General features: G+C 45.3%; 4 protein-coding genes across 4 annotated transcripts in view; 3 read left to right on the top strand and 1 right to left on the bottom strand.

The window, feature by feature from the left end:
• Positions 1–9031: 9031 nt before the first annotated feature.
• On the top strand, positions 9032–10012 carry LOC125510545 (gibberellin-regulated protein 12). Its single transcript, XM_048675762.2, has 4 exons — positions 9032–9204; positions 9302–9355; positions 9460–9487; positions 9598–10012. Exons 1-4 carry the CDS (start codon positions 9130–9132, stop codon positions 9777–9779), a joined length of 339 nt encoding a protein of 112 aa, XP_048531719.1. The 5' UTR covers positions 9032–9129; the 3' UTR covers positions 9780–10012.
• A 16197-nt stretch (positions 10013–26209) lies between these two features.
• Positions 26210–26959, bottom strand: LOC147971762 (uncharacterized). Its single transcript, XM_087524107.1, has one exon. The coding sequence runs from the start codon at positions 26957–26959 to the stop codon at positions 26210–26212; it is 750 nt and encodes a 249-aa protein (XP_087380233.1).
• Positions 26960–29525: 2566 nt separating this feature from the next.
• LOC125509456 (S-adenosyl-L-methionine-dependent methyltransferases superfamily protein) lies at positions 29526–33161 on the top strand. The gene is made up of 7 exons (XM_048674436.2): positions 29526–29826; positions 30193–30845; positions 30938–31148; positions 31294–31588; positions 31956–32345; positions 32427–32504; positions 32603–33161. The coding sequence occupies exons 2-7, from the start codon at positions 30204–30206 to the stop codon at positions 32829–32831; spliced, it is 1845 nt and encodes a 614-aa protein (XP_048530393.1). The 5' UTR covers positions 29526–29826; positions 30193–30203; the 3' UTR covers positions 32832–33161.
• A 25754-nt stretch (positions 33162–58915) lies between these two features.
• Positions 58916–60948, top strand: part of LOC125556128 (sugar transport protein 7) — a 2711-nt gene continuing 678 nt past the window's right edge. The window contains exons 1-3 of the mRNA XM_048718914.2: positions 58916–59153; positions 59825–60141; positions 60229–60948. The exon at positions 60229–60948 is cut by the window's right edge and continues 678 nt beyond it. Of these exons, the coding sequence (XP_048574871.1) occupies positions 59012–59153; positions 59825–60141; positions 60229–60948 (1179 nt within the window). The 5' untranslated portion in view covers positions 58916–59011. The remainder of the gene's footprint in view (positions 59154–59824; positions 60142–60228) is intronic.

The following is a 60948-nucleotide window of genomic DNA, read 5'->3' as shown; positions in this document are numbered from 1 at the left end:
GGAGATATACATATCCGTATTGCCTAGCTTGCCTTCCACGCCAAGTAGAGTCCCATCCGGACACGAGACGAAGTCTTCAATCTTGTATCTTCATAGTCCAACAGTCCGGCCAAAGGATATAGTCTGGCTGTCCGGAGACCCCCTAATCCAGGACTCCCTCAGTGTCCCCTTATTACGGGATCCTTATCAATACGGGCATGGATAACCCAACCATTCCGTTGGCATGATCCCTTGGGAATAGGCAGGATTTAAGGCCCACGAGGAGGCGTTTAATATTCATCGCCTTTATAAAGGGGCACGGGCCCGTCTTTCTCCTCTACGCCTACCTCTTCTTCAACCTTTCCAACCTCGAGTCCCAGCACCCAGGTCTCAACTTAATTGCTCCTAGCCTCCCAGTCATGTCCGGACCCAGCCTTCAAGGCCGGTGGGTGGCCTCCTCTGTCATAGAGGAGGATATCGCGAAGCTCCGGGCGACAAGATACCTGACCGCAGAAATCCCCCATAGGTTACCTGCTAAAGGATAGGTTATTCCTACTCCCAGACCTGGCGAGAGGGTCGTTTTCATCTCTCACATCCTCCGGGGGCTAGGGTTCGCTCTCCATCCCTTCGTTCGCGGACTCATATTCTATTACGGGCTAGATTTTCACGATCTAGCTCTGGACTCCTTTCTTCACATCTCGGCATTTATTGTCATGTGCGAGGCCTTTCTCTGTATTACCCCTCACTTCGGGTTATGGCTCAAGACCTTTAATGTGAAGCCGAAGGTAAAAATCAAGGGGAAGCAAATAGAGTGTGGTGGTGCTACGGTGTACAAGCTCACCAATGCTTTTTGGCCCAAAGGCTCTTTCACGGAAGCTTACAACCTATGGCAGCGGGAGTGCTTTTACATCACCGAACCCCGTGGTACCAAGTGGGCAGCCACACCCGTGTTCCGATCTGGCCCTCCATTACAGCTCGCATCATGGATTAATAAGGGGCTGCACTGGGGATCAATTGATGAAGTGTAGACGCTACAAAGCCGCATCCGGAGCCTCCTCGAAAAGGACACCGGCCTCATCAATGTAATCCAGGTAATGCTAGTCTGCCGGGTCCTGCCGTGCCAGCGACGGCCTCTCCGCATGTGGGAGTTCAATCCGGAAGGACCACGGACCCTTCACCACTTCTTCGGCACTACGCACAAAGTAATGTGGAAGTTATTCTTCGGGACACGAAAGTAGTGGCCGGATACCACCGAAGACATCGGCCTCGACTGAAACCATCCGGATACCTCGGTAAGCACTCGACTCCTAAACACAGCTTAGTTAAATATCCCGTAGCACTGAGAAAACCATCTTCAAACAGGGCTGGGTAAAGAAGGTGGAATGAATTAGGTGTTCGGCCCCTCTTCTCGGAGACTCGGCCGATCCTGTGTTAACAAGGATGCTGGCTCCGGCGCCATGTCAAGTGTCGGCGAAGGAGGACAAGGAGGAGAGCAAGAAGGCCAAAGGTGGCCTCCATTCTAAAGGTACAATAGACGCTATGTCCGGGGAGATTGGGAATCCCTCATCCGAAGATAAAAGAGAAGGAGAGGCTGACATCCCTTCCCCGCATGGGAAGAAGAGGACCGCCTCCGAAGATTTGGAGGTAGAGGCTCTTAAGCGAGGGAAGATGTCCTTGCCAGGCAGTTCGGGTTCGGAAGACGATGTTGACGCACAATTCCTCCATAAGGACAAGCCTTTAGCCGAATCGTAAGTGAACAAAGGTGTCTTAAACATATCTCGTTCCTTTCTGCTTACAAGGGTAACATCTGAAATATATGTTTGCAGTCCGGCACGCAATCTTCCTCAACAGTCCTCCTCCTCGGGAGATCTTCTTCCGGAGAAGCTGGAAAGCGAGACGCCTCCACAGACCCTCTCGCCCAATAGGGTGGACGACTTTGAGGTGTCATCTCGGAGGATTTCTCCTCATCAACAAGTGATGCGAGGGACAATGAAGACCACACCCGAAGGTGATCCTTCGGCAGTCCAGGGTCCGAGGCATGCAGCCCCTTCGGGGACCAACAATAAAGGCCCCGAACTATCCGGTTTACAGTCGGAGACGACTCTAGGGTCGAGTAAACACATCTCTTCGAAGGGATTCCGTAATTCCACCGCCGCTTCTAGGAATCAGGAGGCGCCGGATACAACGTCTTGCGACATGCGCCCATCTCAGAGGAACATCGTACCTTGATGGGTACGATAGTTGAGAGGATTCTGTCCGTGAGAAGCGGATTGGATGAAGCCTTCACGGACCTGCTAAGAGGCTTCGAGGTATGCAATGTATTATCTTGAATTGCACTCTACATGTAAAAATGCACCCGATAGTAGCCCCTGAGACTCTGGTTGTCGTCCAAAAGGAGGCGATCATAGGATCAAAAAGATATGCCTAGGAAATAATCTAACTAATTGGAACAAAAGTTGTTTCATCCATGGCGACCGCCCGTGCTACAGATGTTGCGGATCTGAAGCAGAAACTTGATGTGGCGGATGACGACATTACACTTATTGACAGGCGGCTCGACGAGGCACAAGGTATGTTTTGGGGCAGTCAGTATATGTATGTATAATAATATGAGCATGAAGCTGAGAATTATATACTGAGATATGCATAACTACAGATGGTGTTGCCGTGGTTGAGACCCTGCGGGCTGAGCTCGTTCGAGCCAAGGAGCAAGCCAGGATGAGTGATGCGGTTGCCAAGAAGGCAGCCGCTGGGTTAAAAGCCAAACAGGCTACTCGGCGCCAATGCGAGGAGAGAATATCTACCATGGCGCGCGAGCTAAAGGATGCCACTGACCGATGTGAATTCCTTGAAAAGGATAGCAAAGTCAAGACGATCGGTCTCGACAAGGCCTTACAAGAGGCGAGAGAAGCACGGTCCGAGTCTATAGCGGCTCGGGAGGAGATCCGGCAAGCTGGGGAGATAGCGGCCGGTAAGCCCTTCTTATTACAGACTAAATTCGGTGATCCGAAGTGTGCCCTGCTTTATCAAATGTGAAGTTCTCCAGACGCATTCTTGGACTTGCCGAAGAGTGTCTCCGATGTGGTGCAGTTTTACCAAGCGCAAGAAGGACATGCAATGGAGAAGCTTTTCTGGTTGCAATTCAGCATGCCAAAGCGTCCGCTGTTGCTGAACGAACAGATGGCCCAATGGGCCGAGCTCCACAGAATATCCAGATCTACCATGAAGGACATCGTGATCCGGCTATGGCCGACAGAGCCAATTCTGAATAGTTATTTCGGTTTGGTGCGGCGACTTGTTGATGCGGTGCCGCGTATCGACGCCGTTAAGAGGTCAATATGCATTGAAGGTGCACGGATGGCCCTTGCCCACGTCAATACGTACTGGGCGAAGATGAAGGCCACCGATATTGCAGCAAGGAGTCCACCCGGGGGCAAGGACCATCACACGCCGGAGCATTATTTTGAGGATGTCCTTGAGGGCGCCCGCTTAATAGAGGGCCAGTGCTCGAAGGATATGATATTTGGGTGATTGTACCGAAATTGTAAAAACAATATTATGATATATTATAGGCTATGCTTTTTGCCTGAATGTTTTGGTTCCTCCTGTGCGGCCGTTTTTTGTATAATCTGAAAGCTTTCCAGTCGTCGGCTTCAGCCCCCTCACATATAATACGGGGGTGTTCGTAAAAGCACTTGATCACTCTTGACACAACGTCTTGGTCCATGCAGGAGGTGCCAATGCAGCGAACTAGGCAATCGGACTATAGGGCTTTAACACTTTCACTTAGCCATAGGAGTTTGACGGTGGGTCTACGATATAGCCCATGGTATGTACGCGGTTATTCGAATATGGTGCGTTACATAGGTGACCAGAAGAATGGTCCTTCGTGTAATACAGAAGGAATCGCGAAAGATTCTGATAAGTCATCGAGTGGTTGACAGCTCTCGCCACATCATGACAGTCAGTTTTCGGCTTTCTCTACTGAGGTGCTTCACCAGATGAACCGGAAACACAATCGCAGTAGTTCTCCCTTTACTACCTTAGCCGATAGGGCGGAACGTAAGGTAGTAAGCACAGGAGCCGGGCAACCCAACTATTGACCAAGGACATAATTCAGAGCTGATGCATATAAGGCCAAACTCGTGACGCCGAAGTATGCTATAAAGTTGTTCGGACTTGTCGGAAACTCATATGTTGCCATATCAATCCCCTGGCAATTTGTGCCGAGGTGCGTGTGTGAAACAACCGAAGAAGCAAAATTCAGTTCTTTGAAAAAGCAAATACTGAATACGGACTATGTTAACTGGAATCTGATTGACACATATCTTTCATATTACAACGCCACTACCCGGACTATTTAACATGTCGGGGGTCGAAGGCTGAGGAAAAAGGCACTTTACAGGTTTGAAGTAAAGAGTGCGGTCTACAAAAAATTATTTGGACCTCCTGTCGTACGTCTGCGTTGCCTTGCCTCGGCGAAAGAACTCCTTGACAGGAAGAGCCTTTGGTTATCTGTACGAAGCCGAACTCGGAAAGAGTATGTAGGATGACCAGGCTTTGAATCACCTATGATAAAAGATAGGTGATAGTTAGAAAAAGGGGGAAAGGCTATGGGAGTGCGGGCCGTATTATAGGCATGTCCGTATTGTGCCTCCGCCAATGACCAGGGTATTTTAAGTGCATAATTATGTATGCGCGGTACAAACTTCGCAGCTATATGAGGCGAACGACGGAGGTCGAGCTGCTAATCCAGCTCTGAGATTGATCGGTCCTGTTTATAGAGACCGGTGGCTTGATTGCCGATGAGATACGCGGCTTGATGGGGCCGCTTTGTACTTCGACTGCAGTAGTCGTAGTATGCTCCTTTGTATGGGGGGAGGGGGGCTCGTGATGACGCCGCATGGACCGAGTATCTTAAGCTTTAGATAAGCATAGTGTGGGACCGCGTAAAACGAGCAAAAGCGGTATGCCCAAGCAGTGCATGGTAGCTACTGTGGAACGGGACAATATCGAAGGTCAAGCCTTTGCTTTGAAAGTTGTTCGGCGAGCCAAAAAAGACTTTCAAATTGAGCCCGTGCAGTGAGCTTCTATGTCGGGTACTGCTCCCTTAAAGGAAGTTGTGGTGGGATTGATTCTTGAATGATCAATGCCCATTTTGCGGACAGTGTCCTGGTAGAGTAGATTAAGGTTACAGCCGCCGTCCATAAGGACTTTCATGAGATGGAACCAGTCGATAATTGGGTCGAGGACCAGAGCTACCGAACCTTCGTGACGGATACTGGCTGGGTGGTCTTTGCAATCAAAAGTGATCGGGCAGGCCGCCCATTGGCTAGATTTTGAGGCGACCGGCTCTATGGCGTAGGCGTCCCGTAGTGCGCATTTGCGCTTCCACGTAGGAATGTGCGTCACGTGTAACATGTTTACTATTTTTACTTTGGGGGGAAATTGCTTCTGACCCCTGGTGTTCGGTTGGCAAGTCTCTTCATCGTCGCTGTCACTGGGCGGCCCCTTCCCTTGTGTTCGGTATTAAGCTTGCTGGCTTGTTTGAAGACCCAACATCTTCTGTTGGTATAATTGGCTGGTTTATCGGGGTGCCATGAATTTGGCAGGGTCGATCCAGTATCTTGTCTAGATTGGATGGTCCGTCTTTGTTTGCCTTGAATTGCTTTTCCCGTTGACCGGGTTTGGAGCCGCTGAATCCAGCGCTGACCGCCGTGTCTTGCGTTCCTTCATTATTATTTCGACGCTTGTGTTTATTGCGTCGTGGCTTGCCGTTGCTGTCTTGAACTTTGGAAGTGCCCGGATCACTGGTGTTGTTGCTTCTACGAGCGAGCCAGCTGTCTTCTCCCGCGCAAAAGCGGGTCATCAGAGCGGTAAGGGCTGCCATGGATTTTGATTTTTCTTGTCCGAGGTGGCGGGCGAGCCATTCGTCTCGGACACATCATCCGGAGAGTTTTTGTCTCTCGTGCCGGTATTGTTGTCTTTGCCGCGGCGTGATTTAGAGCGGCGCCATCGGCGCTTTGGTTGTATCTCGGAAGGTTTATCCTCTACTGGATTTTTCTCATTATCGTTGTCATCCTTCATGGGTGTATCCACCATGTACACGTCATACAAAAAGGTGGTCGTCCAACATCGGGTATACGGCGGTTTTTCGGCTTGCTCCTCTCCGGCATCATCGTCCATACCGTCTATGTCTTCGGAGCCATAATCGAGCATCTCAGTTAAGTCCTCAACTGTGGCGATGAAGTGGGTGGTGGGTGGGACGTAAAATTCCCCGCTCTTATCCCCTAGTCCGGGTTGGGCGTAGTTCGGACGTTGCTCCTTTGTAATCACGAGGGATCGCATCAAGTCCAGAGCCTCGCTTAAAGGCTAGGTTTGTTGAGGGAGAAAAGAATCCGTGTAGTATGGCAGGAAGAGAATTCCTCGGCCGAGATCACACGATGCTGACTCCGAGAGTTCAGAGCCAGTATCCGGGGAAGGGTCCGGCTTTGTGATGTTTGCGGGCGACACTGCTTCCTCCGGCTCTCCAGTACTGGGCCTAATGGCCACAGATAGTCTGGCGGGTTTAGAAATCCCGTCTTCAGTCCTGACGAGGCGCTCCGGCTCTAAGGCCAGAGCGGAGGTTGGGGTCGTGAATCCTTAGAAGATCAAGTCTCCTCGGATATCAGCGACATGATCCAGGTTTCCAAAACTAATCTGGTGACCTGGGGCGTAGCTGTCGATCTGCTCTAGATGGCCAAGCGAGTTGGCCCGCAGTGCGAAGCCGCCGAATACGAAGATCTGGCAGGGGAGAAAAACCTTCCCTAGGGCAGTATCGTTGCAGATGATGGACGGAGCCATCGAACCTTCTGACGGCGACACAGTGGAACTCTCAATTAAAGCACCAATGTCGGTGTCAAAACCGGCGGATCTCGGGTAGGGGGTCCCAAAATGTGTGTCTAAGGTTGATGGTAACAGGAGACAGGGGACACGAAGTTTTACCCAGGTTCGGGCCCTTTTAATGGACGTAATACCCTACGTCCTACTTGATTGATATTGATGAGTATGGGGGTTACAAGAGTTGATCTACCACGAGATCGTAATGGCTAAAACCTTAGAAGTCTAGCCTGTATGATTATGACTGCCTCTACAGACTAAACCCTTCGATTTATATAGACACCAGAGGGGACTAGGGTTGTACAAAGTCGGTTACAGAGAAAGGAATCTTCATATCCGAACGCCAAGCTTGCCATCCATGCCGAGAAGAGTCCCATCCGGACACGGGAAAGAGTCTTATGTCTTGTATCTTCACGACCCATCAGTCCGGCCCATGTCCAACAAGTCGGATGCCCGAGGACCCCTTAATCCAGGACTCCCTCAGCACCCACGAGACTATTCTCCTATAAATATCACTGCAACGACGTGCGAAACATATTCCAGCCAGTATCAAGATAGTGAGTCCTCTGAAGCAGTTGCACGAAACTTTCCTCCTTCCCAAGAAATGACTCCCGGGCATCTAGCGCCCCTCCACCTTATCGGCACCACCGTCGCCAGTCCGCCCTGTCTCAGATGGCCTTTGGGCAATGAAGGTGCAGAGGACCCTGGCCCCTCACCGGCAGGAGGGACTCCACTCTCACTCTTGCTTGGTTCAATGTCTTGATTGACACTATGTGGCGACGGTGATGTCCCCTTGTAGGAATAATGCTTCCCACATCTGATCCCATCTTGATGGTGCGCCCAACATCATCGGAGGGCTTACGGTTGTGTGTCTCCGCCGAATCTTACGGGATTCAGTCGGTGCTGACCTTCGGTGGATCTATTTGGATCCAATCTCCATTCATCTTCGGTTGTCTGTTCACGGGTTTGATCACTCAGATCTACGCTTCTCATCATCGACGCCGGCTGTTGTTCTGGTGGCCCTGTGGGGGATTATCACGACAACCTTTTGACTTTCTACCACAACAAGGTTTGCATGGCTTCGGCGAGGGTGGGTCGAAGGGGCGGTGATAACGACGCGCCTTTGCCTTGCTATAGTGCTTGTCGCCGTTGCTAGGTCATCCACGGACCTGATTGTAATTTTTATTACCTGCGTTCTCTGTACTACACCATGATAAACGATGAATAGATTAAAAGTTCCTTCGCAAAAAAAAAAGCACCACACCGGTTAAAATAATAAGGACAGTAATATTAGCTAGCATCAAGTCATAAATAAGAGAGCAAGCTGGTGAGACGGGCCGGAATGATGTGTACGCACGCGCGAGCGAACTGATCTCGACCGAACTACCTCCGATGCAACACACACTAGTAGTATTATTACACAACCGCTTGAAATGAGTGGTTAGCCATCTCAAAAACAATCAACAGTGTAGTATTATTACCCACAAACGCCCTTCGGTGAGAGTAATCATCACCCTCTGAGTGGCAAGCATGCCTGCGTCTTGCAAATTCTACCACCAGAGCTCGGTTCACTCGCGACTTTTGCTAGCGTTTCCGGGCAGGCTCCCCACGTCAAGACGCACATGCGCGCGCGCCAAGCTGTGTAGTGTAACGTGCGCGCACTCATGCGCGCAGCTAGGCGACGCCCCAAAGCACCGGCATTTCAGCGCCGCCCTCAGTAATCCGTATGGGGCTCTAGGCCTAATTAGCTAGAATATGATTCTGCGCCGATCTGAGGCGCGAAAATCATACAGTAGAAAATTTTGGGGTCAGAGAACGCCCGGATCTGTGTGTTGCACAGCTAGTGGTAACACCTAGTCTAGTCTTATACTGTGATCAGATTAGTAATCCACCATGCAAGTGGGGAAGAGAGAGAGAGAGAGAGAGAGAGAGAGAGAGAGAGAGAGAGAGAGAAGATTAAGCAAGATCGAATCTGTCCGGCCTCATGTGCAGCAAAAAAGGTTTAATGGATGGGATGAACATGGCATGAGTATCTAGCTAGCATATGCCGATGCATTGCTTTTGACGCATGTTCTGCAATACTTGGCTTTTCCATCCAGCTTTAGCTCGACCATTTTCACGGTATAAAATGGTGAAGACTTCTCGGAATCCACAGCTATGGTCTATAAATACGTCCTCAGATCCATCTCACCCTGCCCACTGCCCAGCCCAGCAGCCGCTGCTTCACTAGCCAGTGTCTTCTCTTTTGGCAACTCAACTCGCTTGAGCGAAATGGCCCTGGCTGGTAAGCTGCTCGTCCTCCTCGCCGTCGCTCTTCTCGCCGTGTCCATCATCGCCGAGCACAAGGTGAGATCTCTGCTGATCCGCGGTACCCAGGACGACGGAGAAGCCAAACTGTTGGTCTTGCTTGGGATGCTTATTACATCGCATATTTTGTGATCAGGTGTTTGCCTCAGGAACCGAAGAGCATGAGGATAATGTGTACCGAGTGAGCAAGGTATATGTTTCCACGGCATTCTGTTGCACATTTTTAAAGATATTTTGGGGATAGATCTGTTACTGATCGTGTGTGTTCTCCTCCTTTCCGAATTCTTTCTTCAGGGAGGACAGGGCAGTCTCAAGATATACCGTGAGTTACCCTTCCCTGCTCATATCTGAATCTGAATCTGCTGGTTTCGCCTGAAATGAAATGTAATGTGAGTTGGACTGGTTGTTGATCCTGCGGTGCATGGATTGCAGAGTGCAAGCCGGCGTGCGAGTACCGGTGCAGCGACACCAAGTACAGGAAGCCGTGCCTCTTCTTCTGCAACAAGTGCTGCAACACGTGCCTGTGCGTGCCGTCGGGCCTCTACGGCCACAAGTACGAGTGCGGCTGCTACAACGACTGGAAGACCAAGGAGGGACGCCCCAAGTGCCCCTAGTTACAAGATTTGGTCTTCTGACGGCCCGCCGTTGATGCCGTTGCTCGATCAGCCTAGCCGGTAGTTACATGTAACAGGTGTAAGAAGAACTCGATCGAGATCTGGGTTGTCTGTAGTATGTCGCGTGCGTCCGCCTCTTCTCTGCGACTCCAGAGGGCGGCGCACGCGGTTGTATCGTGGGATTCGCCGCTCGGTTCACGACCTGGAACACGCGTAAATCACAGTTTGTTGCATGTTGGAGGAGGCACGCCGTCGCAGTTGTTGTAGCACCACACCAGAGTGGGGCGCCGGTCGTGTTGGTTGTTCTGCGCTCTGCACTCGAGATGACGCCGGTCCACCGAGCCCCGGCATGAGAGGAAACCAGGGCAACTTGCCGGAACCCCCGCCTCGAAACGAGATGCGCCGGGGGGCACTGCCCTCGAAGAGCGACCTTTCTACGAAAAAAAAATGGTTAAGACCATCGGCCTATGCGTCCAATGATGCGTACACCCATCTTTATCGATAAAGTCTGACAAACAAATACATAGATCAATCTAAATTTATCTTTCTGATAGATGTCTGGCGCTACACCTGCAGGTCTGTTGGTGTGACCTGACCTCGTACCAACACACCATCTAATCTCATGACCGCACCAAGCCGTCTTACGGTGAGTCGAGAGCACCAACTGGTCTAACACATCCTTAGCGCGCACCGCATGCTCACGCTCTAGAATCCGCTGCTGACATCTTCCGTCGTCCTATCTTCATGAAGGATCAACGCATTGACCTTACCAGACCCAACTGCAGTCGACGTCGCCACGACGCCAAACAACGCCATCATCCTGCGTGCGTCTATCAACACGCATCCATCGCTGATACTCCACTACATCATTCCACCGAGACCCGTCATCGTTGATGTGGTAGACGCAACATCGCTCCACCTCTTGACCCCTCCAGCCAACATCTACTTCAAAACGATGCACCAGGAGGGAGGACGGCACTGAAGGCACTGCAATCCTCTGATCTGGGACACCCAGATCTAGGGTTTCCCCCTGGAGTAGTCGAAGCTAGGTGACGATGATGCCTTTGACAAGGAAATGACGACTACGACATTGCCAACGTCCGCCATGACCGAAATTGGCACGGGCAGACGCGCCACTCTAAACCAACACCTGACTGGACCTATATGGAGCTACAACGTGGAGGCGCATGTGGCCGCCGAAACGCGGGCAAGGAACTCCATCATCCCTCGTCGGCCCCTCTACGATCATCAACGCAGTTACAAGAATTATTAGCCCATAAAATTTAAACTACACTTGCGTTGTTTACCAACTTGTCAACTAGAAAAACAAAAGGATCACCAACCCAGTTACAAGAATTATTATTAGAAACAAAATTAACTAGCTCATGAATCGCACAACTAGTTTCTCGACCACAATGTTTAAACAAGACCCTCCCGTTCATAGTAGCTATATTGATGCATTACGTGAAAAACAGCCGCTGCAGAGTCATCACTGAGTTAGCACCGTGCAAAATCTGATAACTTCCAAGGAATCAAACTCTGCCTCCATGACATGAAATCCAAGTTCTCAAAAAAAAAGACATGAAATCCCAGAAGTTTCAGCACACATGAAGTTTCGGCTTCCCTAAAAAACATTTCAGCACAGGAAACGTCTGTATATTGCTCGTAGCAAGGAATAAACGGCTGGAATTTAGTCTATTTTGGACAGCCCAATAACTATTTCAGAAATTCCTAATGAATCCTAGAGGTCCACTTAGCTCATTTATGTAAGGCAAGGAATACTACTAAAGCTTAGTCCCATATTGCTAGTTTAGTGAGAGTTGGACCTCCTTATAAGGGAGATTCTTTCCCCACTTGTACGAGCATGAGAACAAGAGGGATATCCACGCGCGCTCCTCCTCCACCGCCCGTCCCGCCCCGCCCCGCCGCGCCGCGGGTTACGGAAATGAGCCGATATCAAAATTTTTGCCACGCACTATGGGTATACGAAAGGTCACATGGAAGCTGAAAAGATTTTCGCCTCCCGTCGTTGCCCTCTCGCCTCCTTCTCTTGCGCCTATAAAATGGAGGTCGCTCCTTCCAGAGAGATGCACCAGAACTTCTCCTTTCTCTCGCCACTAGTTCCAATCTCTGAGCTGCTGCTGTCTTCCTCATCCCGGCTTGCGGCGTGCACCGCAGGTCGGGACAGTAGGCCTCCGAAACCGCACCTCTTTGAGTCCTGTACGGGAGAAGGGTGATAAGGTTTTTGGGAAGCGCTCTGCGCGACTATTGGCTTCTTCATCACAGACTCCGACGACTACTTCCCCGACGACTACTTCTTCCCCGACGTCGACTACCTCAACAACGACATGGCTGGAGAGGATGTCGACCCCAAGTCCAGTGCTTCTGCTGCTGTTGTCCCGTATGTGTTCTTCTTCTTTCTGTCAGATGTCCTGCCACAGTTTCTCGTACTAGTTCTTGCCCTACATGTGTTAGGTTCTACTCCATATATGCAACATGATCTAGTGTCTGTCCTAGATGTGTTCAGTTCAAGTTCATATATGCAGATGCTATTTACTTTCTCTCCGTCAGATTGCATGACTTGCTTTATCGCAGCTATATTAGTCATGCTTTATCTAATATTTCTGTTAATAAAATTATTTGGTAAATTGCTCATATTTTCAACAATCCAAAAACCTTATTATAGGCAATTTACCCCAAGTGGTTTTGCTGCTTCCATGAGACCTCCTATGTTTGAGGGTATCCACTATAAGAGGTGGCGCGTGAGAGCAGTCTTATGGTTTCAAACCATGAGTTGCTATGACGCCACTCTTGGCAAACCTGAAGGGGAGCTTGATGCTCAACAGGCATAAGCCTTTCAGAAAATGGATACTCTGTTTAAGGCTGCTCTCTTGAGTGTTCTTGGTGAGAACATACTTGATGCTTATGCGTCAATTGATAATGGAAAAGATATGTGGGATGCACTCGAGGCCAAGTTTGGGGTCTCGGATGCTGGCACTGAGCTATACATCATGGAGCAATTCTATGATTACAGGATGACTGAAGAGCGCTCCGTGGTTGAGCAAGCTCATGAGATACAGTCATTTGCTAGAGAACTTGAGCACTTCAGTTGTATGCTACCGGACAAGTTTTTTGCCGGAGGTATCATCACTAAGCTTCCTCCTTCATGGAGGAACTTTGCTACCTTGCTGAAGCATAAGAGGCAGGAGTTTTCCGTCCCGAATCTCATTGGCACTCTTGATGTGGAAGAAAAGGCGAGAGCAAAGGACACACGTGCTCGAGGTATTGAGGAAGGATCTAGTGCCAATGTGGTACAGAAGCAGAACTTCCAGCCCCACAAGTTCAAGAATAAGGGCAAGTTTGATGGAAAAGCAAAGTTTGATGGAAAGAACAAGGCTGTGCAACACACAAACTTCAAGAAGAAGAATGGCAAGAAGAAAGGTGCTTGTCATGTGTGTGGGGATCCTGATCATTGGGCTCCTAGTTGCCCTAATCGCTATGGCAAGCGTCATCTTGGGAAAGGCGGCAAGACCGCTAATGTTGTCATTGGAGACACTGACATGAAGGATGCTGGGTATGGTATATTTCTCACTATTCTTTCAGTATGTCATTCTCCTGACTGGTTGATTGACACGGGTGCTAATGTGCATGTATGTGGTGATATTTCCATGTTTTCGTCTTATCAGACCGCAGGGACTTCAACGGTGCTGATGGGCAACGGTTCAAGTGCTTCTGTTCGTGGTGTTGGCACGGTCGATCTGAAGTTTACTTCGGGGAAGATCGTGCGGCTGAAGAACGTGCATTATGTCCCCTCCGTCAATAAAAATCTTGTTAGCGGATCTCTTCTGTGTAGAGATGGCTACAAGCTTGTCTTTGAGTCGAATAAATTTGTAATATCCAAGTATGGAACCTTTGTTGGTAAAGGCTATGAGTCAGGAGGCTTGTTTCGTTTATCCTTATCAGACGTTTGCAATAAAGTTGTTAATCATATTTGCAACAATAGTGAATCCAATGTGTGGCATTCACGTCTTTGTCATGTTAACTTTGGTTGCATGTCGCGACTAGCGAAGTTGAACTTAATCCCTAGTTTCACCACCGTCAAGGGATCTAAGTGTCAAGTGTGTGTGCAAGCTAAGCAACCTCGTAAGTCTCACACGACCGCGGAAATAAGAAATCTTGCACCACTAGAGCTCATACATTCAGATCTATGTGAAATGAATGATGTGTTGACAAAAGGTGGAAAGAAATATTTCATGACGTTAATTGATGACTCCACTAGATACTGTCGTGTGTATCTTCTGAAATCTAAGGATGAGGCTTTGAACTTTTTCAAGATCTATAAAGCTGAAGTGGAAAACCAACTTGATAGAAAAATCAAGAGGCTTAGGTCCGTCCGTGGTGGAGAGTATTTTTTAATGAATTTTATGCTTTTTGTGCGGAACATGGTATAATCCATGAGAGGACGCCTCCCTATTCACCTCAGTCAAATGGGGTAGCCGAAAGAAAGAACCATACTCTAACTGATTTGGTTAACGCCATGTTAGACACATCGGGTCTCTCCAAGGCATGGTGGGGGGAGGCGATATTGACGGCATGTCATGTCCTAAACCGAGTTCCCACAAAGAACAAAGAGATAACTCCATTCGAGGAATGGGAGAAGAAAAGGTTAAAACTCTCTTATCTACGAACATGGGGTTGTATGGCGAAAGTCAATGTTCCAATTTCAAAGAAGTGGAAGCTTGGACCAAAGACTGTGGATTGTGTTTTCCTGGGATATGCTTTTCATAGCATTGGCTATAGATTCTTGGTTATAAAATCGGAGGTACCCGACATGCATGTCGGTACGATCATGGAGTCCAATGATGCAATTTTCTTTGAAGATGTCTTTCCCATAAAGGATATGGCTACCTCATCTAATCAGGAGATGCCTAGTTCATCGAATCAGGAACCAGTTACAATTACCGAACCTACAATTTTGATGGAACACTTTGAAAGTCCTGTGGAGGAGAACAATGAAGTTCCTATTAGGAGTAAGAGACGGAGGACTGCAAAGTACTTTGGTGATGATTTTCTTGTGTATCTCATAGATGACACTCCCAGTTCTATTTCAGAGGCCTATGCATCTGAAGATGCTGACTACTGGAAGGAAGTGATTCGTAGCGAGATGGATTCCATCTTGGTGAATGAAAGTTTGGAGATAACTGATCGTCCTTATGGGTGCAAACCTATAGGATGCAAATGGGTATTCAAGAAGAAGCTTAGGCCTGATGGTACTATAGAAAAGTACAAGGCTCGGCTCGTGGCTAAAGGTTATACCCAAAAGGAAGGTGAAGACTTCTTTGATACTTACTCACATGTGGCTCGACTGACCACTATTCGAGTTCTACTTTCACTAGCTGCCTCACATGGTCTTCTCGTTCATCAAATGGATGTTAAGACTGCTTTCCTAAATGGAGAGTTGGACGAGGAAATTTATATGGAACAACCAGATGGGTTTGTAATAGATGGTCAGGAAGGAAAAGTATGCGAGTTTCTGAAGTCTTTGTACGGACTTAAGCAAGCACCCAAACAGTGGCATGAGAAGTTTGAAAGAACTTTAACAGCTGCAGACTTTGTTGTAAACGAAGCTGACAAATGTGTGTACTATCGTCATGGTGGGGGCGAGGGAGTTATCCTTTGCTTGTATGTTGATGACATACTGATTTTCGGAACAAATCTGAATGTTATTAAGGAGGTCAAAAATTTCCTATCTCATTGTTTTGAGATGAAGGATTTAGGAGTGGCTGATGTCATTCTGAACATCAAGTTGTTGAGAGACGATGATGGTGGGATTACATTGCTTCAATCTCACTATGTGGAAAAGATCTTGAGTCGCTTTGGCTACAGTGACTGCAAGCCCTCTCCAATACCTTATGATGCAAGTGTGTTACTTCGAAAGAATCGAAGACTTGCTAGAGACCAATTGAAGTATTCTCAGATTATTGGCTCACTTATGTACTTAGCCAGTGCTACAAGACCTGACATCTCTTTTGCTATTAGCAAACTAAGTCGGTTTGTCTCAAAACCAGGAGATGTGCATTGGAAAGCTCTAGAGAGAGTTTTGCGTTATTTGAAAGGCACTGCAAATTATGGAATTCACTACACCGGGCATCCAAAGGTGCTTGAAGGGTATAGTGACTCAAACTGAATCTCAAATGCTGATGAGATAAAGGCCACGAGCGGTTATGTATTCACTCATGGATATGGCGCTGTTTCTTGGAAGTCTTGCAAGCAGACCATCTTAACGAGGTCAACAATGGAAGCAGAACTCACAGCACTAGATACAGCTACGGTTGAAGCAGATTGGCTTCGCCGACTCTTGAATGACTTGCCAGTTGTTGAGAAACCTGTACCAGGTGTCCTTATGAACTGCGACAATCAAACTATGATCACGAAAGTGAGCAGCTCAAAGGATAACATGAAGTCATCAAGACATGTTCAGAGAAGGTTAAAATCTGTCAGAAAAATGAAAAACTCCGGAGTTATTGCGTTGGATTATATCCAAACGTCTAAAAATCTGGCAGATCCTTTTACCAAGGGTCTATCACATAATGTGATAGATAATGCATCGAGGGAGATGGGTATGAGACCCACAATATGAGTTGTTCAGAGTGGTAACCTATTCTTTGTGATCGGAGATCCCGTGAATTAGATGTGGAAGACAAGCTGTTAGTCAACTGAGAGGAGAGTATCCTTACTATTCACAATACGACTCCATGAAGATGCAATACTCTCCTAATCTGCATGGCAGGTTGATGTATATCTTAATGTGTTCTAAGTGGCTTATTTAAGCAGAGATGTTATTCTACAGAACATCTTTTGAAGAACACACATATATGAGTCTGATTGTCAAACGTCACAATCTATGAGAGTAGGGTTCTCTCTAATAAACTCATGAAAGGTCACGGAGTATGACGCATAAACTCCACCCGCGGGGAAGACCCACGGTAGCCACGTATCGGTCAAGGCTTTATGTGAAGCTAGATTCGCAGAAAACTTGCAGTTCAAGGCCCAGTCCACTGTTCAAGTTGCTTACTAGTGTAGGATAGAGTTCTAGGTGGAAGTTCAACTTAACAGTCTCTACTGCAGTACCGGTATATAAAACAGTGTTTTGGAATCAAAGACAAATTTATGTGTGCCTCTGGGATCTGGTGGGGGATTGCTGGAATTTAGTCTATTTTGGGCAGCCCAATAACTATTTCAGAAATTCCTAATAAATCCTAGAGGCCCACTTAGCCCATTTGTGCAAGGCAAGGGATACTACTAAAGTTTAGTCCCACATTGCTAGTTTAGTGGGAGTTGGACCTCCTTATAAGGGAGGTTCTTTCCCCACTTGTACGAGCATGAGAACGAGAGGGATATCCACGCGCGCTCCTCCTCCGCCGCCCGCCTCGCCACGCCACGCCTCGCCTCGTCACGACGCGCCGCGCCGCGCCGCGCCACGGGTTGCGGGAATGAGCCGAGCCGATATCTTGCGCCTATAAAAGGGAGGTCGCTCCTCCCAGAGAGATGCACCAGAACTTCTCCTTCCTCTCGCCACCGGTTCCAATCTCTGAGCTGCTGTTGTCTTTCTCATCTCGGCTTGCGGCGTGCACCGCAGGTCGGGACAGTAGGCCTCCGAAACCGCACATCTTTGAGTCCTGTACGGGAGAAGGGTGATAAGGTTTTTGGGAAGCGCTCTGCGCAACTACTGGCTTCTTCATCACGGACTCCGACGATTACTTCCCCGATGTCGACTACCTCAGCAACGACATGGCTGGAGAGGATGTCGACCCCAAGTCCAGTGCTTCTGCTGCTGCTGTCCCGTATGTGTTCTTCTTCTTTCTGTCAGATGTCCTGCCACAGTTTCTCGTACTAGTTCTTGCCCTACATGTGTTAGGTTCTACTCCATATATGCAACATGATCTAGTGTCTGTCCTAGATGTGTTCAGTTCAAGTTCATATATGCAGATGCTATTTACTTTCTCTCCGTCAGATTGCATGACTTGCTTTATCGCAGCTATATTAGTCATGCTTTATCTAATATTTCTGTTAATAAAATTATTTGGTAAATTGCTCATATTTCCAACATAAACTCGGCTCGTCTATAGGATACATACTAAAAAATATGCCCATGCGTTGCAACAGAAGGAAAACAATCAGATTATGTAGATATGGCAGAGATAATAAAAGTTTGAAACATATGCCAGGATGAGGTAAGGACTTTTGAAAGACTGAAGTTGTGTCAATTTTTTGGGGCTCAACGTTGTACAGAAAAGCGGAAACCATTTTTGCGACCCGCGATGTACTATATAAAATCATAAAACAACGTCCATAGATCCAAAAAAAACTCTATGTCAGCAGGTTCATTTTGTTTGTTATTTACGGATCTGTTTGAATTTTTGTGAACATCTTCTATTTAAAAAAATCCCAATTATGTTTTCAATACACAATAAAAACATGAATATTTTTTATCTGTGAACATTTTTTCCGAAATCATGAATTCTTTTATAATATGCAAAGAGTTTTTTTAAAATACCAGACATTTTATGATTTTCAACTATTTTTTGGATTCATGAACATTTTATGATTTCTCAAAATATTCCCTAATTCGCAATTTTTGGGAATTTAAAATTTTGAATTCTTTTATAATATGCGAAGAGTTTTTTTGAAAATACCAGACATTTTATGATTTTTCAACTATTTTTTGAATTCATGAACATTTTATGATTTCTCAAAAAAAATCCCAATGTCGCAATTTTTGGAAATTTAAAATTTTGAATTCTTTTATAATATGCGAAGAGCTTTTTTAAATACCAGACATTTTATGATTTTCCAAATATTTTTGAATTCATGAACATTTTATGATTTCTCAAAAAATTCCCATTGTCGCAATTTTAATTTTTTTAGAAATCTAGAATTAATTTAAAGAAGAAAAAACAGAAACATAAATAAGAAAAGAATAAAAAAGGGGTGTCACACCCCGGACATGGGCCAGCCCATCAACACGTCCGGGGGTGGAGGAAGCTCGCTCAAGCCATTGTGGTACTTGTGGGCTTTAATAAATACATTGGTGTCACTGTATAAGAACCGTATCCGACGAAGACGACTTTGAGAAAAAACAAATCTTTTTTTGCCACTTACAGGTGGCATTGATGGGTAATCGTTACCAACTTCGAGGGTAATTTAGATGACGGTGAACGGGCAGAACACTCCGTGCTTTATTATTAGGGAAAGATATTAGGCCGACTCGCAAAGCATGACCATCGTCCAGAATCGTTCCCGTATTTGACAAAATCAAAGTCATGTCAATGTTTTGCACGATTTTTAAGCGTTCCTCAAATTGCAAAAAAATGAAAAAAGGAGAAAATATAGAAAAACATACTGGGAAGAAAAGTGAAGAAACCCAAAAAAACCCAATAAAACTATCCGAAAGGAAAATAGTTATTTTTAGGGTCCTAAAGGAAAATAGCTTAATATACCCTGTCCGAATATTTTTGAGGGAAAACCGTTCCCTATGAGGCTGGCCCAACTAGGGGTTCTCGTAGACAAGCACGGCTTTGTCACTCACAGTGGGCTGGGCTATTCATGGTCTTCCCAGGGGGCGGTGATGTTTGTGGACACATTTGAATGTGTCCGCACACAGTCAGATGGATGGAGGCCATCCAACCGAGTCATAAAAAATTCGGAACCATATGTTTTTCTCTTCCAGTTTAAATATTGAAAATAATCAAAAATAAATACCATAGTGCATTGTTAACTCAGAGATAGATATTCTCATGCAATAATAAATAAAATAAAATAAAATAATTACAATGCAAATATTAAGTTTTGAATTCAACTTATTCAGACACATGTTCTAGTTGTCTATACGAAACGTCAAAAAATGTTCAATCATATTATTCTGAAACTATGTATGAGTTTGTTGACTGCAAATCTGATAATGTAATTCGAGAAATTCCTCGAACGTTGTCGGATCTAGATAAGATCACACATCTATTAAAACTCCAAACTATGGTGAACACCCTCACCCTCATCCTTCACAATCATGTTATGCATGCTCATACAAGTTGTCATGACATCTCATAGTGTCTCTGGATCCCATTATTTAGCATGTCCACGTACAACTAAAAATGGGCTTGGAGCACTCTAATGCTCTCTTCACATCTTTTCTAACTACTTGTCTTGCAACAAAATGTCACTTTTTTGTTACCTATTGTCTCAGAGGTGGTCTTGATAAAGGTCGTCCATGAAGGATAGATACCATCACAAAGATAGTACTCCATATTGTACTCATCCTCATTGATGGTATAGTTACACGCAAGAGCTTAACCCGCACACAACATTAAGAACGATGAGGTCGCTGCAAAATATTGATGTCATTGTGAGACCATCACATCTGAAAGGAAGAGTTCTAAATGCGTATGTCTTGTGATGCAACTGATTCAAGAATGATGATGACCTTTTTATGATGCCCCTGGTATTTGCCTTGTTGAGCATATAGTCAATCCCTCCACTTCATGTGCATGCAATCCAGAGATCCACGCATACCCTAAAACCTTCTTGATTCTCCAATTGCCACGAGCCTTGTCGTGTCTTTTGGTTCTCAATACAATAGCAAATCTAACCATGGCCTCCAAGCATGCGTTTTCAGACATCCGGAGGTACTCGTCCCACGGATATGAGGTTGTGTCGTATACAAGCATCCTCATAGCAGTTGTGCACTTCTAGAGACTTGAGTACCCAATGCGACCAATGACATCCTTCTTCAGCTTGAAGTAGTCATTTTCAACCCTGTCATCTAAGTAGAGGCACATGAACAATGGTCACTGCATCCAAAATCGATGTCAGAAATAGCTTTCGAATAGTGCAGCGAGTAATTTTAACATGCTCCCTCTTACCCCTTCTTTTCACATTAGAGCTAAGAAGGTACTCCCTCCGTAAAGAAATATAAGAGTGTTTAGGTCACTACTTTAGTGATCTAAACCCTCTTATATTTCTTTACAGAGGGAGTAAGAGTTAATCAGACCACTAGTTAATCAAATCAATGGTTCAGATGTATTATGTACTCTGGCCTCTCATGTGAAAAAGGAAGGTAAGAGGGACCATGCTAAAATTTGCCATAGTGCAGCAAGGGAAACAACACCTGATGTCACTTTGTTGAAGCCTTGAAGCTAAGAACATGCTCTCCGCATGCTCCGTTTCTTCAAGAATCGCCCTCATCATTGCCATTTCATACTCATATTGGTCATCATATGATGAAAACGAATCCATGAACTTAGCATAGAAGTACTCATCATCTGAATCCATCGTGTTTGCCTCAAAGTAAATAATGAGAATGTAACAAAATGCACCACGTCATGTGTTTGAACACTTGCTAGGTGCGGTGTCGTCCATGGGTGGTGTCCGTGGGGCGGAGGATACCTGAGCGGTGGCCGAATCCGAGAGAGTACGACATCCATGTACGGAATGCCTGGGGCTTCGTCGGCAAGGTTCCTACAAGACCTGGACGGCGTTCAGGGAAGGGGGGAGGGTACAAGGACAACTTTGAGAGTGAGAGATAGATAGCGCAGGATGAGAAAAAGGGTTGTGAAAGGCCTCCATATTGGATTTTGAGTGGGACACAGATGTTGGAGTCTGACGTGGTGGCCATTTGAACTCCCTAAGGCTCCCTTGATTTGGAGCCGTTGTAGGCTTTCGGATGTTCGAACTAGTCCCGACCAATTTGATGATCTGCATTGAACGACTAAACGTGTTAGGATAAACTAAACATTTACGAGTGTTTCAATGATCCACATTGGAGATGCCATAAGGAAACTATGGGACCTCCTATTTGCCGAATTTTGCGGCAAATAGAGTAGCAACATAGAGAGGGAAGCCTGACTGGGCTGGACCATCAACAAGCGCAACGCGCGACACTGTAGCGAGTTTTTTTTTTTGCATCACGGGCGGTTATTATTTTTAGCATTACAGTGTTGTCTTTACTATAGCAGTCCGGCAACAGTAACGTCTGGTTCACTACAACGGTCCAGCTATTGAACCAATCACAGTAGCAAATCAATTTTTTTCTATTTCAGACATTTTTTTACAAACATGAACATTTTTTAAATTCCCAAAAAATTCAAAATCACGAATTTCTTAAATTTGTGAACAAAACTTGGAAAGAAGAACAAATTTTGAAATTCTGAACAATGTTTGAAAACCTGGATAATTTTTGAAATTCTCGAATATATTTTTTAAATGCACATTTTTATATTTCTGAACAAAATATGAGAACATGATTTTTTTTTGAAAAATTCAAACATTTTTTGAATTTCCCAAACAGTTCTCAGAAACAAGAAGATTTTTATCTATGAAACAAAATTGAGAAGATGAATATTTTTTGAAATTCTGAACATTTGTATGAATAAGCCATTTCCCCAAAATATATAAAAAGTCAAGAACACTAATATTTTTTAGAAAATTCACAAATATTTTAAAGTCTTGAATAAATAAATAGAAATAAAATAAAATTGAGAAGGGGGGGAATAAAAATAAACATAAATAGAAAAAAGAAATGGAGAAAAAAACCCAGAAAACCGGTTCAAGAACCTCGTCGAAGGTTTGCCAAACTGGTGAAACCCCAGACTGTAACCTTTGTTTTTTGAGATAACAGACTGTAACCTTACAGAAGGTTCCAAAAACAGGATGGCAGACCGCTTGGGAGATCTAAACTTGGCCGGCCCATGTACTCGCCGGATGCCCTTGTCCCTGTGCGAAGCGTGGACAATTCCACGCATTGTGCGTCACATAGGATTCGCCGTTCGCGGCAAACGGCAACGTGCTGGCGGAACAGATTCAGGCCCCTGCTTGGACATTCTTTTTTTTGATAAATTAAAACTTTATTTCTCATATGATAGCCAAGTCATTTACAATAAGGTGAGAAACAAAGTCAGGTATAGAACTTTCCCAAAAATTGGAAAATCTATTTTTGAAAAAGAATTTTGCTAAGCTATCTGCTACTTCATTGGCCTCTCGGAAGCAGTGGATACATTCCACATTTGTAAGATCTGCTGTTAATTGTTTGCATTCTAGTACTATGGCAACATCTGGTCCAAAGAACTCGTTGAAAATCTGAACTGCATTTGTACTATCAGACTCAATAACCACTGAGCTGCAACCAATCCGGAGTGCAAGGATTATACCGCTGTATACTGCATGAATTTCTGCTAAGTCCACACTGCTAACATGGGGAATGAACCAGCAAGCAGCAGCAACAACATCACCTTTATCGCCTCGAGCAATAGCTCCCGTAGCCCCTGACATGTTTTCGGAACAAAAGGATGCATCCACATTTATCTTGACCATTCCCGCTGCTGGTTTCCGCCACATATGCTCCCTCTTACGCACTGTAAATTTGGGCGATGATGCTCGGATAAAATTAGTATATAGTACTTTGATCGATGTGGTTGTACGATCAGGGGATTGTATGCTTACCCCCCCTCACAAACTGACGGTGTTGCCATCAAATATACTATGTTGAAACCGCGATCAACTCTGCCTTTGGGAGCTCGTTCGAAACACCTTGAGCCCTGCATAGAATCTCCATGGTTATAGGTCCTGACCGATCTTCAGAAATAGCTCGACAAATGTCGTCTTCAAGGCCAAGTTCTGACCAAACTTCCATCGCTCGAGGACACGTAAAGAGACAATGTTGGATATCTTCCATACCAATCCTACAATGTGGACACTGTGCACTTAACGGAATATGGCGATGAGCTAAGGTTCCAAAGCAGGGGAGGACTCCTTTTAATGTTTTTCAGATGAAATGCTTCACTTTCTCAGGTAAAACAAGGGCCCAAATGGTCTTCCAGATATCATTCAACTGAGAACCACCCTGACCGTCTCCCCAACGCCACTGGTGTCCGAACTGGTGTTCAAATTCAACATGGTAAGCGGACCTAACTGAGAAAGTACCAGACCGCGTAGCATTCCAAGCTACAAAATCATCGAACACCTCAACCCTCAATGGTATTTGTAAAATTCTTTGTGCATCCACAACTGAAAAAAACTGAACGAATAAGTTCTTCATCCCACAAACCTGAGTGTGGATCTATTAGTTCTTCCACTTTATTCAACATTATCCCTCCTCTAGGCGTAATCACTTTCCTGGATTCACTAGAGGGTATCCAAGGATCTTGCCAAATGTCAATTCTTGAGCCAGTTCCAACACACCATATACAACCCCTTTTGAATGTTTGAATGCCCGCAACAATGCTCTACCATGTAAACGAGGAACCCTTCTTGGGGTCCGCACTGAGAATATCATCCATCTGGATAGTACTTAGCTTTCAGAACACGTGCACACAAAGAATCTGGATTCTGGAGAAGTCACCAACACTGTTTTGCTAATAAAGCAAGGTTAAAACTGTGAAGGTCTCTAAACCCCATACCACCCTTCCTCTTTGGGATGCACATCTTCCACCATGCAAACCAATGCAATTTCTTTTTCTCCTCATTATCTCCCCACCAAAACCCTGCAATCTCATCAGTTATATTTTTGCAAGTCCCTTTTGGGAGTTTAAACACAGACATGGCATAAGTAGGGATCGCCTGTGCAACTGATTTTAATAAGATCTCTTTCCCTTGTATAGATAGAGTCTTCTCCTTCCACCCTTTCAATCTCTGACAAATTCTATCAATGAGATGCTGGAAGCAGTCACTTCGATCCACTCCAACCATCGTAGGCAAACCTAAATACTTGTCAGAAAGGGCTTCTGTTAAGATATCCAGTTCCCTGCAAATCTCTTCTCTGACATGGACATTGGTGTTTGGACTGAAAAAACACTTGATTTAGCAGTGCTAATCTACTGCCCAGAGCTACTGCAATATGTGGTAAGTATTCTCTTCAAGGTGTGTGCATTATGGGCATTGGCCCTCATCAATATCAAGGAATCATCAGCAAACAAGAGATGGGATATAGATGGAGCATTTCTACATACGAGAATACCTTCAATTCCGCCAATATCCTTCTCATGGGCTAACAAGCAAGATAAGCCCTCCGAGCACAACAAAAATAGATAAGGGGACAGAGGATCCCCCTGTCTCAGTCCCCTAGTAGGTATAAATTCTTCAGTCTCGGTGTCATTAAATCTCACTCTGTAACTTACTGAGGTCACACATTCCATGATCAACTCCACCCAAAAAGAGTGGAACCCCAACTTCAGCATCATTTGTTTCAAAAATTCCCATTCTACTCTGTCATAAGCTTTCAGCATATCAAGTTTCACTGCACAAACCCCGTTTGAGCCGTGGGTCTTTTTCTTAAGGGAAAACTTTGTTTTTGCCACTCTAGTTTTTGCCTACTTTACTTATGCCACTCTAGAATTTGACATATCACTTTTGCCACTCTTAGTTTTTGACAATACATCACAAATGCCATTCCGTGGCAAAAGCAATAACTTTTCATTTCACTTTTGCCACTCTTAGATTTTGACAAGTATCACAATTGCCACTATAAAATTATTACTTTTGCCACGGAATGGCAATTGTGATGTATTCTTAAAAACTAAGAGTGGTAGAAGTGAAATGTCAAATTCTAGAGTGGCATAAGCAAAGTGGTCAAAAGCTCGAGTGGCAAAAACAAAGTTTTCCCATTTCTTAATTGCATGGAAACACTCATAGGCAACCAACACATTGTCCGTAATTAGCCGACCCGGAACAAAAGCACTTTGGGTTGGTGAAATAACATCCGGTAGGATTTTCTTCAACCTATTTGCCAGCATTTTGGAGATGATTTTGTACACAACATTGCACAGGCTAATAGGTCTGTATTGAGTGATTACCTCCGGGTTCTCAACCTTTGGGATCAGGACAATATTTGTTTGGTTCCAACCACTAGGAATTTTTTATTGTTAATCCCATCAAGAACCTCGTTTGTTAGTTCCTCTCCAAGAATATGCCAAAATCTCTTGAAAAATAGAGCATGCAGGCCGTCCGGACCAGGGGCCTTCATGTCTCCAATCTGAAACAACGCCTTCCGCATGTCCTCCCTTGAGAATGGAGCGATTAGCATTCTGTTCATCTCAGCTGTGATCCGGGGTTTTACTACCTGCAGAATGTCCTGCTGAATGACACCCGAATCAGACTTAAATAAATTACCAAAGTAATCAAGAATGAGAGGGCCGAGGTTAACATTCCCCTCGACCCATCCATTATTATTATTCCTCAGTTTTTTGATCAGGTTTCTACGTCTCCTAGCTGACGCGAACTGGTTGAAATATTTAGTGTTGCGATCGCCGCGTCGGAGCCAATTCACATGGCCCCTCTGTGACCAGTATATTTCATCTTGATCAAGTAAGTTCTCAATCAGAACTGAGAGCTCTTTCTGCTTCATTTTGACCTCTTCATTATAAGGTGCTCGCATCAATTCTTCAAGGTCTCTCTGAGCTTTCTTCAGCCTTGCTTTTGGGCCTTTCTAAGACTTTACGGTCCCAATCATGAATGTCTTTATGGACAGATTCTAGCTTTTGTTTTACTGAACCTTGAATGGTTGCTTTGAGCCAGGCCGTTTTAACTATCTCTTCGAGAGTTTCCTCTGCCAGCCATCTTGCTTCAAATTTGCGTGCGTATTTTGGTCTGCTAGCAGCCACCCCTGCAAGATATTCAGTATCCAAACAGATTGGCCGGTGGTCAGATTTCCCCATGTCCAAATTACTCAGACCCGCCATAAGATGCAAGGCCATCCATCCAGAATTTGAGACGGCCCGATCAAGCCGCTCCTTCAGTCCACCACGGAACCAGGTGAACTTGTCACCGGTATAACCTACATCCTCCAAAGAACAGTATGAGAGCGCGTCTTGGAACGCCTCAAGTCGAGTCTGCTGTCGGGGAGCTCCTCCCTCTTTCTCCGAGGAGAAGAGAATCTCGTTGAAGTCCCCAATAACCGCCCACGGCAGGTTGGACTGATCATGAAGGTCTCTTAGGAGCTGATATGTACGTTCTTTATTATCCCAGCCAGGCTCTCCGTAAATACCAGTCAGCCTCCATGTATCCCCGTTCTGTTCTTGTACCGAAACATCAATGAAATCTAGGATGGAAGCCCGGGAGTAGATCCTAACCTCCTTCTTCGAGACTAGCAGCAGTCTGCCCCTTCTTCCATCAGGACTTGGTGCCACAATCATCTCATCCACCCCCAATTTCCTTCTCACCTTTTCTGCCTTATCAACATCCAAGTGCGTTTCAGACAGAAAGAACGCATCTCAGTGTTGCCGTTGGATGTCCAGCAGCGAGCGAACTGTCGGGGCACCGAGGAGTCCCCGACAATTCCAGCTTATGAGTTTCATGGCTCCTGGCGATCCCCCTTGAGATCAGCACATCATCACATCCAGTCACACATACGCTGAACCATACCTTCACTCTGAACCCATCAAGCCCCGGGCATGCATGTTCCTCAATCCTCACGCAGAGTATGATGGATCAAAAATTCAGATCTACTCACGAACACCTAGGGTGCAAGCACCTGGAGACTCGTAGCAGAGAAACGAAGACCAGCGACAGCACCATCGGCGCCGACCTGGGAAAGAGAGACCGGCGCACTCGCCGCCGCCACGGAGGCGGCCGGCGGCGGGCCGGCTAAACCCCAGTCGCCTTAGGTATCGCCTCCAGCGAGAAAAACTCTTCAGGCCTCCCCTGCTTGGACATTCTTCGCTAGCTGGACTGACGCACTTCTTCTAAAAAAAAAAAAAGCTGGACCGACGCACTGTTTTTATTTTTCGCGGGTTGACGGACGCACTCACCGGACGTCGGCGCTCGATCAGTTCAAACCCCACCGTGCCCACGAGGCGCGCAGCAAGCTCATGCTCGACAACCAAACCCACTCACTGTCACTGCCTCACTAATCACTCGGTACCCAGTGGGAACGTGACCCCATAAGTGCTGGTCACCGGCCAGGGACCCCACACGATTTAAGTTCGTGCGTTGGCGCGTTTGGTTAGGTCATGGCGCAATCTCATCGTACTGTTGCTGGGTGCTAGTACTACTAGGAGCAGGCAAGTCAAAGCGTATGGGAGTTTTTTCTCACCTCCACGTTATTGGTACGGATGCCGGATCCCTTGTACCCTAGTAAAGAATTGAAAAATTCAAGAAACAAAAAGTAGTAGTACCTCTAGAAACGGAGCGCCGGAGTTGCTCTAAACAAACGCGCGCCCATGCCTGACCCGAACCCGTTACCAAATGCTCCCTCCGTCTCAAAATTCTTGTTTTAAATTTGTCTAGATAGGGATGTATTTAACATTAAAACATAACTAGATACATTCGTTTTTGAACAAATGTAAGACAAAAATTTTTGAAACGAAGAAAGTATTAGTAAAGATATCTTTTAATTTTATAAGTCAAACTTAGCAAAAATTGATCACATTTTATAAGATTTTTGAGTGAATTTCATTTGTTTTACCTCCTAGATTCATGCTTGTGACAACAATCGCCCATTTATCATTTTCTCTCCACATTTTTATCCAATTCAAACAAACTTATGCCATAAAAATATTATATTTGATCTGGTGCTTACTCTGTATGCCACGGTCGTTGATTTAGTTTACCCTTTGCCTTTTTGGTTTGTTTTGGTTTTGGGATGATCGAACGGAACCCAGCCATGTCTGTCTGCACTTAGCCCAACCACACATCCCACCTAGTTGAGCCGCACCCAGCCGAACCACGCACCCTCACCCAGTGAGCCGCACCCAGCCAAGCCCCCCTCCCCCATGGTCCAACTACGCCCAACCGTTCCTCCAGTTCCTTTCTTTCCTTCTCTTTTGATCCCATTGTATTTTTCCTTTTTCGGCGATGGAGTAGCCGAGGCAATCTTGGCGATTGCTGATGGTTTGTGGATCACATGCATTGAGTGGTAGCCTTCAGTATCCCTTGTCTCATGCTCCTTTACAACCTCTCAACGCTTGCTCTATTTTGGGACAAAAATAAGATATTTTGACCGGCGAGGGATGGTTTTATTGAGAAGTTGATTTTCTTGGAGGAGAGGGGGAGGGGGGAGGAGGGGGGGGGGGGCTTGTAAGGTTCAGATCTTGATGGCGTGTGTTGCCACGCCCGTCTAATTTGACTCTTAATTATTAGGTATACACAGTAATTTTCATACATTTGTTTGCAATGTTTTGAATTATTTTCCATTCTGGTAGCTTGTGCATGTCTTCTTCATTTTAACTATATGTAATTGAGAGTGTTATCAGGTTGTTTCCCAAAAAATTAGTGTTTGAGTTTTTTCTTCTTAGGTTTAATAGACTTGTAGTTGGTTCAAGCTGTGGTATTAAGTCCTGGTGCTTGCATTTATTCTGAATTTATTTCAAGATTTTTGATGATGCACGTTTAGTGGGAGAAGACGTTCCCGTCGATTGCGAGGCGCCTACGATGACTTCGTAAAATCTCAAGATGATATGCCGGCTGAGTCTTTCGGAGGTGCTCATAGGGATAGAGTATGCATGTATGCGTTCATACGGGGAGGGTATGCGAGTATATATGAGCGCTTCGTCTGTACTGTGATAAAAAAAGTGTTTGGGATTTAAATTTAAATGGTCAATGCAAAAAGAAAAGTATCTTCCAGTCGTTTTTTTAAATCTTCCAGTCGGGTAAACGGGCGTGCATGATCCGCGAACCCCGTAGGGCGGCAGCAGACAGATCTGTATCCACGAAAGCGACGGCCCCACAGCCCAAGATTTCTACCGCCTTTCCGCTTTATTCTCCCCAGAAATCCAACGGCGAAAAACATACTCCCTCGGTTCTCCCCGACCCGTCGGTGGAGGTGGAGCAGAACTGTCAAGCTCGGGGTTGGGCGAATCCCCACCGCCCTCGGAAAATCGGGGGAAACGCAGCTCTAAAACCCCGAGATTTTGGCCCCGGTTCTCTCCCAGCCGTTGCAGCTGCCGTTCGCCTAGGAGCTGGCGGTAACCCGGGATCCGGCCGGCGAGCCATTCTTCCGCAGCTCCGAGTTCCGTCCTTCCTTCCGCCGCGACATCGCAATCCTTCGCCATTGGGTTGTGAGGTATGAGCTTGTTTTGTTTTCATCCCGTGGTTAGTTCGCCCCTCCACTGATCTCGACGCCACCTAGATCCGAGCCTCGCGCTTCACCTCTCCTGCTGCCGACATGGTGTGGGATTTTAGAGATCTGTTGTTTCAACAATTTTGGTAAAGTTTGGTGGTTAGGATACACCTGATGTGATACACGAAAGCCACATGCTTTCTTTCCTGTTTATTATCGTCCGTCTATGATTGCCTCAGGTGAAATTACGGTTCCCCGCAAAAAAAGACTTGAAATTGCGGTTGCGTCAGATTTAGGAAAAATATATGTAATGGACCATATAATTTAGTAGTATAAAAAAGACAATCTTATTCAGTGTGCAATTCTCAGGATAAACCATAATGGCCGTCAAGGGGGGTCCTGCGGACAACAGGACTAGAAGCACCGTGTCTATATGCATAGTGATTGGTTTGTGCTGCTTCTTCTACATCCTCGGGGCGTGGCAGAAGAGTGGCTTCGGAAAGGGGGACAGCATTGCCCTGGAGATCACGAAGCGGACCGATTGCACCATCTTACCCAACCTCAGCTTCGACACACACCATTCTAAACAAGGCAGCTCCGGCGATCTTGTTTCGCCGGTGAAGAAGTTTAAGCCATGCCCGGACCGCTTCACGGACTATACACCTTGCCAAGATCAAAACAGAGCTATGAAATTTCCTCGGGAGAACATGAATTACAGAGAGCGGCATTGCCCACCGCAGAAAGAAAAGCTGCACTGCCTCGTACCACCGCCTAAGGGATATGTTGCTCCATTCCCATGGCCCAAAAGTCGGGACTATGTTCCTTTTGCGAATTGTCCCTATAAGAGCTTGACGGTCGAGAAAGCCATACAGAACTGGGTGCAGTACGAGGGCAATGTCTTCAGATTCCCTGGTGGTGGGACACAGTTCCCTCAAGGTGCTGATAAGTACATTGATCAACTGGCGTCAGTTATACCGATTGCCAATGGAACTGTCAGGACTGCATTGGACACTGGTTGCGGGGTAAGTGGAGATATCAAACTATATATTGCTTACTGCTACTTCGTGAGCTTCTTCTGACTTTGTTCATGTCCTAAAATTCTGAATTTTTTCAGGTGGCTAGCTGGGGAGCTTACTTGTTAAAGAGGAATGTTTTAGCCATGTCGTTTGCACCCAGAGATTCACACGAAGCCCAAGTACAGTTTGCTCTGGAGAGAGGTGTCCCAGCTGTTATTGGTGTTCTTGGCACAATTAAACTCCCTTATCCATCAAGAGCCTTTGATATGGCCCATTGTTCTAGGTGCTTGATTCCATGGGGAATGAATGGTGAGCCTCTAATCATGTATCCTTCTATACTGTGCATCCAATATATGGGCTTGATACATTTTGTTATTGCGTAAATACCTTGTGCCATTTTGATGCAGTTCTTGTTCTACTTCTCATTTTTTTTTCTGTATTTGCTGATATGCAGATGGACTCTATATGATGGAAGTTGATAGGGTTCTAAGACCTGGTGGATACTGGGTGCTGTCAGGTCCTCCAATTAACTGGAAGGCGAACTACAAGGGTTGGCAACGTACAAAGGAGGATCTTGAGGCAGAGCAGAACAAGATAGAGGAAATGGCTAAGCTTCTATGTTGGGAGAAAGTCTCGGAGAAGGGTGAGACGGCAATATGGCGGAAAAGAGTAAATACTGAGTCCTGTCCTTCTAGGCTAGAAGAATCCACTGTGCAGATGTGTGAATCAACAAATGCAGATGATGTCTGGTATGTTTCTACTGTAGTTTTGTGAAACAATCTATTAGACTGAATTGCTAACTTTAGCTTAATACTCCCTCTGTCCGTAAATACTTGTCATCAAAATAGATGAAAATGGATGTATCTACAACTAAAATACATCTAGATACATCCATTTCAATGACAAGTATTTCCGGACGGAGGGAGTATCATTTAGCAGGATTCAGAGTATATATTACGATAGTCTAGCATCAATAGGTATACTGTCTGGTCAATGCATTATTTTCGCTTTGCCTACTTAGATGTGTTGATGTATTAATATGTTGTTAGAAGTTCTGGTTAATAATTTATATAACCTCTCTCCTATCCTAATTTTCACTTATTCTTGCAACACCAGGTACAAGAAGATGAAGGCATGTGTTACACCTCTTCCTGATGTAGAAAATCCAAGTGAAGTTGCCGGAGGAGCAATCGAGCCCTTCCCAAGCAGGCTCAACGCAATTCCTCCAAGAATTTCTAATGGGTTAATTCCAGGGGTTTCATCTCAGGCATATCAGAAAGACAACAAAATGTGGAAGAAGCATGTGAAGGCTTATAGCAATGTGAACAAGTATCTACTTACTGGTAGGTACAGAAACATCATGGACATGAATGCAGGTTTTGGGGGTTTTGCTGCGGCGATTGAGTCCCCAAAATCCTGGGTGATGAATGTGGTGCCAACCATTGCAAAGATTGCAACCCTGGGGGCTGTTTATGAGCGAGGATTGATTGGCATTTACCATGACTGGTATGCCTTGTTATGCCCGAATCTCGACTCAGTAAAGTTGTTGTCATGAACTTACTGACACGTCTCACAATTTCATGTCAGGTGTGAAGCTTTCTCTACTTATCCAAGGACCTATGATCTTATCCACGCTAGTGGCCTTTTCACCTTGTATAGCAATAAGTAAGTTGCTCCTGTCCTGCGGCATCAGTTCTGTCACTTTGTATAACAATTAGTAAGATTGCCAATGCTGATTCATTCTGTATGTTAAAACCGAACAGGTGCAGCATGGAAGACATCCTCCTTGAGATGGACCGCATCTTGAGGCCTGAAGGCGCTGTTATAATGCGTGACGATGTCGATGTCTTGACAAAGGTGAACAAACTCGCTCGGGGCATGAGATGGAACACGAAGCTAGTTGACCACGAGGATGGTCCCCTAGTGCGCGAGAAGGTCTTGTATGCTGTGAAGCAGTATTGGGTTGGCGGAAACCAGACGGCCGCATCGTGAAGAACATATTCTAACACGGGGAATTCTGGGATCCACCTTTGAAGCTGGCTTCCTGGAATTGAGATATGGAGTCATCAGGTGCGAACAAAAATGGCCTACTCTTCTCCGGGGTAGCAATGAAGCAACCAAGGTTGATCGGCAGCAGTATATTGTTGTAGCAGTTTTGTAATTTAATTTCATTCGTCACTCGGCATGAAGTTACTCTGGTTAATTGAAGGATGTATTCTCAAGAAATATTATTGCTTTAGTTTCTGTAATTTTGCTCATGCTGCAACTTCTGAATGTTTGCTTCATTACCAGTAATCCCATCACTTCGTTGTTTCTTAGTTATGTACAGTTATTTCTTATGTAGCTTTACTGTGTTGTTACCTGAACGAACTGAATGTTTTCTACTCAAGAATGTATTTAGAAGAGATTTTTATTTTTTAGCAATTTTAGAAGAGATATTTTCTTCCTGCTTGGATCTTAATGGAACAATGGATGGGAGAACCTCTTGGTGTTGTTCCTGCTCAATCCCATTATGTGCATGCTATAAATGTTTGGTATTCCTGCTCCATTCCACCATGTGCAGTTGTGAGTAGTCTAAAGAGTTGATGTATATGTTTTAGTGCAAGATGCTGCATATCTACCGTTACATCCGGAAATAAAATACAGATTGATATGCCGGCTGAGTGCCTATGCTTTAGGTTGCTTTCTTGCTGGATTACATTGCAGATAATGTTACCGTCCTTGTGATTCTTGTCGGAAGGGCCTATTTTGAAGATTATGCTGGTAAGCCTTCATTACCATTCATAGCTTCACGCAACAGGCAAGACCAAAGGTTCAGTATGAGTTAACGGTATGTTCCTACTTCCTCCGAAAATTGACCTACTGTTTTTACTTACTTGGAACATAAAATATATCTTAAATTGCTTTACTGCAGTGCATAAATTCTTAGGTAGCCAAGCTTCCTCACAGGCCAATTTCGGCTGTACGTGCAGGAAGAGAGAAATGGTGGATTTAGGAACTGAGTAAATGCAAGACTTTGTTGCTTGTCCTAAACAGGTGTTATGTGCGCGATTTACTCCCTCCAGTTTTCTTCTGCGTGGTGAGGACGTGGTTACACGCTGGCTGTTGCTCCGCCAGCTCACAAAACAAGTAACGTTTTAGACATAACCTCAGTTGTACTTTTAAAACTTTGATTACCAATATCGTTTTAAATATTTGGACAGGAAACTTGAAAATCATCGATCAAAAAAGATTTTCAAATCCTGATAGTTTCCGTTGGTCAAATTTACATCTTAAAGACTATGTCGAGATGTTAAAAAGTTGCTTATTTGTGAACTGCAGTACTGTCTCAATCAATAGACAAACTGCTCTCCTACCATTAGTCCATTACCGTTCCCAGATATTATACTATTACCTCTATCAAAATATAAGACGTTTTTGTAGACACGGAGGTATTAGATAAAGCTTTTCTTAGCGTCACTTTGGGAATAATCACAGGTTTTGATTCTAACTGACCTGTTGTATTAGAAAATGATTTCATACGCACTAAGTCACATGGCAACTGCAAATTGCGGTTATCCGAACTATCATTGGTTTCCACATGATGACTGCTTGGTTTTTCATCATCAATCATTCGGTCACATTTCTTCAGAGTTTTTCTATGAGATAGATTGCCCATATGATTAGTTCTGTGACTCATAGGAAACTGAAATAGTGAAAGTGTCCTTCGAATCCTGAGCTCAAATGCACCCTTATGAACAGTAAAATAAAAAACAAATAGTTACAAAATTCATAACATTCCAATTTTGGTCTAGGAAAAAATAACAAAATCTGCTCTCCAAAATGCTTTCAAAAGTAGTCTTTTTGGAGCATTTGTTTTATTTTTTCCCCAGAGCATTAGGAATATTTTCTCTTCACGGAAAATTGTAGGTATGTAGAACACTCAACAATGTTTGTTGCCGCAAGAAGTACAGAAGTTTCTAAATTTATTTACTATTTCTTTTGATTCACAAGGGTGCATTTGAGCTCGTGAGCAGAAACTCCATGTGCCTGAAATAGTAACTTCTTGAGTTCCATGAAAGAAGGTGAATCAGAATATAGGATGAGTCTATGTTGTAGTAATTTAGTGCTTACTATTTCTATGCAAGTTGATCTTCTACTATGCTACGCATGTGCTTACACTTTAGTTCCTAAGCTTTTGTGGTGTTTTTTCAATATTTTTGAGCTGTTTCGACATTCAATTGTAGGTGCTGATATTTTATTTTCTGTCTCTGTCTGAGTTAGGTGTAACATTAAGTTCTGTCTTTTGAAGATGGGTCCAGTCGTAGATCGATCAGCAGATGCTAATAAATGTTTCTCGGTGGGTTTCGCTAACAGAACTTGTATGCCCTGCCGACGTGCCCCTGGTAGAACGCACCATGTAACTACGATCTATGACTGATGCCACTTGCTCAGTTTAAAATATCGGCAATCAGTTTGTGCATAACAAAGTTCTTTACCTCGTGGCAACAGCTGATATGAGCTGCTTACTTTTGTATGGTATTACATGAGTGTGATACTAAGAGTATTATTGTGACCGTGACCTATCAGGTCGAATATACAAAGAGCTTTATTACCTTCAGCGACCTATCATGTCCAATATTCCCTCTGTTTCTTTACTCTGCATATAATTTTGTCTTAAGTCAAACTTCATCAAGTTTGACCAAGACTGTAGAAAAAATATATAAACATTCAGAATATCAAACCAGTATCATTATATGCACCATATAATTATTTTTTATGTTGTATATCTTTAGTATTGTAGACGTTGATAATTTTCAATATAAATTTGGTCAAACTTTACAAAGTTTGACTTGAGACAAATCTTATAAGCGGAGTAAAAAGAAATAAGGAGAGTACATACTACTTCTGTTCCAAAATGTAGTGTGTGTTAGGTTTTTTAAATTAAACATGTCAAAGGTTGACCAAATTTGTATCAAAAAACAACATCCACAATACAAAATTAGTATTTTTGGATCCACAATGAAATGCACTTTTATATTTTAACTATTTAATATTGTAGATGTCGACATTTTTAATACTCTCGATGTCGATAGTTTCTTCTATAAAGTTGGTTAAACATAGATATGTTTGACTTATGCAAAACTTTATATGCACCACATTTTGAAATGGAGCGAGTACTATTATATTGTCATTCGTGTTGCTAAAAAGTCATCACACATGATAAAAAAATGTTGTGACAAATGGGGTTTTCAGCCGTCAGCCTTTAATGGTCATCCGATCTAGAACCCCATTAAAAATGTTGTGGCAAACGATCTTGAACTTTTGGGCCATTTTTTACTCATTAATTTTGCAAGACTAAGTAAACATTAACTGGTTTAACAAGGATAAAGGATTAAGAAACAAATGACATTTTGTTATCTTGTTGGCTAGCTTTTTCTTTAAGTTTTTGCTGGCTACAATAGATGATGTCCAGTTCATGGCTCAAAAATCAGAACCTCTTGTAGCGCATTGGTTGCAATTTAATTGTTTTTTATTGTAAAAAGAATCAAGTGAGTGTGATGCTCAACAGATATTATGAATGTGACCTATCAGGCCTAATACCTATTATCATATTGTTGTTTGTATCGACAAAAAGCCATCATAGATGATTAGAAAATGTTATCAAGTATGATTTTTGAGATGTTGTCTGGCTTTAATAGTCGGTGATAATAGTTTTCGCAGGGATAATATGACGTCATTGCAGACGTTCGTGTGATTTTGGGGCCATTCCATATTCATTACTTTTGAGGTTGAGCAAAACTGCTCTATGTCTAAAGACAAACCTTGCCAGGTTTAGTATATTGGCAATCGGTTTGTGCATGAAATGGTTTTTCAGGTCGTGGTGACACCTGATATGAGGTGCTTATTTTGTAGGGTAAAAGAAAACCACGTAGGTGTGATGCTTGTGACTGTGACCTATCAGGTCGAATATATGAAGAGCTTTATTACTTCCACCGGTCTACCAAGTCTTATATGTATTACTGTATTATCCCGCATGTTGATAAAAAAGGCATCCAAGATGGTTGAAAAATCTTGTCCCGGGCGGGTTTTTGAGCCATATGCCCATATCTAGCTTAGATGCCAGTATAAATATGAGGTCATTGCAAACGATCGTGTACTTTTTTGGGCCATTTCTCACTCATTAGCTTTTGAGACCGAACAAATATTACGCATGTTAGCGGCGACAAATGGCATTTTTTCGGTTGAGAGAAAGACATTCTGTTGCCTCCCTGGCTAATTTCCCCCTTTATTCTTTGTTTTCCGGGAACATGCCAATAGGGCATGAAGCTCAATGCTGGAGCTAAAACTTGGTTTGCTTGCAAGAGCAGCAAGACATGTATGGCATCGTGCCCGAGCACCCACGGAGATGTCCCATTCGAAAGCCTCGGGCATCCGATCTAGATCGCGCTCGTAGCAGCTAGTGCATGCATCTCGCTCACGCCTTTCTCCCAGATAGGACAGACGATGGCAAAGCAAAGGGGATGGATGCTCATTGGACAACGATGCACACGATGCGAATTCCAATAATTCAGTTCCGTTGTCCCGTCAGGATAACAATAATATATCACGACCGTTTGCCATGACCTACTAGCTCACCACCTGCATGCATAGTCCATGGACGAATCATCATTTCATCGTCCGGCACACGCACGAGATCTGCTACGTACGTCAAGATCGTAATCATCGCGGGCGAGGGGCCGTAAAGGCTCCCCACGAGTGTCCGGGATCCACGACGGGTCACTGGTGGTCCGGTGGACGAACTGTTCTTCTGCCCGAGTGTCCGTCCCACAAACCCGGCCACGCACTCGCTGGCGGAACTTGCCCCGTTGGGGTTTCAGCGGGCTGCATATGCTTCCCCGAAACAGGACTCCGCTCCTCTCAGAAAAGAGAAAGAAACGACAGAACAGGGTTCGTCTGGGAGAAGTGAAGGACGGGACGGCACCTCACCTCACCTCAGCCAGTGCAGCCAAAGCCAGCGCACAATGGGACGTGACACCACGAGGCGTTTTTCTTGCCAGCAACTCAGCATCGCATTATTGGTAACCACACGGTGCGGGACAGCAAAATAGCGTGTGGCTCATCGGAAAATGCGGCTTGGCTCTCGGGTGCATAGTCACCTGGCATGCCAGTCTTTTTTGTAAATTGTGAAAAGAGTCCAAAAATCCTTGGCAATGAACTCGACCTTATGTTGTACCCTTATATAAAAAAAATTCATGGATGAATAACTGTCGTCCTCTCCACCAACCGACGGTCCTCCTCCGCCTGTGTCGATATCGCCCTAGCCAGCCGCCGCCTACCCAAAAACTAGGGTTTCTCTGCCTCCCGCCGGCGCTGTTGCCGGTCCGCCCCGTCTCCTGTGGCCTTAGTGCCATGGGGGCGGAGTGGATCCCGATCCTTGCCAGTGGGAGGGCTTTGTTTTTAGATCTTTTTTCGAGATTTGTTAGGATTTGTGTTCTATTCAGGAAAACGAGACGGCGGCGGCTCCCTAAAGATGGAATAAAGGTCTCGTGGCCTTAGCCCCCGTTCCGGTGATGCGTCTAGTATCGTTGGTGAACGTGTGGAGGTGTGTCTCCGGTGGATCTGTCTTTGGTAGATTTGCTCGGATCGGTTCGTCGTTCGTCTCTATTCGTGCGTCTTCAGGTTGGGTCCTTCTTATCTACAATCTTCATCGCCGGCGGTTGCTATTCTGGTGCGTTAGTTCTATGGGGTCTTAGCACGACGACTTTCTGACTGTCTACTACAACAAGGTTTACCCGGCTCCGGCGAGGAAGGGGCGATGACAGTGGCGCGCTTTCGGCTCGCTTCAGTGTTTGTAGTCGTTGCTAGGTGGTCTACGGATCTGGATATAATTTTTATTATTTCTAGTGTTCGTTGTATTACCATGATTGAAGATGAATAGAATGGAAGTTTATCCCGCAAAAAAAAGAATAATTGCTGTCGACTTTTGAGCAAAAAGAAAAGGAAAAAAAGAAAATTTGAAGGACAAAAAGTGAATACTAACTTCATTATAGTGTTGCCTTTTTTACCCGCAAAAAAATGTTGCTTTTTTCTCGCCCACATTACCGTCAAAGTCATTTCTCGGTGTTTTTTTTGCAGAAGAACACTTGATCCCTTTTTGCCAAAAAATAATCATGAATGTTTGACTATTTTGCAATTACTCTTTAAAAAAACAGGTGCATCTACACCCAGGTTACAAATGTCTACCTCCGTGACTCATGCTCAATCACACAGGGTTGTGGATATCGGATGAGTTACAAGGCATGACCAGATGAGCTTCACAGAGTTAAGTGGATGTTAATTTTTTTAAATAGGAGGGTAATCCCTGGCCTCTGCATTGTTACGATGTACACAATCATATATTCTATTTATTAAAGTTCCAGGTAACAAGCTCCAGTAACAAAGTAAAAAAATAATAAAAATAGCCACAACCGGCAAAAGTAAGAATATATGTCTACACACAAAGGGGCCGCTATCCAAACTGGTTATACATATTCTGTGCCACCGTCTCTCGTTGGTTGCATTCAGATACCAAACCAGGTTAACTAAATCAGGTTTATCATCTTCTGTGAATCCCTTGTATGATTATCTTTTCAATATTTTCTGTTCCGTATGAGCTTCCGTGGATTCTCAAGACCCATTTGAGAATCAAGGTCTTCTACTGGCTGCTAGCTGGTGATTAGGAATCATATCTGGACCAAAGAATAAGATAACTTAAAGAAATATATGGAAGGACATGAATCTTTTGATATGATAAAACTCCGAAGCACCTATTTTTTAAAAAAGGGAGGCAAACGCTTTGCCTTCATTCTTTAATTAAGAAGAGTTTTGCGGAGAAGTACACATGCCGTATAGAAACAACACATTCAAGAGTTCACTTTCATGGCATCAATTAACTCAAACATTTGGTCTCCGCCAGCCCCACAAAGTAGCTTTCGACCTAATCTTACCTGCGATGATGCACTAGTAGAAAAAGGGCCATTTGTCCCGGTTCATAAGGCCCATCTGTCCCGGTTGGGGAACCGGGACTAAAGGGTCGTTACTAATGTCCTAGGCTTTTAGTCCCGGTTCTTATACTAACCGGGACAGATGGGCCTCCACGTGGCCGCTCCGGCGAGCTCAGGCACGAGGGCCTTTGGTCCCGGTTGGTAGCACCAACCGGGACCAATAAGCTTCTATGCGTCAGCATTTCAGGGGCTGGTTTTTTTTGAAAGGAGGTGGTTTAGGGGTTTCGGGGGTTAATTTAGGTTGGTATAGGTAGCTAATAGAGAGACGTGTCCTCTCTTATCTCCGTGCTACCGCTACTGCTATGCCTAAACATGACTTAGATTGAAGTGAGGCAACATTTGGTGCATGTCAAAAGTAATACTAATCCTAACTTGATCAAGTTTAGATTGTACTACTTTCGACATGCACCACATGCATGTTGCCTTCACTTCAATCCAATCCATGTTCATTTCACCCGCTGATATATAATAACTCTTCATGCTCGCATCATGCATCATCATATATAATAACAAGTCTACTAATCATCATCATACAACTTCTACTCGTTATTAATAACAAGTCATACGATCATCATCCTCATAGTCATCGAACCAACCCTACTTAATTGTTCTTAGCACATGATCATCAGTATTAGGTAGGACCTAAATACCCTCTTTAAGATAAAATAGCATAAAACAATATAGACCCTGACTCTCCATTATGGAGAATGGAGATCATCCTGTCTCCAATTCTTACGCTTCGATTCCTTTTGCTTCCAAGAACCTCCTTACGACTGTCCATACATTTTTTCCATCCTTTGATTTGCATGTCTCCATTCCTTTTAGAAATCTGGTATGGACAGTTGAGATTCATAGGATGACCTGGCTGTATGTTCAAAACATTAAGGCTACCTTTCTGATACATCAAATGAGGCACACAATTCTCTGGGATTATCTGTTGAAAAACATAGTAATAACTTCATAGTTAGCAATGATGTACTAGTTTTAGAAGTATGCAAAAGATGCACGGATGTCGTAATAGTAAAAAATCTTACCAGGGTATCTCCATGGCAGTTACCATAGTTCAACACATGCACTAGTGGCACATATTAACCATAATGTTGAGGAGTTTGATTGTAGATATTGTAATTCTCAATGTCAGTACAAAATCCGACCAGATGATTTTTCTCCTTGTAAGTTAATTCGGAGCCATCGGTGTAGTGGGTTTTGTCTACCATCTCCCGCACATTCTTTGAATAATGAAAATAAGCTGTCAATGGAAATAAGCTGTCAACTATTTTGAAATAAACAATATAAATTAGCTAATAACTATGTTTGAGAAACTCACATAGCGGTAGAATTGGAGGCATATCAACAAGGACCCAAATGTCCATATTGTGTTGCTCGATTTCAAGATCACCAAGATCCATGGTGACAAGCATACCCTCATTAAAACCATACATCTTGCAAAGTGCTTCCCATTTTTTGCAACCAAAATGGGTTACGCTATCAGAATTGTACAACTTTACTTCAAAATCCACATCATGATGAGTCCTTAGGTGAATTTTCTTTGTTTCGAAACTTTCATGGTCTTCAAAACCCATCCTCTCCAAGACATAGCGCCTTGCATGGCATGGGAAAAGCTACTCGAATTGTAAAAGATGAAAATTACACATTGAAATAGTTGTAGTCATGCTTAATTACGAAGAAACACTTGTTGTCGTTGCGTACCGTTTCAACATCGAAGGTCTCCTCGAGCTTAATGCTGAAGCGCCGATCATCGTCCAGGTGAGGCCTGTCGCACGGACCTCAATCGTCGTGACACCAGCTGCACTCCCCCGGAAGACTTTCTTCGTCTGATGACGACATTTCCTACGTTCATAATTCAAAGATTAAACTTGTACAATTAAATATGTGTACTACAAAAACTAAATTAGATCATTATTATTCATCACGGGTTGACTATCGGTCTGTCGAGTCTTTTCTTGAAAACTCTCATCTCACGTGGTGTATATATTCGACTCTCGGTGATGGTCGCTCTTCACTTCGTCCCCGAGTGCATTACACCAAAATGTCTAGCACACGGGAACGAAGGAGAAGTGACCCCCACGACAACAGTCGAGATTCTTCGTCCTCTCATATATATATATATATACATACATATATATATGGTGGAACTCTCCCTCACTGATTCCTCTCTGACATTTGCGACCGTCGGTGATGGTCGTTACTCCTTCTTCCCCTAGTGCATAACAAAGGTCTAGCACCCGGAGAAGAAGGAGAAACGACCCCCATGACAACAGTCGGGATTCTTCGTCCTCTCATATATATATATATGGTGGAACTCTCCCTCACTGATTCCTCTCTAACATTTGCAACCGTCGGTGATGGTCGTTACTCCTTCTTCCCCTAGTGCATAACAAAGGTCTAGCACTCGGAGAAGAAGGAGAAACAACCCCCACGACAACAGTCGGGTTTCTTCGTCCTCTCATATATGGTGGAGACTCGACAGACTTAAAGTCAACCCGAAATATCGTTTAATTATCTTTCTAAAAAAGGATTTGGGTGGTCTCACCTCGAGGTCGGAGGGGGTCGGTGACGGGGACGACGGCAGGGATGATGGAGGGGGGCTCCTAGATTTCTGCGAAAACAAAAACCCTATAAGCTATCAACTAATCATATGCATAAGCCTTGCATAGTGCTCTCCAATTTTAGCATTCAAAGTAGGAGTAGGTTTTCAATTTGAGCATTCAATAAGCAAAATCAAATCGCAAAATAAAGTAGTATTCAAATTAGGATGCATTAAATTATAAGCAAAACTACATCATCTCTTGCGTCCGTACATCGTCTAATATTATCAATACACCTCGAATACTATCATACATATAACATCGCTAGTATAGCTACAACTGTAGCGCCCGACGGGTATCGGCACGGGCGGTGGACACCAAAAGAGAAGGAACCATCACAGGATCACTCCAGTGAGATCCTCGAAGAACCTGCCAAGTATTGTCGAACCTGCCCTCCAACGCAACCATGTAGCGATGGACGTGCTCGTCCTCCTCGCTGACACGGTGACGTACCACCTCCGTGGTGTCCGGAAGCCTCGGCACCGTCACTGGCCCACACGACCGCTACCAAACAAGGATCGGGTCAATAACGGGCTGGCTCCTCACCAACCTACGCCCCCGGAAGGTAGCACATCCCAAAACCATCCCGGCGGAGCCCAGTCCCGGGCATGGCCCCTATGATCAAGCCGGTCTCCTCCGCTGAGTCGACGACGAGGATGCGGGATAGGCATTGTCGACGTCGATGCGGGAATAATTGCTTTAACTAAAAAAATAAAGTAGTTCTATTAATTTTCTTGCTAAAAATAAACTACTTCTATAGTAAAATAAACTAGTTTTATTAAATCAAGTAGTTCAACTACTAAGCACTTACTATAAATAGAAAAGTAGTACTTACTAAAAATAAACTACTTCTATATATAGTAAAATAAAGTAGTTTTATTAAATCAACTAGTTCAACTACTAATAAATTAAGCACTTACTATAAATAAAGTAGTTTTATTAAATCAACTAGTTCAACTACTAATAAATTAAGCACTTACTATAAATAAAGTAGTTTTATTAAATCAACTAGTTCAACTACTAATAAATTAAGCACTTACTATAAATAAAGTAGTTTTATTAAATCAACTAGTTCAACTACTAATAAATTAAGCACTTACTATAAATAAAGTAGTTTTATTAAATCAACTAGTTCAACTACTAATAAATTAAGCACTTATTATAAATAAAGTAGTTTTATTAAATCAACTAGTTCAACTACTAATTAAGCATTTACTATAAATAAACTAGTTTAATTAGTTCAACTACTAATTAACCACCTCCGTGGTGTCCGGAAAAAGAAAAAAAATGAGAAGAAGAAATGATTAATAGAGGAGAAGATCGAAGAAAAAAAGAACAAAAAAAGAGGAGAAGAAGAAAAAAAATAGAATTCTATTTTTTCTTCTTCTCCTCTTTATTTTTCTTCTTCCTCTCCTCTTCTTCTCCTTCTTCTTCTCCTTCTTCCTCTCCTGCTTCTTTTTCTTCTTACTTCTTTGCTTCTTCATCTTTTCTTTCTTTTCCTTATTTTACTTTTTCCTCTACACTAACCTAAAATGCACTAAACTAAAATCGATATCTACTAACAATCTAAATAAAAAATTAATACATATATGAGAAAAAGGGGGCTCACACCGGGGGCGGCCGGCGAGGGCGACGGCGGCGGGGGGCGGAGGGCGACGGCGGGGGCGGCGGGGGGCGACGACGACGGCGACAGGGTGCGGCTCGGGGCGGCTGAGGGCGACGGCGACGGGGGGCGGCTGAGGGCGGGGGGCAACTGATTGTGAAATTTTCACAAGCCCTGCTTATATACCCGGAGCATTGGTTCCGGTTCGTGGCAACAACCGGTACGAATGCCCCCCGTTGGTACCGGTTGATGCCACGAACCGGGACCAAAGGTCAGTTTTCGGCAGCCCAAAAGGCGGGAAGCGGCGGCCTTTGGTCCCGGTTGGTGGCACCAACCGGTACCAAAGGGGGACATTCATACCGGTTGGTGCCACGAACCGGTTCCAATGCCCTCCTTTTAGTCTTGATTGGTACCACCAACCGGGAACAAAGGCCTCGTTCTGCCCGTGCCCAAATGTTTAGTCCCACCTCGCTAGCTGAGAGGGGCGCACAGTGGTTTATAAGCGCCACTGCCGCACCGCTCTCGAGCTTCTCTCCATTGTAGGCTTTCTGGGCCTAATTGTCACTGGTATGCCTGATGGGCCTACTAGGCCTTCTGTGGGCCTGAATTCTGGCCCATGGATGGGTTTCTAGTCGTATTCAGGCCGTTGAGGCCCAGTAGGTGGCATATTTTTTTATTTTTTTTCTGTTTTATTTTTTTCTTTATTTATTTTGTTTTGTTTCTACTTACAACAAAAAACTTATTTATTTTATTTTGTTTCTAATTACTTACTTATTATGTAATTTTGCTATTAAAGTTTCTAACAAAAAAAGTTCTTTATGAAAATTCTTTTTTGCTTTTAATGATTTTGAACAGAAAATACTTTGATAATTTTAGTTGCATCAATTTTATATGTAATTTTAGTTTCAATAATACTAGAGGTTGCTTATAATGTTTTGAACAGAAAATACTTTGATAATTTTAGTTTCATAGATTTTATTTATGTTATTAAAGTTTATTTTATTTTGTTTCTACTTATATATTTTATTATAGTTTATATTATTTTGTTTCTAATTACTAATTTAATTTATTATAATTTTAGTTTCAATAATACTAGAGGTTTACAAAATGCAATATTCAAAGCATTTCAACAAAACGGACAATTTGTTTCAAGATATCAGGGTTTCATACGGAAACTCGTCTGTTACAACATGCATTTCAAATGAACTAGGAAAATGTTGAAAGTTGGCATGATATCATCGTAATAGTTGTGGAGAGAAAGTCTTCACTTTTTCTTCGCTTGTGTGCTTTGCTTATTGCGCCGTAACCATGGATAATCTTCATCGTTTATCAGGATGCTTGGGTCAGCCTTGACTTTGAAGGGAGGAATTTCATGAAACTTTTCATAATCTTCAGACATGTCTGTCTTGCCCTCCACTCCCACGATGTCCCTTTTTCCTGAAAGAACTATGTGACGCTTTGGCTCATCGTATGATGTATTCGCTTCCTTATCTTTTCTTTTTCTCGGTTTGGTAGACATGTCCTTCACATAGATAACCTGTGCCACATTATTGGTTAGGACGAATGGTTCGTTAGTGTACCCAAGATTGTTCAGATCCACTGTTTTCATTCCGTACTGTGGGTCTACCTGTACCGCGCCTCCCTGACAGATTGACCCATTTGCACTTAAACAAAGGGACCTTAAAATCTGTTGGGGAACGTTGCAGAAAACAAAAATTTTCCTACGGTTTCACCAAGATCCATCTATGAGTTCATCTAGCAACGAGTGATCGGATTGCATCTACATACCTTTGTAGATCACGCGCGGAAGCGTTCAAGGACGGGGATGAGGAAGTCTTACTCGACGTGATGCAAATCACCGGAGATCCTAGCGCCGAACGGATGGCACCTCCGTGTTCAACACACGTACGGTCAGCGTGACGTCTCCTCCTTCTTGATCCAGCAAGGGGGGAGGAGAGGTTGATGAATATCCAGCAGCACGACGACGTGGTGGTGGATGCAGGGCGTCACAGCAGCAGGGCTTCGCCGTATACTACGAGAGAGAGGTGTAGCAGGGGAGAGGGAGGCGCCAAGACTCAAGGTGTTGCTGCCCCCTCCCTCCCCCCCTTTATGTAGGCTCCCCTAGGGGGGGCACCGGCCCTAGGAGATGGGATCTCCTAGGGGGGCGGCGGCCAAGGGTGGAGTAGCCACCAAGGCAAGGTGGGGCGCCCCCCCACCCCTAGGGTTTCAACCCTAGGCGCATGGGGTGGGCCTAGGGGGGCACACCAGCACACTATGGGCTGGTTACCCTCCCCACTTTGGCCCATGGGGCCCTCCGGGATGGACGGCCCCACCCGGTGGACCCCCGGGACCCTTCCGGTGGTCCCGGTACAATACCGGTGACCCCGAAACTCTCCGATGGCCGAAACTGCACTTCCTATATATAATTCTTTACCTCCGGACCATTCCGGAACTCCTCGTGACGTCCAGGATCTCATCCGGGACTCCGAACAACTTTCGGGTTACTGCATATTCATATCTCTACAACCCTAGCCTCACCGAACCTTAAGTGTGTAGACCCTACGGGTTCGGGAGACATGTAGACATGATCGAGACGGCTCTCCGGTCAATAACCAACAGCGGGATCTGGATACCCATGTTGTCTCCCACATGCTCCTCGATGATCTCATCGGATGAACCACGATGTCGAGGATTCAAGCAACCCCATATACAATTCCCTTTGTCAATCGGTACGTTACTTGCCCGAGATTCGATCGTCGGTATCCCAATACCTTGTTCAATCTCGTTACTGGCAAGTCACTTTACTCGTACCGTAATGCATGATCTCGTGACCAGACACTTGGTCACCTTGAGCTCATTGTGATGATGCATTACCGAGTGGGCCCAGAGATACCTCTCCGTCATACGGAGTGACAAATCCCAGTCTTGATCCGTGTCAACCCAACAGACACTTTCGGAGATACCCGTAGTATACCTTTATAGTCACCCAGTTACGTTGTGACGTTTGGTATACCCAGAGCACTCCTACGGTATCCGGGAGTTACACGATCTCATGGTCTAAGGAAAAGATACTTGACATTGTAAAAACTCTAGCAAACGAACTATACGATCTTGTGCTATGTTTAGGATTGGGTCATGTCCATCACATCATTCTCCTAATGATGTGATCCCGTTATCAATGACATCCCCATGTCCATAGCCAGGAAACCATGACTATCTGTTGATCAACGAGCTAGTCAACTAGAGGCTCACTAGGGACACATTGTGGTCTATGTATTCACACATGTATTACGATTTCCGGATAATACAATTAAAGCATGAACAATAGACAATTATCATGAATAAGGAAATATAATAATCATTTTATTATTGCCTCTAGGGCATATTTCCAACAGTCCCACTTGCACTAGAGTCAATCATCTAGTTACACTGTGATGAATCGAACACCCATGGAATTCTGGTGTTGATCATGTTTTGCTCTAGGGAGAGGTTTAGTCAACGGATCTGCTACATTCAGGTCCGTATATACTTTACAAATCTCTATGTCTCCATTTTGAACACTTTCACGAATGAAGTTGAAGCGACGCTTGATATGCCTGGTCTTCCTGTGAAACCTGGGCTCCTTGACAAGGGCAATAGCTCCAGTGTTGTCACAGAAGAGAGTCATCGGGCCCGACGCATTGGGTATGACTCCTAGGTCGGTTATGAACTCCTTCACCCAGACTGCTTCGTGTGCTGCCTCCGAGGCTGCCATGTACTCCGCTTCACATGTAGATCCCGCCACAACGCTTTGCTTGCAACTGCACCAGCTTACTGCCCACCATTCAAAATATACACGTATCCGGTTTGTGACTTAGAGTCATCCAGATCTGTGTCGAAGCTAGCGTCGACGTAACCCTTTACGACGAGCTCTTCGTCACCTCCATAAACGAGAAACATTTCCTTAGTCCTTTTCAGGTACTTCAGGATATTCTTGACCGCTGTCCAGTGTTCCTTGCCGGGATTACTTTGGTACCTTCCTACCAAACTTACGGCAAGGTTTACATCAGGTCTGGTACACAGCATGGCATACATAATAGAACCTATGGCTGAGGCATAGGGGATGACACTCATCTCTTCTATATCTTCTGCCGTGGTCGGACATTGAGCTGAGCTCAATTTCACACCTTGAAACACAGGCAAGAACCCCTTCTTAGACTGATCCATATTGAACTTCTTCAATATCTTATCAAGGTATGTGCTTTGTGAAAGACCTATGAGGCGTCTTGATCTATCTCTATAGATCTTGATGCCTAATATATCAGCAGCTTCTCCAAGGTCCTTCATTGAAAAACTCTTATTCAAGTAGGCCTTAATGCTGTCCAAAAGCTCTATATCATTTCCCATCAAAAGTATGTCATCTACATATAATATGAGAAATGCTGCAGAGCTCCCACTCACTTTCTTGTAAACGCAGGCTTTTCCATAAGTCTGCATAAACCCAAACGCTTTGATCATCTCATCAAAGCGAATGTTCCAACTCCGAGATGCTTGCACCAGCCCATAAATCGAGCGTTGGAGCTTGCACACCTTGTCAGCATTCTTAGGATCGACAAAACCTTCCGGCTGCATCATATACAGTTCTTCCTTAAGATGACCGTTAAGGAATGCCGTTTTGATGTCCATTTGCCATATCTCATAATCATAGTATGCGGCAATTGCTAACATGATTCGGACGGACTTCAGCTTTGCTACGGGAGAGAATGTCTCATCTAGTCAACCCCTTGAACTTGTCGATAACCCTTAGCAACAAGCCTAGCTTTATAGATGGTCACATTATCATCCGTGTCTGTCTTCTTCTTAAAGATCCATTTATTTTCTATGGCTCGCCGATCATCGGGCAAGTCAGTCAAAGTCCATACTTCGTTTTCATACATGGATCCTATCTCGGATTTCATGGCTTCCAGCCATTTGTCGGAATCCGGGCCCGCCATCGCTTCTTCATAGTTCGAAGGTTCACCGTTGTCTAACAACATGATTTCCAAGACAGGGTTGCCGTACCACTCTGGTGCGAAACGTGTGCTTGTGGACCTTTGAAGTTCAGTAGGAGCTTGATCAGAAGTATCTTGATCATCATCATTAACTTCCTCTCTAATTGGTGCAGGCACCACAGGAACATTTTCCTGAGTTGTGCCACTTTCCGGTTCAAGAGGCAATACTTCATCAAGTCCTACTTTCCTCCCACTTACTTCTTTCGAGAGAAACTCTTTCTCTAGAAAGGATCCATTCTTGGCAACAAAGATCTTGCCTTTGGATCTGAGGTAGAAGGTATACCCAATAGTTTCTTTAGGGTATCCTATGAAGACACATTTTTCCGACTTGGGTTCGAGCTTTTCAGGTTGAAGTTTCTTGACATAAGCATCGCATCCCCAAACTTTTAGAAACGAAAGCTTAGGCTTCTTCCCAAACCATAATTCATACGGTGTCGTCTCAACGGATTTCGACGGAGCCCTATTTAAAATGAATGCGGCAGTCTCTAAAGCATAGCCCCAAAATGATAGCGGTAAATCGGTAAGAGACATCATAGATCGCACCATATCTAATAGAGTGCGATTACGACGTTCGGACACACCATTACGCTGAGGTGTTCCAGGCGGCGTGAGTTGTGAAACTATTCCACATTTTCTTAAGTGTGTACCAAATTCGTGACTCAAGTATTCTCCTCCACGATCTGATCGCAAAAACTTGATTTTTTTGTCACGTTGATTCTCAACCTCACTCTAAAATTCCTTGAACTTTTCAAAGGTTTCAAACTTGTGTTTCATTAAGTAGATATACCCATATCTACTCAAGTCATCAGTGAGGGTGAGAACATAATGATAGCCACCACGAGCCTCAACACTCATTGGACCGCACACATCAGTATGTATGATTTCCAATAGGTTGGTTGCTCGCTCCATTGTTCCTGAGAACGGAGTCTTGGTCATCTTACCCATGAGGCATGGTTCGCACGTGTCAAATGATTCGTAATCAAGAGACTCTAAAAGTCCATCTGTATGGAGCTTCTTCATGCGTTTGACACCTATGTGACCAAGGCGGCAGTGCCACAAGTATGTGGGACTATCATTATCAACCTTACATCTTTTGGCACTCACACTATGAATATGTGTAGCATTACGCTCGAGATTCATTAAGAATAAACCATTCACCATAGGAGCATGACCATAAAACATATCTCTCATATAAATAGAACAACCATTATTCTCGGATTTAAATGAGTAGCCATCTCAAATTAAACGAGATCCTGATACAATGTTCATGCTCAAAGCTGGTACTAAATAACAATTATTGAGATTTAAAACTAATCCCGTGGGTAAATGTAGAGGCAGCGTGCCGACGGCGATCACATCGACCTTGGAACCATTCCCGACGCGCATCGTCACCTCGTCCTTCGCCAGTCTCCGCTTATCCCGCAGCTCCTGCTTTGAGTTACAAATGTGAGCAACCGCACCGGTATCAAATACCCAGGAGCTACTACGAGTACTGGTAAGGTACACATCAATTACATGTATATCACATATACCTTTCGTTTTGCCGGCCTTCTTGTCCGCTAAGTATTTGGGGCAGTTCCGCTTCCAGTGACCACTTCCCTTGCAATAAAAACACTCAGTCTCGGGCTTGGGTCCATTCTTTGGCTTCTTCCCGGCAGCTTGCTTACCGGGCGCGGCAACTCCCTTGCCGTCCTTCTTGAAGTTCTTCTTACCCTTGCCTTTCTTGAACTTAGTAGTTTTATTCACCATCAACACTTGATGGTCCTTTTTGACTTCTACCTTTGCTGATTTCAGCATTGCAAATACTTCAGGAATGGTCTTTTCCATCCTCTGCATATTGAAGTTCATCACAAAGCTCTTGTAGCTTGGTGGAAGAGACTGGAGGATTCTGTCAATGACCGCGTCATCCGGGAGATTAACTCCCAGCTGAGTCAAGCGGTTATGTAACCCAGACATTGTGAGTATGTGCTCACTGACAGAACTATTTTCCTCCATCTTACAGCTGAAGAATTTGTCGGAGACTTCATATCTCTCGACCCGGGCATGAGCTTGGAAAACCATTTTCAGCTCTTCGAACATCTCATATGCCCCGTGTCGCTCAAAACGCTTTTGGAGCCCCGGTTCTAAGCTGTAAAGCATGCCGCACTGAACGAGGGAGTAATCATCAGCACGTGCCTGCCAAGCATTCATAACGTCTTGGTTCTATGGGACGGGTGCGTCACCTAGCGGTGCTAGTAGGACATAATCTTTCTTGGCAGCTATGAGGATGATCCTCAGGTTCCGGACCCAGTCCGTATAGTTGCTGCCATCGTCTTTCAGCTTGGTTTTCTCTAGGAACGCGTTGAAGTTGAGGACAACGTTGGCCATTTGATCTACAAGACATATTGTAAAGATTTTAGACTAAGTTCATCATAATTAAGTTCATCTAATCAAATTATATAATGAACTCCCACTTAGATAGACATCCCTCCAGTCATCTAAGTATAACATGATCCGAGTTAACTAGGCCGTGTCCGATCATCACGTGAGATGGACTAGTCAACATCGATGAACATCTTCATGTTGATCGTATCTTCTATACGACTCATGCTCGACCTTTCGGTCTTCTGTGTTCCGAGGCCATGTCTGTACATACTAGGCTCGTCAAGTCAACCTAAGTGTTTGCATGTGTAAATCTGTCTTACACCCGTTGTATGTGAACGTTGGAATCTATCACACCCGATCATCACGTGGTGCTTCGAAATAACGAACTGTCGCAACGGCGCACAGTTAGGGGGAACACTTTCTTGAAATTATTATGATGGATCATCTTATTTACTACCGTCGTTCTAAGTAAACAAGATGCAAAAAACATGATAAACATCACATGCAATCAAATAATAATAGTGACATGATATGGCCAATATCACATAGCTCCTTTGATCTCCATCTTGGGGCTCCATGATCATCTTGTCACCGGCATGACACCATGATCTCCATCATCATGATCTCCATCATCGTGTCTCCATGAAGTTGCTCGCCAACTATTACTTCTACTACTATGGCTAACGCGTTTAGCACTAAAGTAAAGTAATTTACATGGCGTTTCTCAATGACACGCAGGTCATACAAAAAATAAAGACAACTCCTATGGCTCCTGCCGGTTGTCATACTCATCGACATGCAAGTCGTGATTCCTATTACAAGAACATGATCTCATACATCACATATATATCATTCATCATTCATCACAACTTTGGCCATATCACATCACAAATCACTTGCTGCAAAAACAAGTTAGACGTCCTCTAATTGTTGTTGCAAGTTTTACGTGGCTGCAAAAGGGTTCTAGCAAGAACGTTTTCTTACCTACGGAATAGCCACAACGTGATCTGTCAACTTCTATTTACCCTTCATAAGGACCCTTTTCATTGAATCCGCTCCAACTAAAGTGGGAGAGACAGACACCCGCTAGCCACCTTATGCAACTAGTGCATGTCAGTCGGTGGAACCAGTCTCACGTAAGCGTACGTGTAAGGTCGGTCCGGGCCGCTTCATCCCACAATACCGCTGAAGCAAGATAAGACTAGTAGCGGCAAGAAAGTTGACAACATCTACGCCCACAACAAATTGTGTTCTACTCGTGCAAGGAGAACTACGCATAGACCTAGCTCATGATGCCACTGTTGGGGAACGTTGCAGAAAACAAAAATTTTCCTACGGTTTCACCAAGATCCATCTATGAGTTCATCTAGCAACGAGTGATCGAATTGAATCTACATACCTTTGTAGATCACGCGCGGAAGCGTTCAAGGACGGGGATGAGGAAGTCGTACTCGACGTGATCCAAATCACCGGAGATCCTAGCGCCGAACGGACGGCACCTCCGTGTTCAACACACGTACGGTTAGCGTGACATCTCCTCCTTCTTGATCCAGTAACGGGGGAGGAGAGGTTGATGAAGATCCAGCAGCACGACGGCGTGGTGGTGGATGCAGGGCGGCACAGCAGCAGGGCTTCGCCGTATACTGCGAGAGAGAGGTGTAGCAGGGGAGAGGGAGGCGCCAAGACTCAAGGTGTTGCTGCCCCCTCCCTCCCCCCCTTTATATAGGCTCCCCTAGGGGGGGGGGCGCTGGCCCTAGGAGATGGGATCTCCTAGGGGGCGGCGGCCAAGGGTGGAGTAGCCACCAAGGCAAGGTGGGGCGCCCCCCACCCCTAGGGTTTCAACCCTAGGCGCATCGGGTGGGCCTAGGGGGCGCACCAGCCCACTATGGGCTGGTTCCCCTCCCCACTTTGGCCCATGGGGCCCTCCGGGATGGGTGGCCCCACCCAGTGGACCCCCGGGACCCTTCCGGTGGTCCCGGTACAATACCGGTGACCCCGAAACTCTCCGATGGCCGAAACTGCACTTCCTATATATAATTCTTTACCTCCGGACCATTCCGGAACTCCTCATGACGTCCAGGATCTCATCCGGGACTCCGAACAACTTTCGGGTTACTGCATATTCATATCTCTACAACCCTAGCATCACCGAACCTTAAGTGTGTAGACCCTACGGGTTCGGGAGACATGTAGACATGACCGAGACGGCTCTCCGGTCAATAACCAACAGTGGGATCTGGATACCCATGTTGGCTCCCACATGCTCCTCGATGATCTCATCGGATGAACCACGATGTCGAGGATTCAAGAAACCCCGTATACAATTCCCTTTGTCAATCGGTACGTTACTTGCCCGAGATTCGATCGTCGGTATCCCAATACCTCGTTCAATCTCGTTACCGGCAAGTCACTTTACTCGTACCGTAATGCATGATCCCGTGACCAGACACTTGGTCACCTTGAGCTCATTTCCCCTCTCGGTTGCTGCATCAAAGCAGACACCGCTGTTTTGGTTGGTGCTCTTTTGATCTTGGGCGATCGTGTAAAATGTATTCCCATTTATCTCGTATCCTTTTTAAGTCAGTACAGTCGAAGATGGTCCCCTGGACAACGAGTATAACTCATCACAAACAGTTATGTCATCTCTGAGACGTGTTTGTAACCAACTGTTGAAAGTCATGATGTATTCACATGTAATCCAGTCATCACACTGCTCCGGGTGTTTGGAGCGCAGACTGTTCTTGTGTTCATCGACATACGGGGTCACCAAGGTAGAGTTTTGTAGAATTGTGTAGTGTGCTTGAGACCAAGAATGCCCGTCCCTGCATATTATTGAGTCCGCTCCTAGAGTGCCTTTTCCAGTCAGTCTCCCATCATACCGCGATTTAGGGAGACCTATCTTCTTAAGGCCAGGAATGAAGTCAACACAAAACCCAATGACATCCTCTGTTTGATGTCCCATGGAGATGCTTCCTTCTGGCCTAGCACGGTTACGGACATATTTCTTTAGGACTCCCATGAACCTCTCAAAGGGCTCAAAGGGGAACATATTGTGTAGAAATACGGGGCCTAGAATGACAATCTCGTCGACTAGATGAACTAGGACGTGCGTCATGATATTGAAGAAGGATGGTGGGAACACCAGCTCGAAACTGACAAGACATTATGCCACATCACTCCTTAGCCTTGGTATGATTTCTGGATCGATCACCTTCTGAGAGATTGCATTGAGGAATGCACATAGCTTCACAATGGCTAATCACACGTTTTCCGGTAGACGCTCCCTCAATGCAACCAGAAGCATTTGCGTCATAATCACGTGGTAGTCATGAGACTTTAGGTTCTGGAACTTTTTCTCTGGAATATTTATTATTCCCTTTATATTCGACGAGAAGCCAGTCGGGACCTTCATACTGAGCAGCATTCAAAAAAGATTTCCTTCTCTTCTTTGGTAAGAGCGTAGCTGGCAGGACCTTCATACTGCTTTGAAGGCAATGCCGTCTTTTTCGTGCAAACGTTGCAGGTCCTCCCGTGCCTCAGGTGTATCTTTTGTCTTCCCATACACGCCCAAGAATCCTAACAGGTTAACGCAAAGGTTCTTCGTCACGTGCATCACATCGATTGAAGAGCGTACCTCTAGCTCTTTCTAGTAGGGTAGGTCCCAAAATATAGATTTCTTCTTCCACATGGGTGCGCGTTCCTTAGCGTCATTCGGAACAGCTAGTCCACCGGGACCCTTTCCAAATATTACGTGTAAATCAGAGACCATATCAAGTACGTGATCACCGGTACGCATGGCGGGCTTCTTCCGGTGATCTGCCTCGCCTTTGAAATGCTTGCCTTTCTTTCGACATCGGTGGTTGGTCGGGAGAAATCGACAATGGCCCAGGTACACATTCTTCCTGCATCTGTCCAGGTATATACTTTCGGTGTCAGCTAAACAGTGCGTGCATGCGTGGTATCCCTTGTTTGTCTGTCCTGAAAGGTTACTGAGAGCGGGCCAATCATTGATGGTTACAAACAACAACACATGCAGGTTAAATTTCATCTGTTTGTGCTCATCCCACGCACGTACACCGTTTCCATTCCACAACTGTAAAAGTTCTTCAACTAATGGCCTTAGGTACACATCAATGTCGTTGCCAGGTTGCTTAGGGCCTTGGATGAGAATTGACATCATAATGAACTTCCGCTTCATGCACATCCAAGGAGGAAGGTTATACATACATAGAGTCACGGGCCAGGTGCTGTGATTGCTGCTCTGCTCCCCGAAAGGATTAATGCCATCCGCGCTTAAATCAACCCATACGTTCCTTGGGTCACCTGCAAACTGAGCCCAGTACTTTCTCTCAATTTTTCTCCACCGTGACCCGTCAGCGGGTGCTCTCAACTTCCTGTCTTTCTTACGGTCCTCACTGTGCCATCGCATCAACTTGGCATGCTCTTTGTTTCTGAACAGTCGTTTCAACCGTGGTATTATAGGAGCATACCACATCACCTTCGCAGGAACCCTCATCCTGCGAGGCTCGCCCTCAACATCACCAGGGTCATCTCGTCTGATCTTATACCGCAATGCACCGCATACCGGGCATGCGTTCAAATCCTTGTACGCACCGTGGTAGAGGATGCAGTCATTAGGGCATGCATGTATCTTCTCCACCTCCAATCCTAGAGGGCATACAACCTTCTTTGTTGCGTACGTACTATCGGGCAATTCGTTATCCTTTGGAAGCTTCTTCTTCAATATTTTTAGTAGCTTCTCAAATCCTTTGTCAGCACAGCATTCTCTGCCTTTCACTGCAGCAATTCCAGTACGGTACCGAGCTTTGTGTTGCCATCTTCGCAATTGGGGTAAAACCCTTTTTTGTGATCCTCTAACATGCGATCGAACTTCAGCTTCTCCTTTTCACTTTCGCACTTTTCCCTTGCATCAACAATGACCCGGCGGAGATCATCATCGGGCACATCGTCTGGTTCCTCTTGATCTTCAGCTTCCCCTGTTGCAGCATCACTGTATTGAGGGGGCACATAGTTGTCATCGTCCTCTTCTTCTTTGCTGTCTTCCATCATAACCCCTATTTCTCCGTGCTTCGTCCAAACATTATAGTGTGACATGAAACCCTTATAAAGCAGGTGGGTGTGAAGGATTTTCTTGTCAGAGTAAGACTTCGTATTCCCACAATCAGGGCATGGACAACACATAAAACCATTCTGCTTGTTTGCCTCAGCCACTTCGAGAAATTTACGCACGCCCTTAATGTACTCGGAGGTGTGTCTGTCACCGTACATCCATTGTCGGTTCATCTGCGTGCATTATATATAATTATGTGTGTCAAAAGTAAGAAAATTAGACAAGTATCTATCTAAAGTAAGATTTTTTCTTTCAGAAAGAAGATAAGAATAAGAGGCTCACCACGGTGGCGCTGGCGACGAGATCGGCGCGGGCGATCAACGGCGGTGAAGATGAGGACGGGGCGTGACGGACCGCTAAACCTAGACTAATCTCGGAAAAAATGGAGCTCGGAGGTCGAGCTTCGAGAGGAGAAAGCTTAACTAGTGTGGCTTGGGCATTTCATCGAACACCTCACATGCATAAGAGGTGAGCTAGAGCACCCAAATGCCCTTCCTCGTCGGCCAGCAAAAAATAGAGCACTGTGGAGTGCTGTGCTCGCCGGCGATGGGGTATATATAGGCAGCTCATTTGTCCCGGTTCGTGGCTGGAACCGGGACTAAAGCCCAGCCTTCTGTCTCGGTTCGAGCCAAGAACCGGGACCAATGTTTGTGGGCCAGGAGTGAGCCCATTGGTCCTGGTTCGTGCCTAGAACCGGGACAAATGGGTCCATACGAATCAGGACCAATGCCCACAAGGCTCCGGCCGGCCCCCTGGGCTCACGAACCGGGACGAACGCATCCATTGGTCCCGGTTCGTGGAAGAACCGGGACTAATGGGCTGGCTAGGCCCGAATGAAAGCCCCCTTTTCTACTAGTGATGGTTGGCATGGTGGATACATTCCGCAAGGTCCTCACATTTCGCTCGTTCATATTTCTCACGAGGTAAGCATAAGGAGGGACGCCATCCCTTTTTGAGCCCTTCCGTTGTTTCTGAACCCCTAACTAAATATTTTGGTGTCATAATAATCTGGAAAACCTAGCTAAATTCATGATGATGGTTGGCATGGTGGATACATTCCGGAAGACCCCCGCATTAATCTTTGAGAAAACTTAGCTAGTGTTTCCTCATGGATTAACAAGAAGCTTAGCAATTTTGCCGATCTTTGTAGCTAGCAGCTAGTTTCCCACTTTCACAGATAGAGATCGCAAGGTAGTCATGATAGGGGCTACTATTTTCAAGACTATATTTGAAAAACACAACAAATCATCTGTTCTAGGTGTTAAATCTAGCGACCATACTAATGTAATTCCATTTCCACACCCGTTGTTAAACACTTGGGGCGGAAACTCCCGCAAGGCGACCTACAAAGGCCTTTTTTTCTCTGCGGGAAGTGCTACAAAGGCGCTAGCCGTAGGGGACACCAAAAATGGCCTTGATGTCACATAAGATGTTTGGGTGAATGCATGGCTGGAATCTTGTGTCGAGGAGATTGACGATGTATATATGACTGCATGGCTGAATTTCTCTCTCGCAGAGACTGACAATCTATGATCACATGGCTGAAATCTTGTGTCGAGGAGGATGATGATGTAGCCATCCACTGAACTCTATTCCCTACCCTAAGATGTTCCGTGTGAATGTGTATCCATGCTATCATAGCGTGTAGCGAGCCCCGGCTCTGAAACAACTATATATAGAGGCTGATTGGTTTGATACCAATATTTGACAAGGCTGCATTATTGAAAAATAAAATAAAAAATCAAACGTTGTCGAAAGTTGACAATTTTTTAGAGGTTGACAAAAATCACTTGGTAGCCTATTTTTCATACTTGTCAACATTTGGCATGTCAATTGTTGACAACAACCAATCAGCATCCTAATTCATGCACTTTCCGTTTTTCTCTCCTGGTTATGGTCTTGCTTTATTAGCGTTCTTGCCGCCCCTGATCGCTATATGGAGCGAAATTCTTTTGGCCTGTACTGGTGGTGGTGGTGGATGCTGTGATGTGCAGCCACTCAATTTGGTGATGAAATTGGGGGCCCGGTGTGGGACTCCTTACATATATATGTACATAATCCAAAAAAAAAAAAACATCCGGGTGGCAATGTACGTCGACGCGAGGCGCGCAGAGAGCGGCGCCACGTGCACACGCTCCCGCTGAGTGCCTTGATGGCGCGATCGTTGATCGACCGGCGCGAGCTGGCCTAGAGGCCATGTCGGCGTCGTGCGTGTCGCGAACACCTGATGTGATGGCGATGTCACTCGCCCCCGCCACTCCCCACTGCCGTCGCTCCCCTCTGAGGAGCTACAAAAGCTAGCGCCCGCATCGCTTATGCTATGTGTAGAGAGAGCAGTTCCTTCGGCTGAACGTAGGCACACCCCTAGCTTGACTTGAATTCCAGGAGAGGAGAGGAGAGGAGCAGGAGATGGCTGGCAGCATGGCTCCGCTGGGTGTGAAGAAGGAGAGGGCGGCGGAGTACAAGGGCCACATGACGTTCGCCGTCGCCATGGCGTGCATCGTCGCCGCCATCGGGGGTTCCATCTTCGGCTATGACATCGGGATCTCCGGTACGTAACCACCCACCTAGCAGGTGCATGAACAATCATGTCGTTCTATCCTTTTTTTTTATAATCTCGGCTGAGTCACTTGGGGTTGGGTTGTACGAGTGTGGCTGCTTCTCTGCCGTGCCGTAGGCAAAGATGCTTTTTTTTTTCTTTAGCATATCGTGGGCAAAGATGCTAACCTTGCTTAGAGGCCGAAAGCTGCAAACATATGGAGACCTCCTATGGAAGGAAGGAGAGTGTTTTGAGGGAGCAAAGGACACTCACAACGCATGCTTTTAGACGACTTGCAGGGGTATCACAACACGCTGCAGTGCCAGTGCGATACCTGAAACTTTGATTTCTGTCCCAAACTCTTCATAATTGCATGGATTTTTTTTCATGAACATCAAGCTATATATTTAAGCGCGAGTGCTAGATCCAGCAATTGACATCACAAGTTGTTATGTCCATGTAAGTCACCATAGACGCGCTCTAGACACAAGGCACGACAACACATGGTGTAAAGAGATCATGTGTATGAGGTTTTTTCCATGCATAAACTAACGTGAAAACCCCAGCTCTCACTCCTATGAGATGGATCCGACAAATGGTTTGAGCTATAAAACAATTTTCCTTTCCTTCTTAATGTGTTGATGTCATTCCGTGTCTCACTCTTATTGCGCATATTGTAACAGGAGTGAACACCATGGACCCGTTCCTCGAGAGGTTCTTCCCGGCGGTGTTCCGGCGAAAGAACTTGGTGACCCTGAATAACTACTGCAAGTACGACAACCAGGCCCTCTCCGCCTTCACCTCCATCCTCTACCTCTCCGGCCAAGTCTCTACGCTTGCAGCCGCACCGGTGACAAGGAACTATGGCCGTCGCGCCAGTATTATCTGCGGCGGCATCAGCTTCCTCATCGGCGCAGCCCTAAACGCCGCGGCTGCGGACCTCACGACGTTGATCCTCGGCCGCGTCATGCTTGGCGTCGGCATCGGTTTCGGCAATCAGGTGTGGTAAGCTCACACATACGGAGAGTGGGTGATTGCATGTGCTTATAGAACTGCCACTTCAACAAAGTTCTTGATGCCATCATAGGCTGTGCCGCTGTACTTGTCGGAGATGGCGCCGGCGCACCTCCGCGGCGGGCTGAACATGATGTTTCAGCTCGCGACGACGCTTGGCATCTTCTCGGCGAACATGATCAACTACGGCACGCAGAAAATCAAGCCGTGGGGGTGGCGACTCTCGCTCGGCCTCGTGGCAGCACCGGCGCTGTTGATGACGGTGGGCGGGTTCCTCCTCCCGGAGACGCCGAATAGCCTCATCGAGCGCGGGCACGATGAGGAGGGCCGGCGCGTGCTGGAGCTGATCCGTGGCACCACGGACGTCGACGCTGAGTTCACGGACATGGCGGAGGCGAGTGAACTGGCCAACACCATCAAGCATCCGTTCCGGAACATCCTCGAGCGGCGCAACCGGCCGCAGCTGGTGATGGCCGTGTGCATGCCGGCGTTTCAGATCCTGACGGGCATCAACTCTATCCTGTTCTACGCGCCGGTGTTGTTCCAGAGCATGGGCTTCGGCGCCAGCTGGTCCCTCTACTCGTCTATGCTCACCGGCGCCGTACTCTTGTTCTCCACGCTCATTTCAATCGCCACCGTCGACCGCCTCGGTAGGAGGAAGCTCCTCATCAGCGGCGGCATCCTAATGATCATCTGCCAGGTGATCGTGGCGGCGATACTGGGGGTGGAGTTCGGCTCGGACAAGCATCTATCGCGGGGCTGCTCGACCGCGGTGGTCTTCGTGATCTGCCTC

The sequence above is a fragment of the Triticum urartu genome, chromosome 5A, assembly GCF_056163025.1.
Source record: "Triticum urartu cultivar PI428250 chromosome 5A, HENAU_Tu73, whole genome shotgun sequence".
Classification (NCBI taxonomy): domain Eukaryota; kingdom Viridiplantae; phylum Streptophyta; class Magnoliopsida; order Poales; family Poaceae; genus Triticum; species Triticum urartu.
The sequence above is the reverse complement of the archived record's forward strand: the minus strand, read 5'-3'. Positions and strand labels throughout refer to the sequence as shown.

Bases quoted from the DNA above. Each gene is read 5' to 3' on its own strand.
- LOC147971762 (XM_087524107.1), bottom strand. From the start codon at position 26,959: ATGATTGTGGCACCAAGTCCTGATGGAAGAAGGGGCAGACTGCTGCTA.
- LOC125510545 (XM_048675762.2), top strand. From the start codon at position 9,130: ATGGCCCTGGCTGGTAAGCTGCTCGTCCTCCTCGCCGTCGCTCTTCTC. The intron at 9,205-9,301 runs GTGAGATCTCTG...TTTTGTGATCAG, and splicing joins CCATCATCGCCGAGCACAAG to GTGTTTGCCTCAGGAACCGA. The intron at 9,488-9,597 runs GTGAGTTACCCT...CATGGATTGCAG, and splicing joins GGGCAGTCTCAAGATATACC to AGTGCAAGCCGGCGTGCGAG.
- LOC125509456 (XM_048674436.2), top strand. From the start codon at position 30,204: ATGGCCGTCAAGGGGGGTCCTGCGGACAACAGGACTAGAAGCACCGTG. The intron at 30,846-30,937 runs GTAAGTGGAGAT...GAATTTTTTCAG, and splicing joins CATTGGACACTGGTTGCGGG to GTGGCTAGCTGGGGAGCTTA. The intron at 32,346-32,426 runs GTATGCCTTGTT...ATTTCATGTCAG, and splicing joins ATTGGCATTTACCATGACTG to GTGTGAAGCTTTCTCTACTT.